This window comes from Photinus pyralis, unplaced genomic scaffold (genome assembly GCF_008802855.1).
Source record: "Photinus pyralis isolate 1611_PpyrPB1 unplaced genomic scaffold, Ppyr1.3 Ppyr1.4_LG6, whole genome shotgun sequence".
Lineage (NCBI taxonomy): Eukaryota > Metazoa > Arthropoda > Insecta > Coleoptera > Lampyridae > Photinus > Photinus pyralis.
The window spans coordinates 46,402,803-46,474,891 of NW_022170663.1; the positions used below are offsets into that span (position 1 = coordinate 46,402,803).

Sequence of the window (72,089 nt, forward strand, 5' to 3'; positions counted from 1 at the left end):
ACTATAAGTCGACTTCCCTTGTCCGATGGATCTTTCAATATCGTTCCTTCGACGAATCCTTGTCTTGGGTTGAGAATTGTGACATCCTTCCATACTTTGCTTACAGTATGACCAGCATTCACCCAAGTTCAATACAACTTCATTCCTTCTTTCCTGTTTTTATTATTTCTCGCAAGAAATGACGCCTCCAAGTAATGATCTCATCCTTTTCCCTAAGAATACTATTGCGCGACTTTTCACTCATCTATAATGGCAAGCAAAATAAGTATACAATATTACACGTGTACTCACTGAAAACCAATTTGCTTTATCAATGTCCACAATGTGGGGTCCGCTTCAATGAAGGCAACTATTAATCTTCATGTAACGCTGCTAAAATTTTATTCACTGTTAGCGGTTCATTTCTCTCAAAAAATGAATAGATCAAACGTCTGAGAACACTTTTAGATCCAAGATCGATGTTGTCCAAAATTGCCCTCGGTCTGTGATATATTTGAGGTGCGTGAAGTTCGTGAAAATACCTACTGCATTTGCGGTAAACTCTACGTTTTCTGTTATCGAGTTTTCTGGGTTGTCTTGAGAATAAGCTTTGAAGATATTCAAAATGCTCCTTTCCTATTAGCAGATTCTTAACGTAAGTATATTTGATTTGATTCACATTCATTTGTGTAATGTTATCTACGAAAACATATAGCAAAGCAGGTAATTGCAGTGTCATTCTTTTAATATCCTATGTTTGTAGATCAGAGAGGTAGATTCGAACTCGCGGCTTCTCACGTTTGATTAAGGTAACTATTTTTATATGTTTTATTTACTGGTTTGTGTCGAGTCGCTTGCGGCATGCTCCATCCAAAACTATTTCATCACTTCCTACAGCGGTTAGCACGTTCCTTATTTATTTCAGTAGATTTCATTTGGCTACAGCAACAAAAACCATGTACGAGTTATGAAGTTTAGAAGGTGAGGAAGGTTTTTGGGCCACATAGAGTATGTCACTCAAGCTGATTTCATTAATAATGACAGTACTATTGCCGTTAGGAAACTTAAACGTATTCAAACAACCCTTCAAGATGCGTGCAAGTGAAGTTTGCTAACGAAACGTACAGTTATGTCGTGTATTTTAGAAGTTAGATCGTCCTAATAAACAAATACCATAAATTATTGAAAGCCAAATCAAAAATGTATAAATTTCGTCACAGCTGTTAAAAACCTAAAAGTTACTAAACTTATTATTATAACTCTTGTGGGGGTAATATCGCTTGAACGGTCTATATAATGACACCTCTCAGACAACTCGTCCAATATTGATTATCAATTACTCATATTTCAGCCCTGGTCTTCAGTCTAACCCCTCAACTTCAGAATTATTTGATTGATATTTGCGTTATTTGTCATCGGAAAATACTGTTATTCTAATTAAAAGTAACAGTTTAATGGTAGACGTCGTAACGTATTACAAACTTACCTAAATCTATCATTACGCGAGGTCTACGAAATTTACTTACTTTTTACGGTACACGTAAGCCTTCGCGAAAAAAAAGGGGAAAAAACTACTTATACGTAAAATGTGAATTACTGAAATAGTGGCGTGTACATTGTAGTCTCTAATAACAGTAGAGTACGTTGCGGTGAGTTTAAGTGACGTATAATCAGGTGGTGGCACTTGCGAATTTCCCACGCTATTCTAGTATTACTAACCTATTATTAATATACTGTTAGAGGATAATTATTTCCCTTCTAGTTATTTCATCTCTATCATTATTCTATTTATCTCGAAGGAAGGGTTTCGTTTTTCAATAATCGCCGAGTATCGAAACGGCGGAGAATTGAATTCGGGGTTACGTTCCTTGTGCGAGGGTAGGTACGGTTTTAAATATTTTAAGGGTTAATGGCAATTTAATACTAAATTAATCAACCTTTAACTTACGTACCTAGGTGATTACTTTCAATTTCCACCTTCTATTGTGGCAGAAAACCGAACATAATAACGACCAAGTGGTATTCAGCACAATATATTTTAATAACCAGTGCTAATAAATTGTGCCATTGTTACCTATTCACAAGAAGCGGCCTAAGCGCAAGTGTATGCAACCCGCCGGGTTCGTATTACTATTTAGTTTTATTGTGTGAGATGCAAAAAAGATGTTCATTCAATCTAGACGATTTCATTACGAATATTAGTGTATTTAATAAGAATTTTTAATTTTATATTAGTTCTTTAATTGTATAATTTTCTGCTTCAATCGTACTATTCGTGTAAATTTGATTATTTAAATTGTGAGATGTGAAAATTGCGTTATTTAAAATTAAGGAACACTCAGTCGAGTGCTATCTGGCCGTATGCGATAAGAACGTTGTTATACCGAAAGTTTAATGATTTCAAGACGCACGTGTATTTGGCGCTGATACCAGGGTGCAGGTGCAAGATTGCTTTTGCGCGTAATTTTGTTATGGAAGAGTTCCTTATTGGCGTTACATTTGAAATTGGCGGAAGTAGGAGTATGATGGATTAGTGGAAGTGGTGTTCTTTTAAATAGGAAAAATGTGGAAGAGACGAAACTTGCGTGTAGGATGCTTAAAAGAAACATCCTGTGTAATCTCTGTCTCTGCCAGGGATTTATTTTAAGTTTGTTTTATGTCTTGTGTAATAAATTTTTGTATTGGTCATTATTAATTAATTGTGTGTTAATTCGAATCCATTGTACGACCCAGATAAGAGTTTTCATGACAGATTTTTATTTTCGCTTCCAAGATTTATTCCCGGAATTTAGGGAAGTCGATACCACTGAGTCTTTAAAATTAGCAATTCAAGTCAATATTGGGATTTTGCTCTGTAGCGGATGCCTGAAGTATACGAGGAGAGATCAACAAAATTTGTTTCAGATAGTTGGACAGGTGTGTTGCGTTATTGACCGTACGCCCTTTCACGCAGTATTGTTTATTTGGCGCCCAACATGAGGCCACAGCAATTTTTTCCACTGGCTACAAGTAAATGTACTCCCAGTATATTCTCACTAGGGTCATGCACGGTAAATTCTCTACTGGAATATTTATACCTGTTTAATTAGTTTCCCCTAAAAATTCGACTCCTCGTCTTTGAAGATTCTTTTCCAACGAGATATTCATCCTCCCAAAAAACTCTCTCCAAGAAATCTACACATTCAGAAAGCCAACACACTGCCTGCAAGTAATTTTTCTTGGTAAAAAACCGAATGTAATCGGGGTGCATTCGCTGGAGGAAGACTAGCTTCTTTAAAGCAGTGACCCTCAAACTCACAGCTCCATCGGCGTTTCCAATCAGAAACTCCTAAGTGTCTTTTCGACTTGAAGAAAAGATAGTATTTGTAGGGTATTAAATTCGGAATGGATGTCTACATTCCTAGAAGCCACATTCCTAGTTAACTTTCTGAACCTTGGGCACCCTCCAATTGTCGTCCTGTTTTATAGGCAAAATTTTGAGGTATTTTCTCTCACGAGGCAGCTTTAAGGCTTTTATAACTTATAACTTCGCCCTTAATTATTGCAGTTCCCTTTTTAGTATACTAAATTAATAGAATCCCTCCCAATCGTAGAAAACCATTACACAATTTTTACAACAATTTATCGATATTTTGTTTTAATGCATTCGAATCTTCCTGGAAAATTTCTCAACTGGCAAGTTTCTGTTATGATCGAGTCTGAGAATCCATCTCGGGCATACTATATTCAAGTACGTGGTATTATTTCAAATTACTAAGTGTAAATTTGGGGCACTGTTTACAAAATAAGCATAAAGTTTGCTCGTTGCAGTTAAAGTTGTATTTTGACGTTTGATTTTTCATTTTGGAATTGTTTGAAATTGCGTGTTAAAATGCAGGGACATATCTGGTCTTTTGCGATAAGAAGTTTTGTTTTTAGGACGAAATTTAATTAACACGCGTATTTTAATCGTTGTTAGATAACGCAGATGCAGATGCTACGATGTACGCGTTAGTTCGGCGTAAGTCGGATCGCGTTCCTTCAAAGCTAACGTTATCAGGTCTAATTGTGATTGGCATTTTTTTTAAATCCTAAAGAGGGAGATTTTTTATAGTGGGAGTGACGTTCTTTTAAATACTGAAAACAGATTAAAACGAAGCTATCGCAAACCCTTTACAATGATATAATTTGGATTATTGAAAAGAAAACTGTAAGCAATTTTTTAATTATCTACTGCCTGCGTGCGGAGTATTATACCCAAACAAGCTTTGTAAGCTTATCTTTCTTTCGGGGATCTTGTTTTAACTGTTTCAGGTGTTTCACAATACATTTTTATCATTGTCGATCAATTAATTATGTTTTTTTCCGTTTGTGCTACCTAGATAGAGTTTTATGTCAGATTTTTTTTATTCGTGTCCAAGATTTATTTTAGGGGTGAATCAGGTGTATACGAGGAGAAATTGTAGAAGTTTTAATTTTGATTTGTTTTGAGTTAGCTGGACAGGTGTTTTCAGCAGACGCACTCCGAAATATATAGCGTTTTTCTCGATAAATGTAATTCGCGGATTCCCATAAAAAAACGCATTTGTATTTTCTGCGTTCATTCTTCATAAAATAAATGGTCATCTAATTTCCACGTTGCGTACGTTCTATCATTTGTAATTTGAATAAAATGCTTGAGTATCTGCATTAACACGCCATTTGTTAATTAATTAATTTCCGCATCGCATATTATTTAGAATTTGAAAATGCACGTTTCACAGTTAACGCTTATCCCACTTTTACACGTTAAACTGTAGTCGCTCGACCTCTAGTTATTCAATTTTACGCTAATTCTGCTTGTGTAACCATTAATAACGCGCTGACGAGATTTCATAGACGCTATACATCTCTCTCGTTCACTGTGCGCCTCGCTATTTATATTAAGCCAGAATGGAACCAACGAAATTTCTGAGAATTGCCGTCCCCTTTAAACCAGCAAGATGCAGATTTATTCATTTTATATTTAACTGCGCCACTTACTTCATTAAGCAACAACATAGAAGGACCTCAACAAAGTACAGCCGTTCCAGAAAGGCGCTTAGAGGTAGTTTTGACTTCTGATATTCAATTCATATAATTTATGCATCATAATTCTAAAAGAAAAGAAATTATGGCTTAAATAAAAGTGAAAAAAGCCGCCTTGCTGGGTGACATAAGTATCTATTGGATTATTTAAGTGTTGATGACCATACATCTTTAATAAGTTCCCTAACGATAATTATAGGACAAATTTTCAACAAATTATCGGTTGGTAATTTGTGAAGGTTTATTAAATACAGTGCCTACGTGGCATCGAGGACGATTTAATCATTGTAATTATTCCAGTGCGCGATTCGTTCTCAATAAATTATGCTAAACGTCCAGTTGCAAAATTGTTGTGTGGGTGCAGTACAGACACTTAGTATTTTTGTCATTGGCTGTCGAGTATTTCTATGATTTTCTTGTACGAGTCTAAAAAATAAATAATAAAAAATGAGGCTGGGGATTGCTAAGCACCCATATTTTTTCACAAACACAAAATATGGATCAAAGGCGTACGCATAGATAGGGAAAATGGGAGTCGGCGACGAGACACGTCGGTCGGTGGGGTTAAAATTTTAAATGCGAATATCTCGAAATCGAATTGTCGGAGGAGGGTACTCGAAAAGGAAAAATGGACGCTTTTGACGAGTCACAGTACTGTCCTTCACCTAATAGTATCACCAGCAACGGAGAGAAAGAAGCTTCGAAGGTGGGTACCGACAAATGGGTCAACGATAGAGAGTAGAGCTCGGTAAAGTTCCCACTTCATTCGCTTCAACGAACGGCGAGCTTCGGTATGCAAAAAAAGGCGTCATTAGTAAAGGAGTCGCATGTTCATGTTTGATCGGTATTGACCTCTCTCTATAAATTCTGGGACTAGAAAGAAAAGAGCAAACGGTTTTGCTCTTGTACGTAGTTTCACTGCTCATGACGCTGGAACCGGCATCACCACGATCCATTCGGAATTATGACTAAGCTTCTTACAATACCAAAAACGGCAGTTGTGGGAGTGAAAATGTGCCATGCATAAAGTTGTGTAATCATGTAAAACTATCTGCTTTAATTCAGGTAGAAAGTTTCTTCTAGTGTACAGGTTTAGACTAGGTCCAAATAAACACATGAGCTGCTGGCTAATGAACTTATGTTTAAGGGCCATAAAAAAAAAGTTTCCTCTATTTTCCAACCTAATTTGAAATAAAGTTCTCAAAAGTAGATTTTGAACGTATTTTTGAATTCATTTTGTTAAATAAACATATACAGTGTTATTCATTTAGAAGTAGACATAGGGATTTCCTATGTTTACTTTTGAAAGACAAAAACCCTTCTGAACGCGTACCGTTCTTATCTTACTATGCACGGAGCTATATGAGAACACAATTCACCTAGGAATGACAGCGTTACTGTTCACGAATGCACTGCATTTGAACTTGCGTCATTTAGCGCAAGATTGGTGTTTCCTCTAAATAGAGGTTAGCAACCCTAGTAACGATTTCTGAAAGAAAAATTTTACATCCTCCGGACCAAACAGTGTGGACAAAATTTGCAGATCCACCGAGTTGCGAACAAGAACAAGGGAAAAGTGAAGTGTAAATTAATATAACACCAACCGTATATTCTGGATTTTGCCCATGTGATATAAAGAAGCTGCAACTACCAAGAACGCTGATCTTACCCTAGGGTAAAGTATTTATTACACAGGAATTTATTTCTTTTAGTTTTACGTTTAAAGCCTTTTGGACTGTTAAAAAGCGATCTTGGCGCCTCCACTCCATTAGAAGGGTTGGGTTCCACAGCGAAAATATAGTTAGCCGTAAACTTTGGTAATGCTCGGATTGGGTCAAAAGTTCCCTGTGTACATCGGCTCAAACGCGTCATACATGTCTCTCTTTCATATTGTCATTATAGTAATCAAAATTGTATCTGAAATATCCAATTGCGCAAATGGCTTTAGAAATAACCATTAACGTGTTATAGTAACAATGATAATAATTATTATCGTTATCGTCTTAATGTACCAATCCAACAAACTCCGCCCAGCGCAGTTAAAAAAATAAACATAGCATAGATAATTATCGGCAGTTCTTCGTTTAATGCCACAATTTCCCGCAGTACAGATACTTTACGAAATTAGAAGTAATTTAAATTAATACGCTTATTAAAGTTTGGAAATTAAGTTCGCTATGTATTCGTGTTCTTTTTGTCTTTTACCATTGTAGTATTGATTAGTAGTTATTTACGGAAAATGAAGGTATAAGGTGCTTAGTATATTTACCGTATTTCTCAACAAACTATTACAGTCTACAGTTTTCAATATATTTAGTTGGTTCTTTTTGTATTCAGTAGCGTAGTGTGGTGCGTTTTAAAGGAAATTAATAGCGAAGGTAGCGTACTAATATTTATTTCCGCAAAGATTGTCCAACATAATCCTTTACAAAGGGTAATCGCATTGTAAGGATTTACCCACAATTTCGCCACTCCATCGTTTTCTAAGTGAATGGTTTCCGGATACGGCACTGGTCGATTAATAGCGTGGAAAAAATTGGTCGAGCCAGTCTGCCGGGGATAAGGTAAAATTAATGGGTTATACATGTCAGGGATCCATTTTGTGGCTTAGACCGAGAGTTCTGGAAGAACTTGCAGAAGAATGCTAACGCCGTGCTTGATGACTAATTGCTTTTATCCATGTGGGATAGGTAAACGAAGACTATCACTTATTGGCTGAACGAATAAATATGGCCGCTTAAACCGATTAGTAGTCCTTTTGAAGGCGTGTTTGTAAACATGGGGATTAAAAAGAGAAAGGGAGCGAGGTTTTCGGAGAGCGAAGGTGCGAAGTTCGTAAGCCCGATGCCAAAAAAATTCGGTGATAGATCGAGTCGAAAAGATAGCTCACGTCAAGTCAAGAAAACGCGAAATCGTAACACAATGGGTAGCAGCAATTACCTTTGTCAACCTCCAAATCTAATGTTAATATTATTTGGCACAACTTGAGTACATGTTATTTAGCAGAGTGTATTAAATTAAGAGTAATGTACTTTTTGCATCGGTATAAACGTCGACAATAGGCCCACTTCATTATAGACATGTGTAACGATTTATTTTCTTCATTACAAACACGTTCGCGTTGTATTTACTTGTTGAAAGATTCTCGTAACTGTTTAATAGATGGTTCCACCTATTGTTGGAATTTTAACGACGCCATATTCCGCGCAGATTGCCGACGCCGTGATTTTTGATTTTCGATTGTCGACCTTTATCTTCGTTCTTTTCTGTCGAGAACCGTATCAGGTTACACTTAGTTAAAACCAACAGCTGAGGCGTAAGTTAGAACGCATGGAATTTTAATTGCCACCATCCATATTTTATTAATCTCAGGCAATTGGATTCACTAAATTGGGGATTCTGGAATAATTAGTAAACGGATTCACCTTTAACTCCGTAGTGAGGATATAATTGCGTTTGTTCTAAATGTATACATAACATAATTTTGAGTATTTGGGAGTATTTTGTATTGTGTGTGTTAGAATACCCCATTGTGGAAAGAATTTTTGTTTTTGCCATTTGTTTGAATAAATCACTATTTGTTTTGCTACCTAAATTGGTGTTTACTGTTATTACTACCCTCGTATCTTCTCAATTTCATACCGGGAAAGTTAAGTTAAAAATTGAGTGGCGCTCAACCATTGGTAAGTACAACGAAGGACGAAGATCAAATGCCCAGAACGAACTACCATTGTGACAGATCTCAAGTTTGTATTTTCTTGCTTAACCCTGAAGTAGTTGGCAGGTTATGCGTCAGATTTGAGGAAACGCAGTGCCAACGCTACCAACCTAAACATTTGTTCTATCGGAGGAATCTAGACTAGACTAGAAGACAACGGAAAATTTAAAAAATGTTAACACATTTGAAGAATTTGAAAAAAATGAAAAATAGAAAGGATTCTAGAAATTGGAAAGATGATAAGGACCTGGATCAAAAATTTGAGGAACGTACAGAATTCGAAGAATGCGAAGACTCTGAGGGATTCTGCTGTATTTGAAAAACCTCAGCCATTTCACAACCCAGAGAGGCTATTGCAAGTCTTTAAAAAGATCAGTTTGAAACATGTAAAGAATTTGAATAGTCTGATGAAGCAGATGAACCGAAAGAATCCCAATAGACGAATTTGAAGAATGATGAATTATACCTAATCATTCGAATAATTTCAACTTTATGAATTGATATGTTTTCCGGATTATGCGAATCTAATTTAGAAGAAGTCCGAGGTCTAAAAAATCCAAACTAACGATGAACCGGGAGAATCCGGCAAACCTGATCAAACAAAGGATTTGAAGAATTTGATACAAATGTTTTGGAAGAGACCGACGACGACGTATTCGATTAAATGGTTGAACCCTCAAAATTGGTTGCATCTGAAGAATTTAAATTCTGAAAAAACCGCAACAATTTTACGAAGTTGTACGTTTGAAGAATAATAAAATGGGGATGAGGAAAGATTCCAAAAATCCGAAAAGGACAGACAGAATTCGAAAGAATGCGAGGACTCATTTGATGAATTTGAAGAATCTCCGGAGATCGTGGAGACCGTTTTGAAACATATTTGAAAAATCTCGTATTAAACATTTTAAGAATTTGAACAGTAGGTATGAAGAAACCGAAAAATCCAAAAAGAACAATGTAAAAAAAGTGAAGAGTGAATAATTAAGTTATTATCCAAACATTCTAATAATTTAAATTTATGAATTGTGTCTCCCACATTGTCTGAAATTCCAACCCAACTTATACAGTTTCTAGTTCAGAATTTGATATTAATTTGATTAATTAATTTGATATACAGGGTGAGTTTTTTTTTTCATTTTCATTATGAGGATTTCATAAACCGCAGTTATGCACAATTTTATGCTGATCAACTTTCCCATTCAAAGTTTTTTTGTAGTTCCACAAATAGGAAAATTATAACGAGAAAACCGAAAAATGTCATTTTCGAAAATGCACTGGAAAAATTCCGTATGGCGTCCAGAAGAAATAAGAAAGTCGATGTGATTTACTCAAAACCCACAAGCGATAAAAATTTTATTTTAGCACCATCAGAAAGCTGAGAAAATATCACTAAGGGTTTCATTCAAAATTATATTATGACATGTTACCGCTTCCCCCCACTCTTGACAAGTTAATACACTCCCAGAAACGCTTTGCCACATTGCCTTGCACCCTTTTTTTGCAGTATAGAAGATATGAGCGCAAGATTTAGGGTTGAGGTACGCGGAAATGTAAAAAGGAATTTTATTGTGCCTCCCCATGTTAATTTTTTGGGTTTTAAAATGCTAAAAAGACTATTAAAGACGTTTAAAAAGACTATTTTTATCGCATTTTAGATGTTGTAAGACTATGCCACTCCAATTAACCCATATTCCCCTAACTAAATAAGTATTAACTGTGTGGAGGAAACATAAGTTAACAATAAGTACTATAAATGGAAAAAACTGAGTCTCCTCGTGAAGAGCTAAAGAGAAACGATAAAGCTCGACGTATAGGTTTTTATTAGATCTGAGAAACATTCGTTTTCAGTGGACGGTCAGAATGAATAAAAAGTATTAATGACCTTCGTCGTGTGTTGTCTCGTTTTACTTCAACGGGCTGCATTTTAGAGGCCATTATAAAATATGTAAGTCACTTAGGAGGTATTCATTAAAATGTAGACACTACGGTTTACATTCCCTAACGATTTAATAAAAATAAACAAAGTGTCCACCAACTATTTTTACCTTTATCTTTACAGTCATTCACATGAATATTCAAAGTTTTCCTTCTCGTCACCGACCAAGTTACCTTATATATTAACATCGATTAGTAATTTATTTATGGGCAATAATCGAATAAAATCGACAGCTTTCGGATGTCCATATTACTCTTTTAAAATACGATGTCGTATGCTTGCACGGAAAAGGTTATAAACTACGCAATAACTTTAGCAATGACCACTGTCCGACATCGAGCTGCTATAAATTAATTTAACAACTTTAGGGCGTCTTAACGCTAGCCACAATTTACAGGGCCGCTGGGAATACGCTCAATTTATACCCGTAATGTGCAACTTTTAGGTTAAAAAATATACACATTTTAGCGTAGTTCGTGAGAAGTAGTAAAAAAAATTTCGCCTCATTAAAAATATATCGTGCGCGTATCCAGTAATCGCATTCACCTAAATTGGTGTATGCGGATTTGCTTTGTTAGAAAAAAAAAACGATTCAACCACACACAGAGAGAGCCGAGGCGGGATGTGTATACTAAATTAATTAAACAAATATAGCAAACTCCTGGGTATGGCTAAAGCTATGCTCATTTTGAATTTCATGCAATTCGATGCATAGCTAACGGATATGTCAAAAGGGCCTTCTGTATTTTTTGGCTTACATTGCCAATTCACGAACTCCGATCTACAAATTTGGTACAGAATCCACCTGAAAAATTTCATCGTAATCGTTCCATTCGTTTTTGAGATATCGTGCTAACGGACGGGCAGACGGACCCCATATAGCTCAATAACTTTCATAATTATGTCAGTAATATTTCACTGAAACATTGCATATATTTCAGTAATATTACGAAACATTTTCGAAATATTCCTGCAACATTTATAAATGCTAAAATGTCCGCACATATTTCTCATTTCTGAAATATTTCTGATGCTTTTTGGTGAAATGTTTCTGTCATGCTTTGAAAATATTTCATACAATGTTCATATATATTTATTTATAGACTAAATGTACACTATAATAAATTTATATATAAATGCATAAAACATAACTAATTAGTATGCTTATTGGGGGGTAGGTTCCACCATCAATTGCTCGGCTGGTAGCCGCTTATTACTGCAACAAAAAATATTGTTTAGTTTCATGATTAAATAAATACAATACAAGGGAGGAAAAATGATTGTATTTTTTTACACTGTACCATCAGACTTATTTGAGTTATACGCCACATCAAATGCTTGGCCTTGTCTTTTGACAATAGTAGCATTTATATACGGCCGATATTATAAGCATACTTGACTATGTAATCAGCTAACAATGTTGTTAAGGCATGTGACTGGATGTTTTTTCAAAGAATAACATCACTTTTTGCAAAAACATCCAATCACTTGTCCTAACAACATTGTTAGCTAACAAACATAGTTAAGTATGCCTTATAATTCCGCCCGTTAATGATGTACTTATTGTAGATGTTAAGATATAATATAAAAATAAGAGAGTAAACATACTTACATTTCACGTGCCATTCTTAAACCAGACTGACTTAACCAGGTTGCTATGCAACCAGAAATGTCGACTTCTGTTGCACACGATTTGTGATATCGAACAGCACTTATTATCATTTGATAAGAAAGTAAATTTTTAAAGATTTTCTTTTTCTTTTTTCCTTGCAAACTATACTCCACAGCCACCTTGTTGCTTAAAAGTTTTTTTAAGATATTTACAGTCAGCGACTGTACATCATGGCCACCAATTGTTGTAAATTCAGACACCTATAATATACATTTTAGAAAATGAAATATTGCCATTGGTTGTTACCATTTTCTTAAAATAAGTTTCACCTTCCAGCTCTTTTTCAAAATTGTCAAGTTCTTCGTGACTGCCTAAGGGAAAAATTTTGTACAAATCTTGCACAGTTTTAGTTAACTGCACTGTCTGAGATTGTTGCACACTATCTAAGGTATTTAATCGGTTTTCTATTACATGCAATTTATGCAATATTAAGTTTAATTTTCTGTTTATATCTGTAGCACCACCTAAAATCAATAATTTAAATCTTAATCAATTAATGATTTTCCTTACCAGGTTCAAAATCACCTCTAGATACAGGTGTAGATACACCAGTGGATACATCAGACCCATCAGCCTTCTCTGGACCATTATCTTCTGTTTCTCTTAATCTCGAGAGCAATGAGGGTATAGGTGGGAACGGAGGCATTTGCGTCAGTTTTGTATCACTTCCAGTTGAGGATTCTTCATCACTTTCATAGATGACTCTTAATCTTTTTTTGTTACTCTTACTATGGGCTTCATCAGTATCCACACAGGCCGCGTCTCGTTTGGAACAGTGTCTTTGATGCCTGCTTCTTTTTACCGCATCATCTTCTACTTCAACATCGGATAATAGTAAGGCATATTCAAGTTTCTCCTTCCCTTTTTCATAGGTAGCTAAAAAAATTAACACCAAATTAAAAAACAGAATTTAGAAAAGTGGTGTTGGTACTTACGGGTTTGACAAAATATTTTAAGTAGTTTATGTTTTTTCCAGTTTGACTCTGGGTTGTGATTCCCAGATACTAATCTATTTATTTGAAATTTATCATTGCAGTTGGGAGGCCACCAGCACATATCAATATTACATTCCTTGAAAATCCAACTAGTGGGTACTACTTGTACCCCATCTGAGAATTCTACGACTGAATAACTCATTATTTTGGAATTCCCAAAATTTTCTGAACTAAAAATAATATATAAGTAAATATGTAAAAATTTTAGCAGGTAAGTACCTATGGTATCAATGAGTAATTTATATGCAACATGCTATTGGTGGTATTAATATGTACAAATATGTATTAAAGATTGATTAATTATTATCGATTAACTATGAATTTGTATGTAATAATGGAATTGCAACAAAAGTTGATTGCTGATATGGTACCATCCACAATTTGTATTTTGTTGCTGAAATGTCTCGTATAGTGACATTGTTTGAATGGGATGGTTCTCTAACAATGTAAATATCTAGATCTCTTGAACTGCAGGGCTGAGAGTACAATGCAGATTCTAGTTTTTTTAAACATTTGCCCACAAAACGTACATTTTTATTCCCTTCTTCACAAATGATGTTCAAAACACAAAAAATTTCTCCACTGTGTAAAAGGATGCAACTATCTTTAAAATGTCTAGAATCTATTATATATTTCTCACTTTCATATATTTTAAACTGAAGAATATTGTTTATAAAAGCAAGGCTATCAATTGACAATTCTTCACTGTGCAATTTCTTTAAATGTACTTTTGACGTTGGATTTAAATTTATAAGTTGTTCAAGTTCAGTATAACCTAAAAGCGCTAAAATTGTCTAGAGATCCAAACTTTTTAGCGTCATCTGCAATATGAATTAAATTATGGACATTGTGTGAAATTTTATCATTTCCATAAATAATTCCAAAAGATTGCACAAAATGTATCAACAGATTCTCAGCATATACAATATAATTATTATCTTCAGATATGTTAGGATTACATAATATTCGAATTGCAGTATGTAATGTCAAAAAGTTTAAGTACATATCAGCACTTAAATATTTTTTTAATACAACAGGTCCAACATACAATAAAAATGAGCGAAACTCTGTTCCTTTCCAATGATGTATGTCTGACAACGATCGAGGTTTCCGCACAATTTCTCTTGGAACAGTCTTTTGGCATTTCAATATATCTGAAGATATTTTATTTATTGTCATTCCAGGGATTCTGATATTAAGGGGTTTTCCAGACATCCACAAAAGAATGAGTTTTTTTACAACTCCCAAGCATATAAGGTGTAAATAATCCAAAGGGACATTTAAAACTGGATTAAAATTGGGTATGTTTAAGAAAGGACTTTTATCATATTGAAACTCCTCATCACCATCTTGCCAAAAATCTTCGCTCTTCCTTAATATATTGCTTCCACCCGATCCAAATGGAAAACATATACGATTGTTGATATATTGTCCTTCTATTTTGCATTTACTGCAGCTGTTATAACCTGTGTGACCTTTTATACACAAAGCAAAAGATTTCGCTGGAGCATCACAAATGAGTGCAGATATGTTCACCTTATATATTTTATTGTTTAAACAATACCCATTCTGCACAAGTAATATAGCTTCATCAACAAACTGTTGGAGATACAAAGCGACGTCAGTAGGTTTTTCGTGACCGTAGTATGACCCGACCATAAAAACTTGTTTTGTTACGTTGTCAGAACACAATATTGGCCATAAACATGCTGTAGAAGAACGAGAAATAGGTAGTCCGTCAATATTTATTAAAAGATCAATTTCATTATTATGTTGAACTTGTTGATTTATCATTTTTTTCAGTGCATTCTCTAAACCCAAGTGTAGATATTGACCCCTTCCCATACTTTTTACAATTGTGTGACGAGGAGTTTGTAGTAAAGTTCGAGCGTCTTTAGGTAACGAATAAGTTGTGAAATTGTTTATAATATGTAACAGTGCTGACACTGCATTTAAATTAACATTGAAGATTAGAGCCCAATTTGCAAGTTGTTCTTGTAGTTGAATTGATGAATCATTATGAACATGTGGAGTATCTCGAGGGGGGTCCACACTCACAACAGTCTCTGTATTCTTAAAAGCAATATGTTCAGTGTTGTGTAAAATCGGTCCAGAACAATATTCATCTCCAACATCTACATATTCACACAAGTTTTCATTGGAATGCGATGCTGCACTTGTAACATTACTATCAAACGTTGCAGTTTTACAAACCGTATTGTGGGTATTTTGACTACACTGAGAATGGAATCGATTAACAATTACAGAAATTGGATTCTCCTCGGGATTCCCCAATGAATCATTCTTCGAGTTATTCCCAACGACTAGGTTAGATTTTGTATTTTTGTTTAGCAATCGTCTTCTATGTCTTAGGGATATGTTATTATAATTTTTTAATTTAATTCTTCCCATGTTTGGAAATCTGCAAAGAAGTTGGTATGTTAGCGCAGCAAAAGATTCTGTTAGCGATCAACTTCCGCTGATTACATTCCTGATATTGTAGGCCAAAAACACATATGCAATGTATTAGCTATACTTGGAGAGGGCACAAAATAAACAGCCAAATTGTTCGCCAAAAGCTTTAAAGTTTAGGACCTTCTTTGCATGTCCTGAAAAATATTACGAACACAAAGGTATTTATTTTTAAGACATGGTACGAAATACTTTTGGACGCCATTTATTAATGTAAGTCAACGAATTCATTGGGAGGGGAAATTAACCACCTTATGCTATTGCTGTATTAGTCATTTATGCCTGTATTAGTAGGTAGTCGTGTATTGATCCGAGATCGAAGATTAATTCTCGTTTTCTATAGAAAACGTCACTTGTCAATCCGAGATTACTTCGATCTCGGATCAATACACGAATATTAGTACGGGCATTAGTGGTGTTCAATGCTTGAATCGATAGGCAAGGATTTATATCTCTTTGATAACTTTATTGCACCACAAGGTCGATACGATTACTATCGATACCGAAAAAATGTATCGTCGAAATTCACTTCTTTACAGTTCACAGTTTCAGCAAAACCGATCGCGATAGGTACGTAGCGTAATCGAAACCTATATGTGATAGCGATTCATGCTTTGAACGGGCTATTTATTTTCAACCGCCTTTTCATACATTTAAGGTTATGTGACATAAAATAAGGTATTACAATTCCTGGGCGCACAGCTTTTAGATTAAAATTTTAAGAACGAATAAAAATATACATACCTGGTAATTGAAAGCATTTTAAGAACGAATAAAAATATACATACCTGGTAATTGAAAGCACTAAAATCTTACGCAGGTAATTAACCGCCGGCCGGTAAAAAAGGTCACAACAAAAACGCAATATCAATACACGATAAGATTTACCCCGATCCTGCAATTGCACCAGTTAAAACCGATCGCTCGAAGGTTACCGATGTGTTATAATCTTAGTTGTGTCATGTAAATGGCATCTCATCTGAATTTAAAACAAAATGCGATCGCGATGGTAAACGATGTACTCCGAGGATGTCATTGTTGAATTGTGGTTAAATATTCCTTGAGCTTACATAGAGTACATTACAATATTACATTACAATATACTAATTGTTGTTTTTCCTTCATTCCAAAGTTCAATTAAGTAAAAAATAATGAATGCAAGATTTCTAACATGGAATGTTTCATCAAGATTTCGGTTTATTTAAATTGCAATATTTCAAAACGACATGTTGCTGAAACATTTGCTTTGAAATGTAAGATTCTTGACGGATTGGCATGTTTCTGAAATATTTCCGAAGCCTTGGGTGCTATATGGGGGATTGTACATTTGCAAGTATAACCATAACCTAAACTTTATTTTGTACTGTTCCCTCCGTGATTTTCAGTATGTGAAAATGGTACGAAAGTAAGAACACATTGCTATCTGATTATTACCGTGAAGAACGAATAGGCGAACGCTGTTAACATACCAAACATAACCTCACTATTGTTAAAAACGGACCAACGGAAACGTAAATGTTCAACTTCAACCAACTTTTCCGTCGTAAACGGACGACGTACGATTTAAAAATTTGCTGTCTTCTGATTGGCTAACGGACAAACGGAAACGTATGAACGGAGAGCTATGAACTTCCCTTTCCCCGCCATACAACGTACTATTTGTTTACGCACGAGGTCGGAAGCGGAGCCATTTTGGTACAGGATTCCCGTCGGCCATTTTGTGTGTTCGCCCCGTACCTTCCAAAGTAAGTTAATTCCTTCGTGGTGCGAGAAACCCTACGCTGGATCAACCTCCAGTTGAAGGTGACGACAACCGGTGTACTGATTACAATTGCAGCAATCTCGTCTGTGTTTACACGATTTTAGTTTACCCTGAGATTCACATACCGATGACTACAGTGCCCCGATCCGTGGCCACCCATTTCGTATTGAAACCATAGCAGACCATGTACTGTATGGTATAAGCACTAAAGCTATACTGCAATCTTAGTTGGCCACGATATGTCACAAAATACGGTAAGTAACCAATATCGCGTCGATTTCTCTTAGGATGCACCTAATCTGCGCTTTTTTTTTTAATAAGGAGCTTCTTTGTATTTAGTATTGCTAGGGATGTTTGCCAGTAATTAACTAAAATAATAACTGTAACCGGACCTAATTAAAAGAATGGTTACACTCGCGGGCTTAATTAAAGTATTGAAATTGTATTGAGCAATGACTAATTTAAAACGAGAAGGGAATTCTATTGTATTTTCTACTTGCCTAGTGGCTTTTAAACTTCGAATGGACAATCGGTGAGAACTTTTCCGGAGTTACGTGAAAACGAGATGAAGATTAATTAACTGCTGAAATGAATTATTTCTGTTTAAAGCAATTTCTTGTATTCAATCGCATTGTGACGAGGCAGAGATGCCACATTTTCTTTATCTAAACTCGCCCCCTACGGCTTTAATAGTAAACAATCAGAAAACCAAAGCAACGCAGACTTCTATAACCATATGAAGAACCTTAATTTTCCCAGATGCGGTGCATAAGTTTTTTTTGCGGACTTTCACAATAACATAGTGACGTATGAGACCGGAAACCAACGCCCTTTTGTGGGACGACAATCGGAAGCCATGTAGCGACCCCTATTTATACTTTTGAAAGAATATTGCTATTTGTACCGAGAACTCCTGTTGGGTCAAAATTTTGCTTTTGCTGTTAAACGCAAATTCAATTATTGTTTTCCATTTCATATTAATTACGGTTTTTCAGTATTCGAGTCACCCGACGTGACAAACGTTAGATTTTTTTTCGCACTTTATATCCCTCTCTTTTATTTTGTGTTTGTATCTGATTGCGGATTATTGGTAGAGAGCACTCTTCTGAGTTCAGGCGGCCGTGCCCAGGATGCAAAGATAATATTTTATTTCGTCGAAAGTTTTCGATACAGCCGAATAGTAATTAATATATTTTTTGTTATAGTCATTTAAATAATTATAACTGCGTTATTCCTGAGGAAGTATTTATTTTGATAATTACTTTCTGACTAGGAGTTGATCCGTTTTTAACACTCGCAAGTTATAGTATAGTCTCGGTGCTTAGGTCCTAAATTGAAATAAAGTTCGCACTTTTACAATAAGTGCACAAGCAGTGAAGCCAATTTGTGAGTGTGTCAAATTAACTTGTTTAATTTTGTGGTAAATAAATTCAAAAACAATGACGGTTTTCACTATAGCAAAAGGGTGGAAATTGTTTCGATTTTTTTTTAAATGGCGATTCTGCCTTCACAAATTCGCTTCATTGCGTGTGCAGTTATTGCACTTATGTCAGATGTTCTTATCTGACACAAGCTCTCAATTATTTCAACTTCAACGCCTACTTAATAAACATTTAAAACGGCTCTGCAAATCCATTTAAATCGAGTTTTCTCTGGAACTACTGATCGAATTTGAAAAATAAAAACAGTTCTGAAACCATAATGAACATTCCTTTCGACCTATCTAACACTTATTATCCCTTCCCGTTTAAAATGTTTGGGGTGAAATTCACCCTCTTGTCAGGGTTAAAGTTATGTAAGCAGTATTACTTAATTTAGGTGTCCCCCTCAAAACTAAAAATAACGTGTTCGAGGGTTTATGGCAAAACTGTCGTTAAGTTAGCAAAATTGGCATTGACTGTTTTCAGTGGACCACCCTGTACATTGCATATAACATGCACATACTATGTGGGATTTTGTATATCCATAGAATGTGGAAAAGTATGTCCGATGTATCTGCAACGGACATGTTTTGGATGTCTTATGTATAATATTCATGTAAGTATATGCATTAGACATGCTGTGTAAATTGGTATACTGACAAGTGGATATACCATGAATATCACTGTAATGTGGAAAGATGTTCAATACGATATTCCATGTATGTTTAATACATTCAGAATGGATGTTCTATAGAGATTCCTGTAATATTCGGGAAGCTTCCTAGCATTTATACATAAATAAATTCTTTTTAATGAGAATCCTTAAATTTTATTGGCAATGAAATACCGAACGGATAAAAAAATAATATGCATGCTATTCATAAACGAGTAAGTAGTGAGTAGTTTTTGTGAGATCTATTTGCTGAAAATCGCAGTTTGACCGGATATTTTGGATTATTAACACTTTCTGTCAATCGATCGCATGTGGCGTGGTATGTGTGTTCGGGCCCTGAGCGCCTATTTTTATTTCAGCCTTATTTCATTGATTTTGTCTAAAAGATTTGCTTCATCTGTAAATGCATAGTTTTGTGTTTAATCGAGCCCAAGTTGCGACCTAGATGTTAAATTTTTCTGTTGGTACCCAAGGTTATGCCAAGTGTTTAATTAAAAAATTGTCATATAATTCTTTGTAATTGTGGAGTTGATGAAAGCTGCGGAGTTTTACCAAAATTGATAAAATTAAAGTATTATCAAGATTTTTCGTAGTAGCGGATGCTGGATGATGACAAAAACTAAATTTCATCACACCGCGAATACGAACTTCTCCACCTAGACTTTTGACATGAAGCAATCTGGGACGAACCGCATTTTTCCATTGACAATACTGTACTGGAGTACTGGAGTTTTTCCGTGTTTCACAAAGGAGCTTCAATTACCAAAGAGCCCTGATTTGTCCTAGGGTAATTTTGACCGGTGTGATTTTGTCACCAAGCCCAAATCCGCTTTTAAAACAAATTTGTTAATACTTAAGACCAGTAATTAAGTAAGATTAATGAAAATATTATTCTTACTTTAACTGAATCACCTCTAAAATTTTTAGCATAAAGCTGGAAAATGTACTTAACGAATTTTTATTGTTTTATTCAACACTGTAGCGTCATTTAATAACAGATTGTGAATTAGTTTGCTAACATACCTGCCATTCTTGCCCTTACTAATTCCCATCTAGTCTTTCCATATCACTAACACATATTTGCAACTTTAGGTCATGCACAAACCAAATTCAAACAATAAAATTCATTACTTTCAACTACTCAATTACTGTCCAAATTAAAAAAACAAACTCATTAATAACTCGAGGAATAACACTCCTGATTTTAGACGAATGAACGGTATTTGCAATAGCACCTTAATTTTGATCGCCATAATCCATAAAAAATGAGACTATAACGTCGGTAATACAGAAAACGCATGTATCTAATCCAAAACGTATATACATGCCTTATAATCCCATGGATTTACAAAGAATTTCATCGCGAGGAGATATGATGAGGTGTACTTTTAATATACATAAAAGATACATACTATGTGCGTGATACTCCTGGTATATTTTAGATCTATGATGCATATTATGTTTTATACTTTGAGTGACTAAACATTCAAAATACATATTTATGGAATATCCATACTGGACCTAAAATACATATGTCCATAGTATATCCATAAGATAGGATATTCCCTGTACATTATGGATCTAAAAGGTATATGCGTAAGATATCGAATGCTATGTGGGATCACGCATGAGCAGGTGCGTGGGTATATCTGTGCTGGCCACCTCGAAGACAGTGAGACATGATCCGTAAAGAAAGTTCAAGAAAAGAAATGTAGCGAAAAATCTATGGGATTCGAACTCAGCACCTGCGAGGTGATAGTCCGAGTCTTAAACCATTACGCCAAACCGACTACTATTTATATTGGACATAGCATAATAAACTCAGTCGACATGAGCAAAGTTTCAGTTCCCGAAGTGAAACTAGATATAGCATCCATCCTTCAGGTGAAAGATCATATTATATGTATAGCAAGTTTAATTAGCGCTTCAATTTATTAATAACATGAAGTTTCACAGAATAGAACACTCCGAGGAACACTCTACAAAAAAGTTTCTGAGAAACTCTTGCATTAATACAGATGGTCGATTATTAAATCCCAGAGATTAAGTGGAAAATTTATAAAGTTTGACAGCCGAAGGCGTTGGTGTCAATTAACCGAATATATGTTAATTTTAACGACTTGGCGAACTGAGGCGTCCTTTGAGCTTGTCGTTTTTTTTTATATTTGTCCCGTTGAAATCGTAGTATTTTTTAAGATTTATCTCGAACTCTAAACGTTTACTGCACGAATCGATAGAAATAAAAAATCGTTTGAGAAATCACCGAATGACCGCATAAATTGTAAACATATGGTACGAGAGTTGTAGAAGATGCTATTTTAGGGGACTTGATGTTCGTTTGCGCGTAAAAGCTTAAAGAAGGTAGCGAACGTAATGCACCAGACTTACATTCAGCAAAATCCTCGACTCTGAATTTTTTTCCTAGATGAAGATTATTTTGATTTCAACGAAGCGGTCTATTTCAAAAGGATATGACAGAAAAAGTAACAAAATTGGACTTATTCAGCTCTTAAGTTTGTATGATCTAGTAAATCTGATTCCAATCAAACATTCGCCCTAAACATGATCTGCGTTTTTTTCAGTTGATATTCCCAGCAATTTCCCGGCGTGTGGCGTATTATTTCCTTAGAGGCTTAGAACAGCGAGGGATTTAGGGTGTAGTGGTTCATACTAGGCGAATTTGAAATTCTTACTGGTCTTGAGTATTAACAAATGTGTTCTAAAATTGGATTTAGACTTGGTGACAAAATCACACCGGTCAAAATTACCCTAGGACAAGTCAGCGTTCTTTGGTAATTGAAGCTCCTTTGTGAACCACGAAAAAACTCCAGTACTCCAGTACAGAAAGTGTTAATAGTCCGAAATATCCGGCCAAACTGCGGTTTTCAGCAAATAGACCCCACAAGCACAAAAAAACTAGCTGACATTAATTCTGGAACTTCACTTCTTTGTATGCACTTGATTTTCAACTTAGAAAGCACTGGGTTCGTTGTAATTACTGATTGCGCTTAACTTGACTTAAACAGTCACAACTAACTATCTTCTATACCACCTTTATTATCACCAACAAACCACCGTAATTTTTTGCGCCTGTTCGAGTAAATTAAACACATGTTTACGTCGGCGAAAAACATCTGGTTATCTAAACTGAATTAGCTCACGCAGTGATATCTAATCCTTATCGCAATGAGCGGAGATAACATGAGACAACTTTAACAAAAATTTCATTGATGAAAACAATATGCCGGAAACATGACTGGAGCGTCTTTAATTTTCGCTTGAAAAACAAACGATCCAGATTACTATGGGGAAATGAACAAGAGCAGTTTTCTTAAGTGGTTCGGAGACCATCTGGTACCAAATTTAGAAGGACCATCGCTGATTATTGTGCAAAATGCTAGTTGTCACAGTAGCTAACTGGAAAACTTGCCAAGTTCTTCCTGGACAAAAGCACAACTACAGCAAAAAAAGTTGAGTTTTCAAATGATGCATTAAAAGTGGAATTTTTGGAGATAGTTGCAATATTTGTTTCCTTAAATTCCATGCAGCATGGTTTATTCGAAACTATCTCTCTTGCGACGTTCAACAACCCGCTGGAACGATGCACGTTGATGATTTTGGAAAATATGACGTTCCCAGAATCCTAAAATTCGTGACCTGAATTTAACATTTGAAAAGTGTGAATTTTCTTTTGCTTTTGTTGTTTTTTAGATCGTGTATTTGTGGCTATGCCCGGGTTTTTGTCCCGAAGAAGGTTTCCCTGACATCGCCTGGTTCTGTGCGCAACATATTTTATGTTCTCGTCTTTTCTTACGCACAAAAATTAAATTGTAGTCGCTTCTCGATTTCTGCTGCTAAGTACTGCTGTCGATGATATTACGAAAAAAACAATTAAATTGATTTTCTTTTAATTTTTCCTTTACGTCCAAATAATGTCGACCTTGTTCGCGACATAGGCAACCTTTTTTTGAGTAAGTACTTGGGCGACAGAAGTCGTTGATGTATACTACCCACAATGCAGCACTGTCCGTATGACTGTCTACACACGTATTCTCTTCCATTGATGAGGTCATAATACACCAATAACGTGCGCGCAAACTAAGGAAAATCCTACTACACTGTAAATCTCAATGCATTTCCATTTTATTTTGGTCTAAGTCTACACGGATCTAATTTGTATAATGTTACTCCTCACTCGCGTATACAGGGTGTCTCAACCAAGATTTACGCCCCCTAATAAATCACTTTAGAAAAAAAACTCGAGCACGTCAAATATGTATTAAAATATGGAAGACAGTTTTGGTTTACTTGTTCCTTTCGTAAATGTTCCGGTTAATAACGAGGGGTGGAAATTTGATTTTGGACACCATGTACATATTATTGATGGTGATATAAGCATTTTAAATTTGCTTTACGTGTTATGTGAGAAATGCCACAATGGACCATTTAAATAGAATAGTATTGCTGTGGAACTTTCGAAAAAAAGGTGTAAATTCAGCCATTCCGCTTATTAGTGATAAGAAATAGTACGGTTTTGTGGTCAGTCAAAATCTAAGTGTCGCGAGTGAGCTTCAATTCATGTAGACCAATAAGGAAGAGTAACAACGTATTACGTAAAAACCTGTGAGTCTGATCGTACCTATTCCCGCGTTGAACCGTGCAATAAATTTGCAATTCAAAAGCAAAGTGAATTAAAATAATCACGTGCCGATATTAAGTTGTTGGTACGATTGCGTAAGCCAACAATGGTAGTGGACCCCCACGCAAAAGAGGTTGATTGTGATACAAAAACCCCGAACGGAGTCGGATAAGTGAATCGAACAGAGTGATCTCAGGACAAAGGAGAAATGCCTAAAGAGGGTAAGTTTTTCAATATGCAGATAAATGAACGCCTGCCAGTAGGCAACACATGACACGTCCGAGGAACATCACTGCGACTTGCAGAAAATTATGACTCAAATATTAAGACCGTAATGGCCGTGTTTACATGTACACAAACATTAAATTAGTAAAAAGGAAATTTGCATAATTTCCACGTTTTTCTAGATCCCGCGCTCGTATTGTCGGATTAAAAATAGAAGTGGCCGACTTGAACAATATGTGTCGGGTTGATTTGGCATGGAAATAGGGAACGATAAATTTTTGAAAATTATGCCGATTCGTTCGTAAATTAAAGTGAGTTCTATTTTCGTCGAAACAAAGAGGGCCATTTAGTAAAATCCTAATTAAGAGCGCGTAATTAAAATCGTTTTTTCCCTCGGCTAACAATAGTTGCGATGCTGCATTCTTTTCTAGCCGACGTGACTTGTTAAAATTGCAGCTTTGTCGGGACGAAAATGAAATACCCACGTGCCATTTTACAAATTCTAAGCGTAATTGCGTACACGTATTGTACACATTTCGCTTAAAACTGGGTGGGTTTCATTTGCCTAAACCTTATACCGTTGTTAATTACTCAATGCTTCTGCCGATTGAAACCCATAGTGATTATACCATTGAGTAATCCTTCACTCAACAATTATGCGATTTCTTGTAATATTGAGATTTGGATTTTTCGAGGCAATTTATGGCTAAATTTTCAATCTCAAGGCTACAGATTCAAAATTCGACAGCCATATTTTAAGCATCGAAGCATCCGAACGCCAAGGTTCCAAAAACTTTGAATCTTCCAGCTTCACGTCCCAAGTTCAAAAGTCAAAATTTCAGTTTTAAGATTCACTTTATACTCAAGATTCCGCTTTTAACTTTACGTTGACAATTCAAGCTTCAAGCTTGAAATTTAAAAGTATAAGCCGCGTTCAATTAACAAATGCCTCAATCTTTAATGTCGCAACTTCAATATCCGACCGATGCAGATTGCGCCTTTTGACTACATAGTATCATTGAATTTATAAATTCAATGATAGTATGTAATTTTGTCGCCATTTTGTGCTATTTTTTCTTCGACTTTTTATATTGAGATTCAAATTTCATACGTAAACATATGATGTACAGGGTGAGTCAACGATTGCGCGGAGTAACTTAATGCTTTGAAGATAAGATTTTTCGATAGAGTGCTTTTATATTATGATATGGTTGAATATTCTCCAGATTTTAAAAATATTTGGAATTATACAGGGTGCGCCGACAAAGTAGGCCGCCAAAATGGTACATTTTTTTAAATAGAACCCCCTGTATTTGAATGCATTTTTGAATTCTACGTCTAATTGTACGTCTTTTTTATTATATGGTTAATATCTGACTTTTTTTAAATGGAATACCCTGTATATTTTTCTGTCATCTTTTAGCTCCTCCAAAAACCTTCAACTTTTGATAATAATTTCCTATACCTATCTCTGATAGTTTTCGAAATATCTTGGTTTTCCTGGTTTTTATATTCTAATCTTAAATAAGTTATATGTAATTTACATAATAGTGAGGTAGCTATCCAAAAAAAAAGGCAATTTTATCTATCTCGTGCAAAACGAAAATCATATCGATTAATTTATTTTTCAAACAATTTATTTTAAGTCCAAAAACTGGAGAATAAGTAAAAACATTTTGACTACAAAGCAAATTTAATTTAACTCCTAATGTCATCCAGTCAGTGATATTAGTTTCATTTTTTTTTCATATTGACCCCATTATTATGTAAATTAGAACTTATTTCAGTTTAAAATATAAAAACCAGGAAAACCAAGATATTTGTTTATGTTTTAGTATCAAATTTATTCTCCAGTTTTTATAGACTTAAATGAATTATTAGAAAAATGAATTAATAAATATGATTTTAGCTTTGGAAGAGGCAGATAAAATTGCCTTTTTTTGCATGGCCACCTCACTATTATGTAATAACATATAACTTATTTAAGATTAGAATATAAAAACCAGGAAAACCAAGATATTTCGGAAACTATCAGAGATAGATATAGGACATTATTATCAAAAATTGAAGGTTTTTGGAGGAGCTAAAACATGACAGAAAAATATACAGGGTGTTCCATTTAAAAAAGTGAGATTTTTTAATATGAAGTTTTGTAACTTTGGATCTACAAAAAACAACACCCTGTAAGCTATTTTTTTTAATGTTTCATAGTAGATGTATTTATTTGACTTTTACTTAACCCAGGACAAAATATATAAAACCTGGATTCAAAATTTAAGTAATAATTGTGACAATACACTGACGCTTGCAAATGCCCAATTTTTCTTAAAAATCGATTTATCTTTAAAACTACTAGCTTTTCGGATATTAACCATATAATAAACAAAGACGTACAATTACACGTAGAATTCAAAAATACATTCAAATCCAGGGGGTTCAATTTAAAAAAATGTACCATTTTGGCGCCCTACTTTGTGGGCGCACCCTGTACAATTCCAAATATTTTTAAAATGTGTTAAAATTTGTGTCTATGATTTTGTTGTAAAGTACGGAGTGTAGCCGAAGTTTGCCACTTACAAGTATTTCAAGTGGAATATAAAGGTAGTGAATCGCTATTTTATATAGTTCTACGTTTTCGCAAAAATCGCCGTTTTTTATTAAGTTGGATGTATGATTGAAAAAGTGTAATGTGTGTTTGGCCGTTGGTAAACATCGTTGGCCGCCGTGGGCGTAGAGGGGCGGGTCTACGGTAGATCCCTAGGTATGCCGAACTCTACTTCGGCTCGCTCGGCATTGGTGTACAAAAAATGCGAGCCATTTTCATTGTGCGAAGGGTGAGCTCGAATTATGCCGAGCTCCCTTACGGCTCGCTCGGCATTAGTGTACGCTTCGCATTTTGTAACCAGAATCGTTTATAAACCCCTAAATTCGGGTCGGCAGTTGATTTATGCAGATCTCACTCGGCTTTGGTATATAAGGTGCGTTTGTTAAGAATCGAAAGTCCTAGATCACTTTACTTCGTTAGAGGAAGGGTGATCATTTTGAGTCATCTGCCATTTCGATTCAACCACGTTTGTTTATCACATGTCGCTTAATTCAATTTATTATACCTATAACCTCACGATATATGTCTTACACAATGCGAGTCGAACGTGTTTTTGATTTGTCTTAAACTGTAAACTTAGGGCCCTTCTGCATTGGTGTGGAAAAAACTGTAATGTGCGTTTAGCCGTTGCTGAACGTGGTTTGCCACCATGGACGTAGAGAGGCGAGTCTAAGGGAGGGCCCGAGCTATGCCGAACTCTCCTTCGGTTCGCTCGGCATTGGTGTACAAAATGTGTAGTGTGCGTTTGCCGTTGGTAAACTTCGTTTGACACCGTGGAAGTAGAGAGGCGAGTCCAAGGGAGTACCCGAGCTATGCTGAACTCGCCTTCGGCTCGCTCGGAATTGGTGTACAAAATGTGTAGTGTGCGTTTGGCTGTTGGTAAACTTCGTTTGTCACCGTGGACGTAGAAAGACGAGTCTAAGGGAGGACCCGAGCTATGCCGAACTCGCTTTCAGCTCGCTCGGCATTGGTGTGCAAAAAAGTGTAGTGTGTATTTGGCTCTTGGTATGCTACCGGGGACGTAGAAAGGCGAGTCTAAGGGAGGACCCGAGCTATGCCGAACTCGCTTTCAGCTCGCTCGGCATTGGTGTGCAAAAAAGTGTAGTGTGTATTTGGCTCTTGGTATGCTACCGGGGACGTAGAAAGGCGAGTTTAGCAGAAGACACGAGCCGGTGTGTAAAAGAGTGTAGTGTCTGTTTGGCCGTTGGTAAACGTCGTTTGCCACCGTGGACGTAGAAAGGCGACTCTAAGGGAGAGCCCGAGCTATGCCGAACTCGCCTTCGACTCGCTCGGCATTGGTCAAGTGGTCTAAGTCCCGAAAATGTTTAAAGATAAAATCGGAATTATTGAGGGAGTAAATTCTATCTTAATTAAGATTGTAGGAAGTAAATTAAAGCGAATGGCAGCACACTTTTATGGCCTATTTAAATTTAATTAAGGAATGATACATTTATCCATTAGCGTTTCTCGTAATTACACTTAACCAATAAAAAACACCGGGTCGAACGTATATTTTTATACACACGGACGAAGCTGTATTACGGAAAAATTTGTAAGCCTTCCCGAGGAAAAAAACAAAAGCTATAACAGTAAGTGGCTTTAAAAGCTCTTTCGCCGTCTTTATGTTTCATTAATGCAATATAAAAAACAGCGCGGAAAATTTAATTAACCGGCTTTGGAGAAAAACTAAGGTACTCGTGGCCAGGATTTCATTCACTTCGTTGATAATTAAGAAGGAAGTCGGGCGTCATTTATGCGCTCTTGAACAGACATTAATTCAAAACTGGTAGCTACAAAATGCTTTTACATGCTTTGTAGGAGTTTTTGTATTGGTTGGTATTCTATACCCCCCAGCTTGCTCCCCCCCCCCCTCCCACGTTGAACCAAAACGAGAGCCCTTTACTACTCGTCCTATACATTTCATTATGGAATATCTTACAGTAAGAGAGTTTATTCTCCACATGCCCAAAATTAAAGACGGCAAAACTACCAAATGAACGGCGTAAAAAACAACACCGAAAGTGTCCCGATAGACGTTCGTCTCCCCTACTAAAAACAGTTTCCCTTTCTTTTAAACTTTCTCCTCCACTTGCTTAACAAATTAATGCGTCTTTGAACGGTAAACTATGTTTTCCTATCTTGAAACTAATTAGCTTCAAAACTCATCTATAACAGGAGATCAACTTTTACAAATGCTACGCAATTATGTCCAGATGTTCAACTCTCGTGTTGTCACACGTAACAAAATTGAACAAATAAATAAAGTACAAAGTGATTGTTTAAACAAAATTAAAACCTAATCATTCTGATAAAACGTCCACAACAATATTGTTGCGTGAACAAGGTCATGTAGACATTATTTCGGTCTAAACGCCAAAAAAATGACGAGATATTCTGAATATGGGAATGTTTCAATTTATTAAGTAAATTTGGGGGATTATTTACGAAATAAGCACAGAGTTAGTTCGTTTCATTTGAATTTGTATGTAGTGTTGTTTTTCCTTTTAGAAATTTCATAATTGCATAGTTTTCGTTTTAATTCTATCGCTTTTGTAATTTAGTTAATTTAGATAAGGTGTTAGAATAAAACACATCTCTTCAAATTTGCGTGCGTTATAAGAGGTTCGTTCCATCTGGTTGTTTGCAATAGGGAGTTTTATCAAGCCAAAATTAGTTAACGCACGTTAAGAGATAACGAAGACGCAGACGTTTGGAAGAACCGCGCGTTTCATATTGGAGACGTGGGGACGTTTGACGCGTTCCGTTTGTGATTGGCGGTTGATTTTAAAATTCTTAAAGAAGTTTATGTTCGTCATTTTTTATAATAAATTTCTGCAGAAGCCTAACTGGCCAAGGTTGTGTGAGAGGTTTAACGCATGACTCAGATTCAAACTCAGATTCAGACTAGAGATTCATACTCAGATTCACACTCAGACTCAGATTCAGGACTCCCATTCAGACTCGGATTGACACTCAGGTTCAGATTCAGATTGAGATTAAGATTTAAAATTTAAGACTCTGCCTTAGATTAACTTACAGATTCAGACCCAGATTGAAACTAAGGTTCAGATTCATACGAGTCAGACTGAAGCCCAGATACACAGATTGAGACTCTCATTCAGACTCACCTTCCGATTCAGATTCAGACTCACCTTCCGGTGCAGATACAGACCTTTGATTTAGACTCAGGCTCAGATTGAGACTCACATTTAGATTCAGACGCAGATTCAGAATCAGATTCAGGCTCAGACTCATGTTCAGATTCACATTCAGGCTCAGATTCAGCCTAAGATTCAGACGCAGATTCAGAATAAGAATTAGATTTTAACTCGAATTTAGATTCAGACTCAGGTTCACGTTCAGACTCAGATTCAGACACATTTAGATTCAACCTTAGATTCAGAATCAGAATCAGATTCCAACTCACATTCCGGTGCAGATACAGACCTTTGATTCAGCCTAAGATTTAGAATCAGATGCTAACTCAAATTTAGATTCAGACTCAGACTCAGGTTCAAACTCAGATTGAGATTGAGATTCATGCTCAAATTCAGGCTTAGATTAAGATTGAAATTAAGATTCTGGCTTAGATTAACAGCCAGATTCAGACTCAGATTGGAACTGAGGTTCAGATTCAGACGAGTCAGACTCAAGCCCAAATACTCACTTTGAGACTCACATTCAGACTCTCCGATTCAGATTGAGACTCACCTTCCGATGCAGACACAGACCTTTGATTCAGACTCAGGCTCAGATTCACCCTAAGATTCAGAATCAGATTCAGATTCTAACTCAAATTTAGAGTCAGACTCATGTTCAGACTCAGATTCACACTCACATTCAGATTCGGATTCAGATTCAGACTCAGATTCGGACTCAGATTCAGACCCAAAGTCAGCCTCAGATTCAGGCTTAGATTGAGATTAAGATTTAAATTTAAGATTTTGGCTTAAATTAACAGTCAGATTCAAACCCAGATTGAAACTAAGGTTCTGATTCATACGAGTCATACGCAAGCCCAGATACACACATTGAGACTCACATTCAGACTCACCTTCCGATTCAGATTCAGACTCACCTTCGGGTACAGATACGGACCTTTGATTCAGACTCATGCTCAGATTCAGACTCACATTTAGATTCCGATTCAGATTCAAAGCAAGATTCAGATTCAGATTGAATATTAAAATTATGGCTTAGATTGACAGTGTGATTACAAGTCAGATTCAGACCCAGATTGAGACTAAGGTTCAGACTCAGACTCAATCTCAGATTCAGACTTAGATTCAGGCTCATAATCAGACTCACATGATGGCTCAGATTCAGAGCGAGATTCATATTATATTTCCGTTTGCTTTAAGCTTGCGAAATTAGTAATTCATACCAGCATGTATAGCACTCTTATATTGCGGGGGTTGTAACTTTCGAAGTAGGTACCCCAAAGATTTTTATTTCTTTGATAGACTATGTTATAATGTAATAATCTATGACCAGCCCTTAAACAGCCCTTTAATAATAAATTAATAATAATAATTCGAGCTTAGATTAACAGTGCGATAATCGGTCAGATTCAGGTCCAGATACTCAGATTGCGACTCATATTCAGACTCGCCAGCCGATTCAGATTCAGACTCCCCTTCCGATTGAGATACAGACTCAGATTCAGATTCAAACTCAGATTTAGACTCAAAGCAGACTCATTTAGACTCAGATTTAGATTAAATTGACGAAAACACAAAACAGAAGAGATGAAATTTGACATTTGACCAAATTTCATTCCCTTTGTTAATATGATTTCACTTTCTAAATTGTATATTATTTAAGATCCTTAAGCTTTGCCTGACGATGACACACGTCGAAACAAGTCGCAAACTTTAATTAATTAAACGTATGGGTTTTCGTGAATTTAATTACACACTACCCATTTTGAGGAAAAAAACCATGGACTTTTCAAACACATTTTTCTCATATTCAGACTTAGATTCAAACTCACATTCGGAGATTTAGATTCAGATTCAGACTGATCGACTTAGCGAATGGTACAAGGTCGTGGCCTAAGGTTTTCCGGTTGCTTAACTGAGGCTGACCTTGCGGTCTTGGTGATGTAACTAATGAGTGACCTTGTTTTGTGGTGAAAGGTCGCAACCGAGATTTCCCAGTAATGTAACTAAGGCGTAACCTTGTTTTATGTTCGTGGCCTGGGACCTGGTTTGTGGTGCAAGGTCGTTCAAAACAAGAAAAAAAGCAATGAGATTAATTCAATTGTCAGATATATGAAATTTCTTATTATTATTGCAAATGAAGTATTGAATAGTTAATGGAGAAACCTTTACTGCCATATAAGTTAAATAATACCACAATAATACGAATGAATAAGGAGCGGAAAAAAGCACCTCCGTAGTACAAAAACGTACAGAGTTTGATTGCAATCCCGAACCTGTCATAATTTTATTTATTTATATCTTGTATCTGTCAATATTTAAAATAAATGGTTTCCACCCCATCAAGTAAAAGAATGTAAATCTTTCGAACCGCAATAAACGGTGCCCTCGCGAAACATTCCTTCTGACCATATTTCATCCGAAACAAATAAATCACGACGCCACTTCGTTTATCAAAAAGCGTCTTGCTGAAACTATCAAATACATCCCTCGGAATTTGACATGGGCGAGCAATTCCGACGCACAGTTTGATATATATTTGTAGGTCGAATCGAAAATATTTGCGCGTTTCCTCCTCGGTCTCGAAACCCCAAGAGTAAAGTAAACACCTCTGGGATCGTTCGACACAATCAGGATTACGCCGATCTTCAAACATGGCCAATCGTAAAAGAAAATTAACCCTCTCGCCCTTTAATACGACATCGAGTTGTTATGGTAGCGGAACTATTTGTCTCCGCGCACGAAAACGTGGTTTTATTACGCCGACATTCGCCTTGTAAAGTACCAATTAATTTTAATTGAAAATCGGCGGGCGAAATAAACGCGCCGATTGTCAAAAACGGTGAAAGAACACAAAAGGGAGAGAGGAGCCTCTTTAAATGGTCACTAAGGAATTAGAATAATTTTTGTTTGTAAGTAGAAAATGAGATTTTCGAGATACTCTCGGGGTTTTCGCCTCCGGGCATCATAAAATAAAAAGAGGGATTTTTATCTTTGATTTATAAAAAAAAAAGAAAGAAAGTTTCAAACGAGCTATTACGGTATACTTCAAAAGTTTTCATTACTTCCAAGTGCTGAGAATCGCAATCTCGTTAATCGTAATCAACCTTATTAAACTTATATTTTCTTTTCGTCCCTAGGAAATTTACGACAAGTAATTTAGTTTGAGAACACTTTTTATAACGAAATTATAGCACGCTTGTTTATGGAGCCTTTGGAACGTTTGTCTTGGTCTATTGTTATCCACAGGGTGTTACAAATTCGAGGGCGATCATTGGGAGAGATACGACGTCGGTTAAATGGAGGCAAAGTTGCTCACAAAGGATGATGGTTTACTGGTCTCGGGTGCAGTCGTAAACTCTGAGTGCTTTTCATCGCGAAACCTATTGGGACCAATTTCTCCGGTCAGTCGGCACGATTATTTTTCACGAAAATTACTAGTTTGACTTTTCAACTCTCGATTTTTGTGTTCCGCGGAGGTGGATTGTGGGTGGTAGTATATCAACTTGCTAATGAAATGCGTCCCGTTATCACTTCTCATTTTTCAGGACGTCAAAACGTACAATTACACGTAGAATTCAAAAATGCATTCAAATACAGGAGGTTCTATTTAAAAAATTTACCATTTGGGCGCCCTACTTTGTGGGCGCACCCTGTATAATTCCAAATATTTTTAAAATGTGGAGAATATTCAACCATATCATAATACAAAAGCACTCCATCGAAAAATCTTATCTTTAAGGCATTAAGTTACTCCGCGCAATCGTTGGCTCACCCTGTATATAGTGCCTAGTGTTCGTACGGAAAAGGCTCTCTCTGATTCGGACTGTCATAGTATTGGCACTCTTACTAGGAGGTGTTTTAGTAGCTCGATTTTGATCCTCTTCCGAAACCCAAATGGCATCCTTCTTCAATAAGGTAGGCAATGGGTTTAGTCTTCTGCTGCGCGAACCCTGGCACGAACCGTATTTACTAAAAACAGGTTTGCAGGAACGACATGGTTCCTGGATGCCTGTGGTTCCGCGATGGCGTCAATTTTTGTAGCGTTTCGCCCAGAATACTTTCCGTTTCGAGTAATTCCCTATTAAAGTTTTGACATCACCAATGGATATATTTCATCTTTGTTAGTACCCTCTTCCTACAATCTGTTCTGGAGATATAAGGGAATTAAGGAATGCAATCCCGCAGCAAAATTTCGATCCCGATATTTATGGGGTCGTTAGATGTTAATCCCTTGGGATCCCGCAAAATTTCAAATTTATTGGTAAATAAGCAATTTTGTGCGGTTAACCGAATAAACTCGAACAAAACACATCGTATTTCCCGGAAAAAATGCGTCACAATCACCTTCGTCTATTACCGCCGGTGACTAATCTTTTATGGCTCTTCCATGTCTATCAGCATTTCTAGAATATTCACTATAATATTTCCATACAGCCTTCAAGTCTTTATAAACAATTGACGAGTTCGACATCGTTTGTCTATAAATAGCAAAATAAGTCATTTTTTCGAACTCACCAGCTGTTTCACAAAGTCAATAGCCCAACAAGTTAGCGCGTAATTATTGCATGAACCGCAATAACAAAAAAGTGCGAAATATTCAAATTCAGGGAGTTCCGAATGTATGGAAAAACGGAAATGAGCCGTCTGGCACAGTGTTTACATACGACAACGGTGGCTAAGAGACGTAGGTCTCGGCTTGGGACAAACAGGTGCACGTTTCTGTAGACAGCCCATCGAGAGTCGTTGAACCTTGCTGTCAGGGAAGCTGTGGCACCTGGGAGGACCACGAAATCTGTAGGGATGATTCGTCCCGGCCACATCAACGGCATTCGGTACGGTGGCTATAAGGGGGGTCGTTGAAGTGGAAAATTCCAGAGCCATCAAGCGAAAATTGTCTAAATTATTTATCTAAACATATTTACGTGAATGAGAAATTGTTAATATTCTTTCGAGGTGAAGTTATTTTCATAGGATAGGTCATGCCAATGTTTTAATTTAACTACCTACCTTTCTTCTACGTCTATCGCAATCCGAAACCCATTTATCAATGGGGTACGTAAGTTTGAACTACCTAATATCGCAATCCGATTATCAATGGGGTCTGAATTAATATTTTGGTCTTGGTTTTTTTGTATGTATCGTTCCGTTTTCAAACCTTAAGAAGTGGTTAACTTTCCTTTTCTGCATCAAGCTTGTTATCTCAACTAAATTAGTGTACACATAGTGATTGGTATATGTAAAATATGCGATGTTAAGGTACCATTTACCGACAAAAATGGTACATTAACATTACTTGCTACTACTATATGTTGTTGGAAATTTCAGCCAGTTACACTTTATCGCTTTATTGCTAAGAATGTACTGTATAGACAACATGTCAACTACATTAATTAATACATACATTAAGTTAATTGATAACGTGCTTATATAGACAGGTTTATTCACTCAGTAGAATTGTACTTCACAATCTGAAAGGTTTCACACAATACACGCTTGCTATTTACGTTGTTAGTTACATAATGCCGTAACGCGTTACGTAATATGTTTTCTAATGTTACAACAAAAATATAAAAAAAAACATGACTTTCCGAAGAGATCTACTGCGCACGAAATTTATGAAACCGATCCATTTGTGTGTTTCAACGAGTCCGAATTAGTCGAGATTCGTTTTTAATTAATTTCATCGCCTATTTAAATTGTAAATGCCGGAATTGTATTTATTTTTTATCTCGCTGTATTAGTGGCATTAAATTAATATTTTCTAACAGTGAGAGGGTCTCTCGGACACTGATACAGTATCGAGGGCAGTATAAATAAGCTCTTAAACTTTAGAGACGAAGTAACGACAACCAAGTCCGTCGTACCTATCGGCGACGTCCATCAAATCACCCAAATTTACGGGCTTTTGGAATTTGTAGCGTTCCATTTAAAGATTCCTTCCCTATAACTTCAGGTCATTGCATTACCTTTTAGTAACGTAAGCGAGCCCTGTCATAGGCGATTCGAACATGTGCCATTTTCCCACTTTTCCTTAAAATCTGGGATGTTAGAGTCAAACTTGAGGTGGGTCGAGTTTCAGTTGACTGTTTATGAAAGCCGCTCACCAAATAATCCGAATTGCCCATTTCGGCTCTGGAAAACTATGAGATTCGTAATTTTCTTCAATGTTACCTGATGAACTATTTCTCTCTAAAAAATGATAGTAACAGCCCTGACTATGAGGTCTGAACAACCCAAGTTCTAATTAAGACAGTTTGTTTGCAGATCAACAAAATTTGAATTGGATCAAGAAATCGGCGAAGCCCAATTTGTTTCGACTTCAACATAACTTTGGTAAGTACCGAACTTTTGTTTGTATATGGTACTCATACTAAGGCAAAATGTAATATGCATTGATAAACCCCAAAAAGGCTATCAGCAGTAGAATTAAACACAATACTCGCTCCTGTTTCATATTTCACACTAGATCTTGCAGGGGCACAATAAGGTCACTTGATTTGGTGACGAAGAATGCATAATCTGTTTTTCAAAATCTAATCAAATATCGTGCTGCTGTATGGCTAAAAAGATAACTATTTTATAGGTGCTTTAAAGGACGATGCCTATTTTAAATCCGAGCGACCGAAGGGAGCGAGGTTAATGGGCAAAGTCCTTTAAATTATAAAACACCGTGTTATCTTCAAGATTTTTTATAACACTGAAGCATTTTTTACCCAACTTCGTCTATTTATTAATATTTTATCATGAGAGAAAAATGTTTCTCAAGGCTGGCGTAGGTGATAACCATGGTAATAGAATCGACAAAATTCGGTACGAAAGGGTCGGAATGGTTCGAATTCGGTTTTCATCTAAGTAAGAGATTCAAGGTTGATTTTGGTCGCAAGAAGGTGTAGATTTTTCTGCTAAGATTGGCGGCCACGGAGACATATTTCAAGATTAGCGTACTTAATGTAAGTGAAACTATTGAGCGTTACTCGTTTCCAAGTGCAAGAGAACGATAGACGCAAGCAACGAAAATTCAAAGGTGAACAATTTTCCGTGCAAAGTTTAGTATTCGCGGAAGAAACGTAACTCGTTCGTGGGTCTGAATTGGAGTAGGACCATATTTTAAATCCGTGTCTGAGTAGTCGGAGAAAAGGTACGTAACGCGGCAGTCGTCCCGTAAAGACCATTCGCTTTACTATAGAGCGTACGCATACTCAACAGTTATTAATACAACTAATATTAACTTCGCCGGAGCTATTCTTAAATTGCGACCGTAAGAAGTTAAACTAGAAAGGCAAATTTACCATTACGTTCGGTGACATCATTTCGAAAAAGTTGCACTATAAACAAAACTCGGTCGTAGTGAAACGGTCAGAACCCTTAAGTCGTATTTAAAGTGGCATTTTGATTACGAAAAAACTTAAACGAAAAAATTAGCAGATTGGCTTTTCTTTAGACTAATGGCCATAACTCGAGTTATTTCTTCGTGAATTTGGACGCGACCGACTTCAATATCCTGAAGATTTCCATACAATGAGAGACAATTGTACGAGAGCAAGTTACAAAATGGGTCAAATATGTCACTCCAAACCAACCCAGTTTTCAATTTTTCTTGGTGGGAGCATTTTTCAAGGCAGGGCCGTACTATAGAGCGAATATCTCGAAAACGGCTTGTCAGGGGACAGTTCTTACAAAGGCAAAATTAATCATCTGGACGAGAGATATCTATTGGTGAAGTCAAAGCGACAAGATTGAAAACGAAGTGTCGGAAAAGGGTACTCGTAAAAGGAATGTGGAACGTCAGGACGAGATATATCTGTTCGGGATGTCAAAACTTTCAGCGCAAATGTCTGCAGAACGGAGTCTCGGAGAAGAGTACTGTCAGAGTGCGAAAAAATCGTCATGGCGATGCACAAACTTAATTGTGAATATATCGAAATTGTTGGACGAAGGTACCTACAAAGAGAAAATGCAATATTTTGGAGAATTTCTCTAAGGACTGGATTTTTCTTGCATTATATGGCGTAGATATTGAATATATGACAGTCAGTCTTTAAATGTTTATGTGTAAAGAGCCTCTTCCCCACTAATCTACTACCATGAAAGTAAAAATCGATAAATATAGCATGGTACTACCTTATAACCCAGACTAAACTATTTCTATTGCCAGGCGTGTATTATGCATAAAAAAGCACGACAATATCTTTATTTTTTGTGAGTAGAAGACACTGCCACGTTGTAATGATACACTCATTTATCTGTAGGTGGACCGTCCCAGAATGACCGTCCTTCACTTCTTACATAATTAATGACTACCTATAAAATGGCGAATTGTTAACGCAGACGGACATATTTAATCGTTAATTCGTTGCATAAATCCCGCCTTACCAATCAAATAAAAGCTAAGGTAAACCACGTTTTTCTAAAACATGTTAACCTAGCAAAACTGATGATGCTGAAGTGACCTCATGCTTATGCAGTGGTTTGGAGGCGATAAGATCAATTAAGATATAACTTTAGCTCATGTTACTGCGACTCCTGAAAGCCAACAAGAAAACAAAGGTCTACAGAAATAAAAAACGCAGAAAAGGTGAGCTTTATTTCCATCACGTTTTACGGATTAATTTTAACATTTGACTACTGAAATATTTTTATTGGAAATCCGACCCTCTCAATTTAGATAGCCCATAGAATCTCTATAAATGTTCTACCTATCTATCTCGCTCTAGATTTTGGGTCTGGTCACAATCAAAATTAAACATTTTAAGTACCCCACAGTCTTCAAATACCGATACCGAATACCGAAAAAGTTATTTCAGGATGTACAAGTAAACCTCAGTAACAGTAACAGCTTGGGAAACCAAGGTCTGGTGGCTTCGAGAAAACTTTGAAGTGTTATAGATGACATCATTTCGGCCATAGCAAGTCCAAATGTCCTAAGAAGAAGCTCGACAAAAAGAAAACTGACGCCAAGAACACGCTTTGTGCTATATCGGCGTTGAAGTTTCCAGAAAAGGAATGAATTTTTGATTCTGGCGTTAACTCTTGACCTTAATCTCGTCGAGAATGTTCAGGAAGGTTCCATTTTTGAAATTATGACAGCAAATAACTCTACAACGAAAAGAAATTTTTTTTTTGAAAAGTCAATTTGGCTGTGAATGTCAATCGGATGTTCTCCCAGGTTCTAGTTCATTTATCTGTAGGTGCACGCACTTGTACCTTGATTTGCGGCTAAATTTATCCGCAGCCTCAAACAGTGGCGATGGAAACTAATATTATCCGGATCTTACTTGCTTTTGCCCCCAAGACCTGAATCTTACAACACGTAATTGTGATTGAGACGATTGAAGTCGCTCAGACGCGAATCAATTCAAAATTTTTTTATGGACCCACACTGGTCGCCTCGGTTGCCAAAACACGAATCAATTACAAATCTCCCGAAATGCCCTCCCTTAATTTCTTACTTAATTATTAAACTACCTGCAAACTGGCGAATTGCTAACGCAGACGGACAAATTTAATCGTAAATTAGTTGCTTAAATCCCGCCCTACGAATCAAATAAAAGGTAGGCTGATAATTAATTCCTACGTGTTTTTAAAACATGTTAACTTAGCAAATCTCACAATGCTGAAGTGGCCTCATGCTTATGCAGAGAAGGGGCTACGGCCAATTAAGATATCACTTTAGCTCATGTTGCTGTGAATCTCGTCTTCAAACTCCCGAAAGCTATCAAGGAAACAAAACTCTACAGAAATAAAAAAACCTAGAAAAGGCTAACTTCATTTCCATCACGGTTTACGGATATTTACAAAGTTACTTTAGGATGTACACGTAAACTTCAATGAATATCAAGCAGCTGCATTCGTTGGATGACTTCAAGAAAATTGTGAAGTGTTATAGATGTCATGATTTCGGACATACCATACTGAATTGTCCTAAGAAGAGGATCTACAAGAAAAAAACTGACGGCAAGAACATGCTTTGTGCTATATCGGCGTTAAGTCTCCAAAATGAATTTTTGATTCTGGTGCAGCTTCGTACACGTGCAAGGACCTTAATCTCTTACAAAAGGTTCAGGAATGTTCTAGTTCTGAAATTATGACAGCAAATAAAACGTCAATAATAAGAACGAAAGGATGTTCTCCCAGGTTTTAGTTCATTTATCTGTAAGTGCATGTACTGATTTGCGTCTTGATTTCCGGCTCAGAAAAATTTATCCGCAGTCGACGATATTTTGATCTTTACAAACATGTAGCACAAATTCCATGGGATGAAAGTATAGGTATCAACAATTTATAATGTTATTTTTTGCTTAACAATTCACAGTGAAAAATTGTGATATTAGTGTTATATTGGGAAAAAACAATAACATGTATATTGAAGAACTACGAATTATAGACATTGCCATTTAGTTATTAGCAGGAACCATCCCCAACACACTGTTGTGCGGAGTAATATTAGAAGTACGTACCTGCCTACTAATAAATACTTCAATTTGGACTCTCGAGTGGTTTTTACTTTGATTGCCGGAAACATCGATTTCAGAGCCTAAGCCTGCAGATTCTGTAGAATGAATTCGAGAGAAGTAATTAGATGTTAAAATGAAGACATCGGAATTCCGAAGTTAATTAAAGGCTTCGAATGAAGTCGAGGCACATGACGATTTTATCGCTTTCTCATTATGATAATTCTTCGAGAATTACGCTTTGAATTAAAGAATGTCGAGAAACTTCAAAGTTTCGACTGCTGTTTGGCGAAGTCTTTGCATTTAGATGCGTTCGTTCAGAGTAAAACGTCGTTTGATTTCCTAACACAAAATACACACGAAAAGCCTTATCTAAAACTTTATTTCCCATTTTCCCGGCAACCGAAACTCCTATGCCCTTTTTTTAAATGGGTTTGCATCTAATGATCTCCATCTGTCACTCCCTCGTTACAAATCCTGACAAGTTCGGAAAATTACATCTCATTCCTTCCAGCGTTTGATACGCGCGTCAACATCAAAAGGTAATAATCCATGCTTTTCGTTTTGTTACTCTTCGCATCTACAATGGAATGCATGTTTATTACCCTTGATGTATGAAAATGCCTTTTATGTGTCTATTAAAGCGTTGTTGCAAATTATTCGCTCCTTTTTACAGTTACGAAACTAATGCCGTTTGGAAACTTTTTAATAAAATTTTCTAACGCATCACACAATAACGTCATAAAGATAAACGTCGTTGTTTCAAACATTTTATTACCAACCATTACACTTTATGACCTCAGAGAGCATCTGGCGCAACGTTTTTCCAGAAAAAAAAACAAAAATAGCAGAAACGTCGTCGCTTATTTACATTTTTTACGAGTTTTCCGCGAGCGTCCCGTTTTAAGATAATTGGAGCCGCGCGTCGTCGTAATTATTACAAATTTACGACGCGGATAGTGGAGGAATCGACGAATCGCATATAATAAAAATGGAAATTGATTCCATCGCCCAAATGAGACCTAATGGAGGTTCGTGGCACTGGCGCGCACAGGAGCGTGGGAGTTCTTTTTTTCGACGTCTGATTGAAGCTCCGGTAATTATTTTTGCTGTTCGAACTGAAGTATTTACGAGGTTCACTGTCGCAGAATTGCGCTTGAATGACATCCCTTACATTTTTAATATCTTAAGTTGGAAGACAGATTGGGCTAATCTGTCGAGACATTTACTAACACCTTTCATCAATAAAGATCGCTGATTTCCGTTTATAAAAAGGGCATACTGCTATACCATAGATATATGGACGTATCGGTACCTGCAGTAACAATGGGACACTTTGAATGTGCATTTCAATTTTTACATTAAACGAAAATCTGATCACATTATTTGAATTCGAGGTCAAATTTATTATTGTATCGAAATTAATTAATGTTGTTAAATTTGTCTATTTAATTAAGAAATTACGTGTTTTGTAAAAGTGTTATCTCCTGTCATTGCGATAAGAGCATTATCGCTGCGTGGGCTAATTAGTTTCAAGATAAGCACATATTATCACCGATTTAAGCGGAGGTTTTGCGCGTAGAGGTGCAGGTTATTGAAAAACAACGCATTATTTTGTTAAGGAAGAAAAAAGGAAGTAAATGAAGGGGACGAAAGATTTTAAATAATCGTACCGTACGTTTATCAGAGACCTTTCGGTCATGGTATGGTGGGCGTTGAAACGTAGCAAAACGGTTTTGCGGTTATCGAGGTTTTTTTTCAAGAGACTGTCTTGTTTAATTGTAAAGTTGTGTGCACAGAAAGCGAGAGAGTATTTAAAGAGTTTTCTGTACGTCGTGATAAAAGTGAACATTAAGTCGAGTTAAGTGGAAGCGTGTTTACCCGCTTACAAAAAAATTTAGTCGGAGTGCTGTGGTTATCGAGTGTTTGTCGTTGTAGTGAACCTTGCTTTAACGTCTTCAAGTTATCAGTTAAAGCGAGCTTTTCCACCATCAAAGAGCCAAGAATTGTAATTTCAATGAATTCAGTATCGCCTAAATCGAAGTATCTTCACTTGGTGTTTTGTGTTTGTGCGTCATTTATTGTAAATTGCAGTTAAAAATTTGCTAATTAATTTTTTGGAATTTTGGGGGCGGTTAGGGTTACTGAATTTCTCAAATTAATAAAATTTATGTCAATTTCGTTGTGGCGGAGGGTGGACGTGGCTTATCATTATTTCTTTTGAAGGCTTTGTTAGTTCCTGTACATCCAGGGCTACCCTGCAGGCACTTGGTCACTGTAAAATTACCTCTAGGTTGGTTTCCGAATGGCACACCACATACTTTGTTCTAGTCCAACTGAGACGATCCATGTCCGGACATGGCTACGATTAGAACCGCGTTTCCTACCAGCATCATTGGGTTCATCTCACGTGTGAGATGACTTGAGTGACGTTGCAAGGTCGAACGACTCTGGTCAGGGAGGTAGTACAAAGGGCCCGAATTGCAACAAGCTCGCTACGCTGTAAACGGTAATTTTTCTACCGGTCAACTGACCTAAAGTCGGGTTTAAGCTTCTTGGACAAATATAATTACATCACAGGGAGTTATCAGGCCATTAAGATTAAGCCCCGAGAGAATTCGCGTAAAATTGCAAGAGTATTAGAATATACATTTGAACCGCGAAAGAATTCGCGTTGCGAACCGTAAGGCGTTTACGTTGAGCCGTCAGCGAAATTACGAGGTATATAAATTAAGTAATGAGAGTAACCCTGGAGGTGTCAAACTTTAAGGAGCGGCAAGTGGGCATGTCATACGCGTACAGTACACATTTCCGTAATCATTTTTCTGTAAAGTTAATGGTTCCAAAAATTTTTTCAAAAAAACAAAATGCATCGTATGAAAATAATTTCTTGCAACTTCTCCATACCGGCACGGACCAGGAACAAAAAAAAATGAATTTTTTGTGAGTAAATAATTTCTTGCCATGTCAAGGGACGTCATTTTGAGACATTGGAGTCGGGCCGAGTGAAAGAATCCTCTCCAACGCTGTGTGGCTATTTTAAAAAAGATAGTAATGAGGTGTAATTATATTTAAATAATAAATGTCAGTCTCATTACTTAATTTACACACCTCGTAAGTCAGTCACCTGTAATTCATCGCAGGGTGGATTTATTTTGTGGTATTCAAATTCGCGTTGAACTATCAGTGCGGTTAAGTCATTTGGAATGTATAGCATCCTCTATTGACGTGGCACTAGTCAAAAAGTGAAAATCAAACGCGTAAAAAGTTTCAAATTAGAGTAAATACCGTAAATACGAACAATAGTGAAAATTTTAAACCACAAAGATTAAAGTTGTGTGACCTATACTATTGCGAGTACGGATAACGGTGTAAAACTAGACACGAGGAAATAACAAATTAAAACCTCTCATCTTTAACACTTTAGCTAACACGCTACATAGGAAATAATGGATTGTTTCCAATTTTATAACGAGGATGGGCTAAAAAAATAAAATTACATGACGTAAATCGCCGCCCGCCAGTTGTCGATTGTGCGCAAATTATTTCATTGACACTTTTCTTTGGAATATCTAAATGTTTGAGGGAGCGGGATACAACTTCAAATCAAAGCAGCCATTCATTTTTCGGGACCCAGAATTTTGTATACACGGTCCTTTTAAATCACTTGGTTTAACCTAGTGGATAAATTAGTATGTCGAATGTAAACGACTCTAAATAGTCCCATTTAGTTCCTTCCCATGAAATCAAAGCCGTTTTTCGCACGATATATGTGAATAAATGAAGATTTTGCTCTACCAATTAATTTAATCAAAGAAAAATGGCAAACAAAGAAAACATGCGATTTTTGACCTGCAGACGAATTTTTTACGAAGATTTTCAGAAACGTAAGGTACGTCGCGGACATGAAAATATGTAAAAACGAATCAAATTACGCGACCAATCCCCCCCACACCACCCCACTTTCGTGTTTTTCCCCATAAAACACCCTCCGGATGGTAAACGGTAAGAGTGACGTGGACGCCATCGCGGTTCAGGGGAGTACCAAGGATAACAAGATAGTGTACAATTTGGGGGTGCCGTAAGAGGTGAAAAAACGCGAAAAAGTCCCTTTTCGGACCTGGACGGGAAGTTATTGAACCTACAGTACTTTCGGAATCTGTAGCCGTTAGAACCGTTAACCGTTAGATGTTTTAGATTGTTTTCGATCCGGCTCGACCCCTCCCCCCCTGGGTGGTAGAGAAGTGCGACCACAACGCCGTTTTTAGGGATATACGCGACTTAGCGGACGAAGGAGGGGAGATACAAAAAAACTACGTTTCGCGCAATTAGCCCGTTCGGTGGTACAAACGAATAGGGTGGGGGGTGGGGGGTGGATGAAGCGTGCAACGCGAATTGAGGCGCGTGGGAATTCTTCAAGCAAAATTGCGCTTTTCGGGGGTAAAGCGGATTTACCTCCGGAGGTGGCGAATCGGGCGCGGGACGTCGAGACGCTCCAAACGCGTCGTTTGCCGAGATCGCACTCTCCGCCATCCTCCACGGCGTGGGGACGGTGGAGGGGAGGGGCGGAGTGCGAGTGACGGTTTTTCTCGAATTACTCGAAAACTGGATGTGTCGAGTACGCGTCATTCGTTTTCATAAAGGTTCCTATATTGACCGGTCGCATTCTAGAATCGCCGGCGATTTGAGCTTGCACCCCCAACCCCCTCTCCCACGTATAGGTAAAGTTATGACGCCATAACGGGAGGACGTATCGAGGTGCGGTTTTGTCCGTTGACCTCGCAGTTCTACTGTGCTACCCAGGCGTCGGATCGCACCCCCTCCCACCCTCACATTGCTTACAGATGAAAATTTTGGCGTTTATTAGCAAACGACGAGGGTTAGAAGCATGCCGTCTTTTACGTTGGATTTCAATATCGCTGGGTCGCGGTCGATTTAAATCGAGGTCGAAGCCCGAAAAGTATCTTCGTTGTGTGTTTTTGGGCGAGGCGAACCCGAGCAATGTGTCAGCGGTCCTGTACAAGCGTGAGACACGGTGGTCTTTACTTTAAGGTTATGTAATAATGATAATATATTTTAGTGCATAGACCAACAAAACGTAGGTTACCCAGGAAAACCAAGATATTTCGAAAACTATCAGCGTTAGGTTAGGACATTATTATCAAAAGTTGAAGGTTTTTGGAGGAGCTAAATGGTGACAGAAAAATATACAGGGTGTTCCATTTAAAAAAGTGAGATTTTTTAATATGAAGTTTTGCAACTTTGGACCTACCAAAAAAACATCCTGTAAGCTATATTTTTAATGTTTCATAGTAGATGCATTTATTTGACATTTACTTAACCCAGGATAAGATATAAAACTTGGAATCAAAATTTAAGTAATAATTTTGACAATATATACTGACGCTTGCAAATGCCCAATTTTTCTTAAAAATCGAATTATCTTTAAAACTACTAGCTTTTCGGATATTAACCATATAATAAAAAAGACGTACAATTACACGTAGAATTCAAAAATGCATTCAAATACGGGGGTTTTATTAAAAAAAGTACCATTTGGGCACCCTGTATAATTCCAAATATTTTTAAAATGTGGAGAATATTCAACCATATCATAATACAAAAGCACTCTAACGAAAAATCTTATCTTCAAGGCATTAAGTTACTCCACGCAATCGTTGACACACCCTGTACATACAATTCAAACAGAATCGTATGTGAACTCCAGCCTAGAACGAAAAATGGCATAAAATTTTATTCCTTACCATGAAACTAAAGTTTCGTGCCGTTTATCCGACGAAATTTGTGAATAAATGAAGATTTTTTTAATCAAAGAAAAACCTAAAACCTAATTTAGCATGATTGTACCTACCCGTTACACATTTAAGACACTAGCAATTACCTCCGAGCTTCTTCCGCTAATTTGTAAATAGTCATTTTTGCATAGTCGTTTTGTACAGGAATGTTTTCTCTCATATTTGGACTTTAACATTTAAATTGTTGCAGTTGACTACTGAAGTACAAAAAATAGTGCATATATCACAGGGCTAAAGTGAGTCTAATACCTCGGGTACTCCGTTTCGGGAAACAAGCTACATCCTCGGGATTAAAACATAATAACACCGTTGGTAGCTTATTTTCATGCAACAGTAGCTATAGTTATCCGTAGTTATAATTCGAGCAGAACGATTTATTTAAGGCGAGAGACAGGCTAAAATATTCAGAAACACATTTACATGAAGACGCTATATAATACTGGGACGAGAATGTGCAAACGGTGCCGCGCTAGAAGACTCGAATCATCCTCGATATTTCATGTACCTACAAGGGTGAAACAGGCCTTTTTCTTTCGATAAATTTCCCGACGTCAAACACAATACGGTATACGATTTATTCTCAAAGCTGAAGAGATCGAATCCGGAAGCGACACGTTTGTTAATAGTAAAACTATTCCATTCACAGTTTCACGCTATTTATCAGGAATGCAAATCAATGTAAACGACCTCGGCGTTTTCTAAAAAAAATCCGCCTTTTTATGATGCGGTGGAAACCGCGCGCTGCCGGCCTTTAATATATTACGACTTTATACGAGTTTAATACTGAATAGAGAATGTGGGGGTTGACTGCAACCCTTATTTTATGAGAGGTGGTGACCGTTAGCGACTCGGTAACTATCTCATGTAAATGATGGGCGTAAAGTTCGAGGAGCGCTTCACAATCCCAACACGTTTCTTGTACGTCCAAAGCACAACATCCTGGAAAGGATGCGTACACATATGAATATGATTTCAGGACGTTCACATTGATCTGCGATTGTGTGGTCGTTTGAATTTATACAGCTAATGAATAATATTAATTCCTATTATAGTTGGATATTGTATGCGGCTTAATTTCAATAATAAAATGCATTATTCAGAACTCGGAAGCTCAAACGCCTTGCTCGGTTACTCCTTTTAGAATAACGCTTGCACGATCATGAAAAGGACATTGGATGGGACTGGTTCTAATCGAGCAATTTAGTAACAAGCTCAGTCGAATATAATTGAGAAGGTAACATGTCCGTTAAGTTAGCAATCCATTAAAAGCACACATTGTGTGCCCCATTTATGCAACTATGTGCCGTTTTTTCAATAACCAACCCAATCCTTGACCTAAAATTCGATTATAGAATATAAAAATCTGAGGCGTAACGTAAGTCAACTTTGTCAACATATGTTCGACCTTTGTCAGTTTTCGTAAACTTCATATACCAACAAATACGAATCTTGACCTAGGGGAATTTTCAGCCAAGATGAAATGGTTCCGAGTACTGTCACGTATCCGTTCGTTCGAGTAGACCGAAAATTAAAAGTGAGCGTAACGTCACCCCCGCCCCACATCGCTAGGGAAACATAAAATGGCATACAAAGCCAATAAAATCTGTCATGAAAGGCAGTTCGTAACAATGCAAACGTCTCGTGGAGTAATAATTCAAGAACAAACACCTGAACCTCGATTTCGTGAAAGAAACAGACATTTTGGGCATAAAATCAATCTGTCCTGGGATGCTGCTTTTTAGGCTGTTGCTTGTATTCTCTGTTTGAGTGGTTACCTATATTCAAGGTCATAAGCATCGTGTAAATACTTACATATAAAAATCCGCTAAGCGTAATGAATGGAGTAGCCTCAACACATCAGAAATAGAGTTAGAATGGAGTACAGAAAGGTACACACGGATGGCCTCTAGCGACCACACAAGGAGCTATTGTAAATGTAGCCTATAATACTCAACCAACTATATGTAAACTAAACGGGTTTACAATAGAAATACATAGATGGCGTAAGAATACTAAAAGGAATATATTTAAATAAAAACGTTACAGATCCGCAGATTTGAGGGACCGAGAAGTGGTAAGTCCGGCACTATTTACAGTTCATAGGCAAATGCCAGACATGCTCGGAACTCGCAAGCGGTTTCGCTTTGCAAAACAACTCGATGCTCGCGAGCATTTTTGAGAAAACTAGAGCGCTCCACCCAGCTCTGGTATATAGTACATTACTGGGAACTTAAGGGAAAGGTGGAATATGAAGAGGAACTCGGGGAACTCTTGGAACTTGAGAGGATGAATAATGAATTTTAGAGAACCTTGGAAAAATGAGAGAAAACCTCTGAGGAACTTAGGAGATGCTTTTATAGAAGTTGAGTAAAGTTTATCGGGAAACTGAAGGGAATTTGGGCACTTCAGTGGTACCTAGGTTAACTTCATGGAAACCTGAGAACTGGAGAGTTTGGGGAGAACCTGAAGAAAAATCAAAAACTTAAAGGAAAGCCTTGAAGGAGTTTGAGGATCCCTACGGAGCCTTGACTAACCTAAAAAGAACTAGGAAGGTCTAAGAAAATCCCTGACACATTTTTTTATTTTTGAATTATTTCGAAAAAATCGTATTTTTTGATTTTACGAACTATTTATTTTAGAATGTCTCCTTATCTCGGACACAGTGTATACAGGGTGATTCAAAATTGAGTGCAAAGATTTTAAGGGCATATTTATAAATCAAAAATAAAAAATTGTTTTCATACAATCGTATGTCCTAACTTGCTCCGTTTTCTAGATCCAGTAAAAGTTTTTTAATAAAAATCGGTTTTTACTTACCTATTTTATTCCCACCGAAGAAAGGCCCTGTATGACGACAAATAAGCCTACAAACGTTATTTAATACGGCCGAAAGCTTGTGTGAAAGGTTTTTGAATAATGTATAATTAAAAAAAAAATCTTTCACGTCTTGTATCTAGAAAACGAAGCAAGTTAGGACATACGATTATATGAAACAAATTTCTTATTTTTGGCTGGTAAATACGCCCTAAAAATCTTTTCACTCAATTTTGAATCATCCTGTAATTCAATAAGTGCCATAAATCATTTGGATGTCTATCACAGTAACAAGTCAAAACGGGCACACTAAAACACTGAAAAACACTTTTTTTGATTTTCAGCAGGAATTCATTTTTGCAATATTTGAAAAATATTTATGATTCACATTTATTTTCCATCAGAAGAAAATGTGTATATCGTTATATTTGAGACAAGTGTTCCATGGACTCCCCGATAACACTTTTTAGCGCATTTTTTAAGAATTAAAACAAAGTGTGCTATTGTCTGCGTTTTGTCCGTCCGTTCGGACTCACTTCTGCCGTTTTAAGCTACTTCTAGGGGAATGTTCAGAGTCCTGGAATTTTTTGCAGTAGGTAGCCTATACCTTGAAGGTGTGCCAGACGGCCATCAAATTTCGCTGTCTAAAATGCCCCCCCCCCCACGATTATTTCCCGAGATTTTTTGAAAGTAAAACGTGCATAACTTTTACGACAAGCAATTGGTTTCAGATTTTTGTACGCAAAGGTCTCACGAAAGGAACCGTTTTCTACCAACTACTGCCCTTCTTTCTCTCCTCTTATCAAAGTACGGTGTGGAGGGGGAGGGGGGAGTGCAACTAGTTTTATCCTTCATGGTACTCTAATGAAAGGTCTCAACGAAAAGAATTAATTTCTACCAACCATAGCCTTCCTCTTCGACCTCTTATCGTGATCGGGTATATTCCCTTATACCTCAAGAACGGATTGTAGGAAAAGCGTAGGTACTCACAAAAGGCGATAGAGACGTCTGCAAGAAATATATCCATTGGTGATGTCAAAACAAAAGCTATTTCGGTTAAAAAAAAATGCGCTTTATTTGCACAAGAGTTGTGAACAATTTATACTTGTTTCAAAGTGCTTAGTTTGAAATTCTTCGTTGTAGTTTTTGAAAATTGGTCAAATATTGACAAAAGCCCGATATTTATTTTATTTATTTAAGTCTTTATTTTTGAGTGGGCGCGGCTTCATCCAAGGATGCTCTACCAACCCAACCCACTTTATATTTCCATGCTCCGAATCCGGATTCGAACCAAGGACCCTTAGTATCGCAATCAAGCTACAATTCAACTGCACCACACGGGCCGGCGGCCGGAAAACGATAAGCCACACCCCACCTACGTTTTTTGAAATCGAAAAATTTTCGCTGGTTTAATTGTTTGAACTTTTGGAATATAAATAATATACTCGTAATATACCCGTTGTACGTAGGTACCTTGTTTCTATTCCATTTTGAATCTTAACCTTGAAGGCGAAACCCATTTATTTAACGAGTTCTTAGCGTGTCATAATTTCGAGGTGTCTGTCCGTCTGTCCGTTAGTACGATATCTCGAAAACGAGTGGACCGATTACAATGAAATTTTGCAGGTGGATTCTTTATCCAATTTTTAGATCGGAGGGCGTGAATTGGAAATGTAGGCCTAAAAATAAAGAAGCTCCTTTTGACATCTCCGTTAGTTATGAACCGAATTGCATGAAATTTAAAATGGGCATGGCTTTAAATATATAATACGCAATGCCAAGCTACAGCCATATCTAGGAAATCGTTTGCTATATTTGTTGTTTATTTATATTAGTGATTACTGATTAGCGTATTACTCAATGCTTGAATCTAAAAAGTCTATATCTTAGAATCTGTTACTTAAATCAAGAAATGTTGAATCATAAAAGTTTGAATCTCGGGTTTAAATCTTGACGGACTTTGTATCTTCCATCTTTAGTTAAGTGGTCAGTTCCAAGATACTTCAATCCATTCTGTTTCTGGAGTTGCATGTGCATTGGTGTTTTACATTGAAAGAAGTAGACTAAAATAACTGGTGTAGGATAAAAGTTCGTTTACGTTTTTGTAAATTTTATTAAAGCAATGCAGTGGTTCTCAAACTTTTTAGTAAGAACGTCTTCGATCAATATCGCTCAACTGCGATATATAAGTGATCAAGTGGAATGAATACGTTTCAACTCAATTTTCATCCATATTTCCTTGCGGAAATGAGAATGGGAAAGTAATTATTCTGTTCTACAGTCGCAATTGTAGAATATCTACTACCATAGCCAAAATTTCTTATTACAAATCTTCACATTGTTCATTACAAGTTGAGCTTTGATAAAGTATTTTGTAAAAGGTGAAAATAACGGAAAAAAAGGTTTTGTTGAGGCAGTTTTTGAATACATCGTGTTTCATAAGAACTGCAAGCGCACTTTATTAACATTGTTACAAGCGAGCAAATTGGGAAGAATCAACTTTGGCCGTAACTGCCTAAATCACGCAAACCCGTTTATATATAGATCTATCACCTAAATTTAAAAATCAACGTGGCACACACATTTTCCCAAATTAAAAAATATGACACTTTCATCTAATGAAAATAAATGAGATGCAAATTTAAAAGTGGCACCTTTTAATTTTTTTGGTGATGCGATTTTTTCGGAAATTAATCTCGTCACGAGCGCTGTCATAATCAAATCGAAAAATTTCCAATATTTTTAGAAAGCACGTGTGATATGACGTCATATTGGCAAGCGAGTTTCCGCCTCTCCATCGTTCAGATTTCGACGTTATCTTACGATTTTACTGCATAAAACTGGGGAGAATTCTCACATTTATCACGCTTTTCATCACACGTACCCATAAAATGTTTTATAGTGTTTGGTGCGTATGTTTTTCCTTTCGTTTTTAATTCGCAGCCTCTGATTTATTGACGTAAATCCGAGATTGTGACGAGAAATAGTTGTAATTACCTTGCGCCACACATGCGATCGTAACGCTATTTTCGTGCTATCTACGTACAAGCTCCATGCCAGCAGCTGATTAATTGCCGAATTGTGAGATTAATATTTCATTCGCCAGATGTTTTTACGATGCGTTTTCGTAAAAAAAAGCGAATACTTCTTTCAACAAAATTTTTACCAATGCCGCCGCATCCAAAATTTATGGCCGACTTTGTTTTTACTTGCACAGACCCGAATGTCTCCGATCCTGCTGTCATTTTTTGCTCGGTACTCGCGCCTAATTGCCACTCATCTCTTGTATTTGGCTACTTTAAGGATTTTCACTTTTAATTGGGTACTTTGTCGCCATCTATTGGAAAAGTATCAAAGCATGCGCTTTTTACCTTAGATTTTCTACGAGATTGATTAAAACGAAGTGCGGTTGTCTGAATAAAATTACCGTAATTTATTGTGTTTGAAGCATGGTACCTTTACCTTTACTGCGCAAGGCAAGGGAAAACCAAATAAATTTAAAGTTTTGTACAAACTTTAAGTTTCAGATTTAGACTTACAACGATATTTTCTCGCTGATTGATAATTTCGATTGTTACGTTTATATTTAAATTCTAATGTATATTTAACATTGGTATCTTCTTTGTAATCCACTAGTTTGGATGTAAATTAATTCTGTAGTGTAAAGTATTCTTCTTGTAGATTTCTCATTGCCTTGTTTCTTTATCTTCGTGTTATAAGTAGGTTTCTTTCAATAGTTATTTGTTGCCGTTCGAGGTCGTACAGAGTTTATTTAATTCCCTACTGCGCACGCACTCCTTGTAAAAGACGCGTTTTCAATCATTACTTGCAAGAACATACACGCCATTACTCGCCTTTTTTGGAATATACTGGCGCTGTGTTAGGTTTAGTGAAGTTTTTCTCTTGTTATTTTACACCCAAGCTTCGTTGACGCTTTTGCAGAGTCTAAAAGTACGTGTACGGTATGTTAACAACAATTACACCTTTACCTTTTACTTTGAATAATCATTTTAGGCTTCTTCTTACCTTTTACCTCTGATTCACTCTTTACGTCATTATCACCTACCTGACTGTGCTTTCGATATCGATATTCCTGAGCGAAAACTGTACAATTTTGGATTTTCTCAAGATCTAAGGACAATCTGTAGTGGAATTATTGATTTTTTTTAGATTAATTACAGTTTTTCGTATACGTTTAGCCCCCGTGTCAGACGTTACACATTGCATTTTGTGCAGTGCGATTCATTACTCCTGTTATTTGTTTGTTTTCTGTTACAGAAAAAGCTGAACGCGCCCTTCTGAGATCTCAAGGTTGCGACCCGAAGTTCAAAGGTAATTTTATTATTTTTGTCGATTTCCCTGAATTTAACGTTTAATTACATATTGGTTTTCGTTACCATCGAATTGTAATTATTACACTTGCTTCACTCGACGATTATAGCTCCGTTGTTTTTGCGGAAGCCTATTTGGATAAATATTATCTCCGATTACGCATTGACCCTTTTTTTACTAAAAATTAATTTAAATTCAAATACGCGAATTAAATTATTGTTTATTTTCTATTCCTATCAAGAATTGTATTCCTCTTTTTTTGACATTTACTGAAGACTAAGTGGCGCCTATCCGGATTACTTTCACTACTTTTCCATTTTTGCTTGTGTGTAAGAGCCCCGACCCACCTCCCTCTACTTTTCCTGATCTTGCCGTGTACTTACCACAAGACAATTTTGCTCCCTGGCACTTTGTATTTTTAACATAGGCAGGCCATCTACAAAGATCTTGCAGATCACTCAGATTTCGTCTGCTCACAGAACAAACCGTCTTAAATACTTTCCACACACTTTTACTACTTTTTACTCACTCCTATTCCTATACACACTTTACTTGGAACCGACAAACCGCGTCTTGAACAAAACAACCCCAACAGCCCGAAATTTAACCGATGGGATAATCTCCTTCCTCAAGATCTTTCAAATCAACCGCCAATCACAATCAGACTTGGTAACGCCAGCTTCGAAGGAACGCGTCCCCACTTACGCTGAACTAACGCGCACATCGTAACATCTGCATCTCCGTTATCTCTTCTAACGGCGACAAGAACACGTGCGTTATCAATCAAATAACAATTCGTTAAATATATTATTTACCAAATGATCCTTCCATCAATAAGTATGGAAAATACCCTTTTGGACACCGCCGCTTGCGTGTGACACCAGTGTACGTATGTAGTGCCATGTGTTTTATATTTTAACAATTCGCTGTTAGGTGACTTTTGAGGAAAATTTTTATTGAAATTGTTCTTGTATGTATGATCATAATCTTTTATTAATTAGTGACGTCTTTGTTGAAAAATAGCAAAACTAGTTTTCGAGCCAAAATAAAAGGGTTTCTCCAGTGTGCCTGGTACTGATGCGATTTAAAGAAACGAACAGGGCATGCGAATCAGAATCATTCCCATCGAGCTGTATAAAGCGACTCAGTAGGTTCGTTCGTTTTTCTCAGATCTGACAGCAGCAGCAGGAGTAGCAGCGGCCTCGTTTCTATGTTGATTCTGCTATTTAAAAAAACTTACACGGTAGGAGAATCTCATCCTCAGGATCTTTCAAATCAACTGCCAATCACAATCAGACTTGGCAACGCCAGCTTCGAAGGAACGCGTCTCCACTTACACCGAAGTAGCACGCACATCGTTATCTCAAGAACACGTGGGTTAGTTAAATTTCATCCGATAACAAAATTTCTTATCGCAAACGACCAGATGTCCCCTACACTTTAACACTCAATTTCACGTTTTACAATTAAATGCACAAGTCATTTACAAAAGCGATAATATTTAAACAGTAATACGCTATGACAATCAATTCTAAAAGTAAAAAAAAACACTTTGTTCTAATTGTGCATAATGAAAATAGTTTTCTCAAGCTTAGGGAATCGCGCAGATGAGTTTGCAACCATGAATGAAATCTGTGAGCTTTGTTTATATTTTAACCGTGCTTGAATGTCAGTTTGTTTGTTTATATTTTGATTTTTGACACAATTTCTACAAAAATAGGGGTTCACATAATAGGGATGTAATTATAAACTGTCCTTAAGTACTTGTCAGTGTAGTGTAGAATCCAACGTAGAACACAGAGAAAAAAGGGTACTTATATTTAATTCATATTTTTCAACATCCGTAATTTGACATACATTCCTGAGCACCCTGTATATATTTTTGCAATGACTACATACTTCTTATAGCTCGGTATGCACTGTATGTTTTTTCACGGAAGTAAAATAATCTCATCCGCTACGCTGTCATGCGTTACGCCGTAAAGCGCATTTGAAAGAAAATTGTAAATATCGCATTAAAATCGTAGTCTTTGAAATTGACTAATATACACATTTAAAGCGTATTAGTAGAACAATGACACCTTCTCCCTTCACTTTTTAATTAATTAGTGAATTCATTTAATCCCACGAGGGCGAGGGTGCTTTCGAGGGATTAATTTGATTATTTCAGAGAATTTTTTGGGTTTGGACTTTGAATTGATTAATTAATTAAAAATTGGGGCGATTTTAAGCTTTTTTTACAATTGATTTAATTGAAATTGATTACTAATTAATTAATTAATCCGAGCGTCGATTAATTTAAATTCACGGTTTGATTTCTCGGAATTTCGTCTAATTTAATTTGCGATTTTGATTGATCTAATTGATTTAATTCGGTGTTTGACTAATTTAATTCTCGTATAATAAAACGAATTAATAGAACAATGACACCTTCTCCCCTTCACTTTTTAATTAATCGGCGAATTCATTTAATCCCACGAGGGCGAGGGTGCTTTCGAGGGATTATTTCAGAGAATTTTTTGGGTTTTGAACGCGATTAATTAATTAAAAATTGGAGCGATTTTAAGCTTTTTTTACAATTGATTTAATTGATAACGTCATCAATGAAATTCATTACTAATTAATTAATTATTCCGAGCATCGAATTTAAATTCACAGTTTTGTTTCTCCGAATTTCGTCTAATTTAATTTGCGGTTTTAATTGATCTAATGATTTAATTCGGTGGTTTAATTTAACTCCCGTATAATAAAGAAAAGTAATTACACATATGTAATTGCCCTTTAATTGAAGGCATACTGGTTGAAAACAAAACTAGCGGTACATTTGTCCCCTTCTTTCTTAGGAAAAGAAACAAAATGGCGACGAGTAATATTATCACGACTGAGTTCACCATACAGCCTAACCATGCGGTAGCACTGTGCATTTCACAAAACCTCCACACTGTTCATATTGACTGTGTGGAATTCTTCTAGTGTTACACGCATGCGGTGGTGGCCAAGAGGATATTTTCCATACTTATTAATGAAAGGGTACAGAGAGCAGGGCCCTGACTCTTGAGTTCATAGGAATGGAATTAGTGAGGGAAAGAAGAAATTAAATATTTGGACGTCCGTTATCTGTATCCGTTCATTAATAAGTATGGAAAATTCCCTCTTGGCCACCCTTGCGTGCCAGTAACATCCGAAGAAACGCGCACCGTCACTGTGAATAGTATGGAGGGTTTTGCGAAATGCACAGTGCCCCTGCCGGTTCAAGGTGGATGGTGTTCGTTATCGCTTCTATATGGCGCAGCGGTGCGGAAGCTCGGCTGCGTCATTAAGGGTCCCTGGTTCGAATGTAGGTTCAGGTAAATGTACAGTGGATTAGAATGGTAGACTAAACATAAAATAAAAATAAATCTTATGGGCCAAAATAATTCGTGGTGCTGGGGGAAGTGAAATGTGTCCAGAGAGGTCCGAACGGACTGACCAAGGGCAAGTCGCAACTTTTTTAATTACAAAGTAAAGGATTTCAGACGAGTTTTCTTAGTTTTTGTGATATTTAAGGGCGAAATCCAAAATCAGGAGTTGTATAATATGACGATTTTCCAGCTGTCACTTACAGGGTACTCGTTTATTTCCACTTGTCATCAGAATTATTCCCCTTTCTTGGATTATGTTCAATCAGTGCTTCATACCTTTATTTGACGTTTAAATATTACCAAGAATTTTCGTATTTGAACTGGGTCGTGACAATTTACATTTTTTTCGGGCCGACCATCCTGGATAAATTTTTAGTTAATGAAACTTTTTTATTTAATTTTTAAAGTGCAAAAACTACTTTTCTTGTAAAAGTGAAACTAATTCTTCTCTCGTAGATCGATACGGAAGCGCGTGGTTTTCCCGCGAGTGAAATCTGTTCACATCAAAAACGAAACGAAACCACTTTTCATGTTTCCGTCTTGTAGCATTTCGACGGCGGAGGCCCGGGCAGATTTGGCTTAACGAGATTTATTTAAAAGATAAAAATTCCAGGTGGTTTCGCCGAAAATGTGCTATGCAAACAAAGGATTACGCTTTTAACTCTCGAGACGGATTTGTGCTGGAGGTATTTGCTGTGCGATACAATCTTGTCCTTTCCACAACTCCCCGGCTTACATTTGTTTAGGCTATCACACTTTGAACATTTCCCCAAATTATTTTATGGAAATAGTTTCTCCTTTGTTGGGAAGTTACCAAAATCCGGTAAGGAATATTAAAAATAGTGCGATTTCTAACAAGAAACCTTCATTCAGTATCAGAGTCAATTTTAAGGGTTGATACGGGTACTTAGTTCACTGCTTATCATAAGCAAACAAGTGATATAAGTAATATTATGTAAATGAAGCTTACTAAATTCACGTTCGAGTTTTAGTTAAAACAAGATCTCCTCACGAGAACTTTGCTTAGAACCACTCGAAATTACAATAGCCAAACAGTGTCCCTGTCTCGCGGTTTCTATTGTAGAGAGCTGCACTAAGGGAAGTTTATATCGAGTTTATAGTAGCTGTTCACAATACCCCAACCCTCTATAGATCGAATTTCCCGATACGTCCCCGAGTTTCATTTCGGTTTTAATTATTTCGCGATAGAAACATTCACTCCTGTAGTTATTCGCGGTTTAGGCGCTCGCAACCAAAATCGGGGTCGGATCATATTTGCTAGGACGCGTTGATTAAATCAGCTAATTTGCGGCGACCCCTGGCGGATTAGCTTTCGTAATTGAATTTGAAAGTCAGCTTCTGATGGAAAAATTGGGTTACGATCGGAGTCTCCGCGAAATTTAATTAACCTTATCGATGTTTCCAGTCCAAAAATTGTCGATGTAACTTACGAAACATTTCGGGGAATCGTGTCGCGGGCCATAGCACATAAATAGGACTTAATTTCGAAGCCGCAACTCTGCAAATGGACATAAGGACATTAGCAGTTTGCTCAAACTTATTCGATTACCCCTACCGTATGCCGTAAATTAATTTGAGAAAATTATGCGCGGTTGTCGCAATAAGTTTACTGTCTAATGATTTGCTGTTTAAAACGGATACTTACTAAAGTTCCATAAATTATGCAGTAAATATTTCGATAGACGTTGAGGTGTCATGAATTCCTAAAAATATGACGTGTTTGTTTGAGAACATTGTAGAAGATTCGGAAGCATTCGGTAGCACTCGAGAACGCTCGAGTTTGTTACATAAGCAAATCAAATGCGTGGGGACAGTCCCAATTTCGACGCTGAAGTAATAGACAGTTCGCGATGTTATAAATTGTATATTTGTGAGTGATAAATAATATTTTAATTGTTATAAATCAATCCATTTCAAGTCTGTTATAAATTTATATTCTGCTTGAAGTTTTTATCGATTCACAAGAATATCCTTTTTTGAGCAATCTTTGTAGAACCTATGGCCAAGCTCTAAACCATTATGGAATAATAATTTTACGAAATATATTGTTGAGGCTGAAACAATACCGAAGATAATAATGGAGCATCCTGTATGTGTGAATGTTTTAATTTAATTTAAGCCTGAAGGATTTATTTACAAATAAGCCAGAATTGGTATATTTCATCGGAATTGTGTCTATTTTTCCATTTTAGAATTGTTTTTAATTGTTTAATTTCTTGTTTAAATTTTATCATTCATTTAAACTTGCTTATTTGAATTATAAGATGTGAAAATTGCGTTATTTAAAATTTATTTATTTATTTATTTTTGCCTTTATTTTTAAGTGGGCGGGGTTTCAGCCAAGGCTGCTCTACCAACCCAACCCACTATACATTTACAAATATCCATGCCCGAGCCCGGATTCGAACCAGGGACCCTAGCACCACAATCCAGCTTCAACTGAACTGCGCCACACGGGCCGGCCAGTGGACAGTGTCGAGTGCATTTATGTACTATCTGTTCGAATGCGATAAGGACGTTGTTATAGCGATAATTGATTTTTAGGGTGCAGGTGTGTTTAGTGCTGTTACAAAGGCTACAGGTATACGATTTTGTTTGCGCGTAATTTTGTGATGGAAGGCACCACTTCAAGCGCTCCTTATTGGTGTTACATTACGATAGTTTTGTGGAAGTGGTGTTTGGTTTAAATAAGAAAGACAAGGAAAAAACGGAGCTTGTTAGACGAAGGCATCTGTCTCGCCGTATGAGCCTGATCCTGTTGCGACGGGAAAAATAGCGTGTACGTATTTGTACGCTAATTTTGTCAAGTAAATGGCTTTCCTGTTTGCTTGAAGACGCAGTTAAGTTGTAAAGTCGAATGCAGTTTGTTCGTAAATAGAAGAAAGATATGTTGTTTTGAAAAAGCAATTCTAGTGCTAAATGAAACCGTTTTAGAACGTTATTTTATTCAACAAAACCTTCTCGTTTGAACAGTTATAAAAAAGAAATTTTGTCCTTTAAATCACCAAACCAACTCGAGTGATTGAGATTGAGATTTGATAATCGCACGACCGTTGTTTTGACGACCTTTCTAAAGGCGCATTTACTGAGATCTCAAACTCTCAGAAGGACGGGCGAACGGACGAACAGAATCACGCATTATTTTTCATAAAAATACGCAAAAAAGACTTGCTATCGTCCGAGAGCCCGGGGTTAAGACAACGACATTTGAAAGCCGTCCGGCACACAGACGGACGAAACACAATGGGGAGAGCGGCTTGAAAACAAACAACAAATGTTAGAGCTTGTAACGGGAGCCTCGCTTTGCAGCTTAAATTTTGTTACAAATGTTATATATGAGTTAAGTTATTAACGATGAACGTGCGCATCTAGAACGCGTGGATTGTTATCAAAGGAGCAGCGAACTTTAATTTTTCGTTAGTTTCGTTTTGGCCGTGACAAAAAAGCAGTATAAACAAAAGATGCCGGTGCACGATTGGTTGAAAGGAGACGCCGGTCGCCGATATTTCGTTGGTTCCGTTCTTGATTAAAATAAATAGCGAATCGCAAAGGAAAAAAACACTGTGAAAGCGTAAAATTAGCCCGGGCGATCTTAATGACTGTAAAAGCAGTTTAAACAGTAAATAATTAGCAGTCGAGTGGCTACAGTTTAAGTGCAAAGTTTCGTTGTGAAACTTGCAGTTTTTCGATGCTCAAGTTATAAATAATACGCGACGTTGGACTAAACCGGATAGTAAATGGCGTGTTAATTTATGAAAAAGGAGCAAGTGCATTTATCTCGAATCTACACCAAATTTCGACGACGGAAAAAACAAGTATAAATTGTGCACTATTCTATTTATCTAAGGAGACTATAGTTGGTGGAAATTAATTCCTTTCGTTGAGATCTTTCATTAGAGTACCAGTTTCACCCCCCTGCCCCCTCCAACCCCCTCTTTTAATAAGGGATCAGAAAGAAGGGCGGTAGTAGGTAGAAAATGGTCCCTTTCGTTGAGACCTTTAATTAGAATACCATGAAAGATAAAATTAATTTCTGCCCCTCCCCCCTGAGACCCCGTCGCCCACTGATCTCGAAAAAAAGTCGCGCGGGAAAGTTACAGTTTGTACAAACCAATTTATTTCATTGGAATACCGTGAAGGGGAGAACGTGTGTTTACCCCCCCCCCCCCCACACACACACTTTGAAACGTTTTACTTGGCACCACTGATGCGTATGCAAACTCAGAAAAGTTGGTTGTCGAATGTCAAACAGCATCTCACGAAATAATTCGTGCCCCCCCCCCTCCTTTAAGACAGCTAAATTTAATGCCCGTCTGGCACACCTTCAAGGTATAGGCTACCTACTGCAAAAAAATTCAGGACTCTAGGACCATTCTCCTAGAAGTAGTTCAAACTTCCGGACGAAAGGACGGACAAAACGCAAACAATAGCATATTTTTTTTTATTCTTAAAAAAATGCGCTAAAAATTATCGTGTAATCGTTGTGAAACATCACGCATCTAATACAGACTTTTATCACCATAGCTAATATGAACTTGTCAACCCAGATCTTTAACCTGGCGAAAGATTGTGAGCACTGTATGAATAAACGGGAACTTATTTAGCCTGTGACGCACCGTATTGTCCTCTATTGTCAACACTATTGGAGTTTGTCCTTGTCTCGAAAGGTGCTGCAGTTACCAAAGAACGCTGACCTTCCCTAGGGTAATTTATTCACCTAGAAAGTAGAATATTAAGTTTCCTCTTTTTTATATATATTTTTGTGGGTATTGGCACCTATAATAATGATGTGTGTTTGTGTTTAATGTTAAATCTCACTTTTTCTACGGTTAAATGTAATTGCTAATTTGGATTAATCACAAATTCGATCATATTATTTAAATTTGGGTTCAATGATGGTTTGTATTAGACTTATTAGATGTACTGAAATTTTGTTTAATTAATCACCTTGTATTTTAATTGATTTATTGTTCACTTAGATTATGACAAGAAAGATTGGGACATTAGGAGATAATTGCATTTGGTGTATTATTATTGCGTTCTGGCTTTGAGTTTTGTTCGGGCAGTAAACACACAAGTGTGATTTATCCACCACCAAAAAGCCACACCTACAATTGAAATTACAAGTGCATCCTTGGCGTATATTGTTGTGAAAACAACGTCAACAGTAAACACCAAAATAATGACGGAACATCCTGTATATGTGAATATTTCAATTTATTAAGTAAACGTGGGCGATTATTGGGAGTTACTTCGTTTCATTTGAATTTGTATTTCAGTGTTTGTTGTATCCTTTTAGAATTGTTTGTAATTGCGTAGTTTTCAATTCTATCGTTTTTGTAAGACACATCTGGTCGTTTGCGATAAGGAGTTTTATCAGGCGCACGTGTTTGATCCCTGTTAAGAGATAACGTGTTGCGAAGAATTGCACGTTTCATATTGGGGACGTTCGGTGCGTCCGTGGTCGTTCAGTGGCGAATTATTTGAAACTTTTATGGCATGGTGGAAGTAGAGTTTCCTTAAATATGGGAGACACCTAGAAAACGGGACTGCTGCTAGCTGCCGAGTGTTGCGACGGTTAAAGTGCGCACATTCTTTTACGCTAAATTACAGTCAGTTCGTGAATTTTCTATAATAATTTTGTGCAGAAGCAAGTTAATTACAGTGGTTTAAGAAATGTAACGTGTGTTTTCCGACTACGGAAAAAGTTTTGTCAAATTGAAAAAGCAAGCAGAGCACAGCGAAGACTTTTTGTTATGGTTCTCCGCTTATAAGTTAAAAGTTCTCACCGTTCGAACAGCCACCGAAAATGTTGTCATCAATTTGAACAAGCAACAAACAACAACAAGTGAAGTTTCCTGAAGCTATCAGCTAGTGTTGCGTTTTGGTGCGACTAGTATCGCAAACCTTGTACGACCAGATTATTTGAATTATTAAGAAAAAACTGTAGGTAATTTTAAGATTTCTTATATTTAATTTTCGACTGCCCGCGTGCGGGGTAATATATTCAAAAAAGCTTTGTAAAAAGCTTACAAAGCTTCTTTTTTCAGGGATTTTGTTTTCATTTTTAGTGCATTTTTTAAGAATTAAAAAAATGTGCTATTGTTTGCGTTCTGTCAGTCCGTCCGTCCGTCCGAATCCACTTATGCGGTTTTGAACTGCTTTTATGGGAATGGTTCTAGAGTCCTGGATTTTTTTGCAATATATAGCCGATACCTGGGGCTGATTTTGAATGTAACACGTGCATAACAACCAATTGGTCCCAGAATGTTTATACGCGTGCCTTTAGTAAGGAAAATTTTTGAAAATAGGAGGGGGTCGGGAGTGAAATGAATTGGTTTGTGCAAACATAACTGTCCTTCGCGACTCCTTTCCGAGATCAGTAGGTGGCCGGGGGGAGAAGGGACGGGGTAAAAATTAATTTTATCTTTCATGGTATTACAATTAAAGGTCTCAACAAAAGGAATACTGTTTTCTCTACTCTACTTTCTGACTCTTTATCAAAAGAGGAGATTTAGGGGTGGGGTGGGGCGTGGGGGGGGGGGTATCCTTCATGGTACTCTAGAGATAGGTCTTAACGAAAGGAATTAATTTCTACCAACCATAGCCTCCTCCTACACTCCTTATCGTGATCAGATATAAACAATTCCTTTTTGTAACTTGGTGCTTGTTTTGTAATTCATTGCACGTGAAGGCTTCAAAGAATATCTATACTTCAGCGAACGTTTTCTGTTCTATGATACGTTAGAACGTTATATTAACGCGCTCCTTCATCTGAGGCAAATTTAATTTTATTGTAATATTTACACACTTGAGGTATCAAAGACGGTGGTACTTTGAAAATTACTTTCAGTATGGTCTCTCAAAATAGGCTCCTAATTAGACATCTGGACGCTCAACTCTGTAATGGTGGCGATCATCAACTATCATGAATAAAAGCGAAATGCGCGACAAAGAGTCCATAAATAATTGTAACAATGACATTTAAGCTGAGGTCTTTACCAAGGTAAATTCGCGCTTCGTTAATTACACTGAGGATCTCGTTTCTTGGTTTGCTAAACAAAACGGTGATATCGTGCTACCAGACGCGTTTTCATTGCGCCTCTGCGCTACTAACGATCAATTAACAATGTAAATTTATTCCCTACGTTATTTTTGTATCGTTGGGAGCGTACACCTGGAACGAGTCCGAAGTATCGCATGATTTGTTGCGATGTTATTGTATTCTATCGGGTGCAAAAACATCCCAACTGTTTACCGCAATTTGTTACATAAGTTTCGAGCTTTGAAGGCATGCATTACTTACATATGATAAACAAGAAGTCTTACGTCCTCCTACCTGAAAAAGAAAACAGAAAATTACATGATGACCAAAAAGGAAATAACGAATAAATAAATAATAACGTGATACGTTTCATAACGGAAGAAAAATCTTGCCACTGATTTGAATTTATTCTAAACCGCAAGTAGGTACTCATAAATAATCCTACGTTGCTGGTACATTCAAAAATTTAAATCACCAGTTAAGTGAACTAGAACGTTTATTATTTATTTTGAATTTGAATTTCGCCAAATATTCATAATTTTTTGCACCAAGTTTAAACAAAAGTGGCATTTGCATATTTTCTTCTTTGTTATTTAACGAACAATAAATTTGTTCCGGGGCAACAGTTCAGCTGTAGGTAATTTTGGCGAGAGTATGGGTTCCATTTCAGGTTTAAAGATCTTGTAATTGTCACGTGTGTTTATGGACACAGTGAATTTTGAGTTGCATGCTAGTTTGGGCTAGCCGAGTGGTAGTAGCGGTAGTTTATAAAATAAAAATGCGTAAAAAGGTACGGCAAGTAATGCTCTGTTAAAGTGCAGAGATTTTGTTGTTTTGAAGTCATTTTCAGCGACGAATAACGACATTTGTTTCAATAATTAGTAGCCATGAAGTTATTTGTGATATTGAAACATTTTTGTCCTTTTGTATGGGTAATACTGGACATCCGGGTAAGTTCTGCGGCTATATGTTTTGGTATAATTACAGCAGGCCATTTTCAAGGGCTGTTCACTACAAATTAAGTATTTATTTATCACAAAAAAGATTTTCTGAATTTTTTTTAATAGCTAATTTACAACCTGCTAGTTACAGCTATAAGTAAATGTGATCATCGAGCTACATTTGAGGGAGAAGTTCTCCAGTGAGAGCTCTCCTATAAAATAATTGGTCTCTGATTTGACTTAACCGTGTATAATACCCGATCACTGATTTAGCATATCCATTCGGGGAGGATATACAGTTCCAGTTAACAAAACACAAGAGTCCATACACCAACCGCTCGCGCGGAATGTAGGTTAAAACTATGGTTCCGGGCAAGAAATACCGAGTACATACGCGCTCGCACAGAATTCGGGGCCAGTGTACAGTTCTGGTTACAGAATACGGAAGTTCATACCAATACCGACCAACCCGAAGGCGAGATCGGCATAAATCAACCGCTTTCTCGGAATTCGGCATGCTTGCGGTCTTAAACCAGAGAGTTCATACAAATTCCGAGAGAGATGAGGACGAGATCGGCATCAATCAACCGCTCTCTCGGAATTTGGATAAAGACTACGGTTTCGGTCAAGAAATACCGAGTTCATCCGAATGCCGAACACTCGAAATCGGCTTAAATCTCGGCTTAAATCAACCGCTTTACCGAAATTCGGGACGGACCGGTATACGGTTCCGGTCACAAACCACAGAACCACAGAACTCATGTCGAGCGAGCCGAAGGCGAAATTGGCATAAATCAACGACTTGCCCGAAATTCGGAACCGGTACACGGGTCATGTATACGGTTCCGGTCACGAAACACCGAACTTTTACCAGTACCGAGCGAGCTGAAAGCGAGGTAGACATAAATCAACGGTTCTGAGGGGGTTCGGAACCGGTATACGGTATACCATTGCCGAGCGAGCCGACTGCTCACCTGTCTGACAACGAAAATAGCTTGGACGCGGGTCTTCAGAAAAAGCAGTGCCACCGTAACTGCTTAAGACACCCTGTATTTTAATCGAAATAAATTACATTGCAAGAATAAATTTTGAAAATGCCACCATTTTCAAAATTCACCATGTAAAAATAGGCTGGGAAAAAAGAACACACCAAGAAAAAAAAACCAGGCAACAAATTAACATTAATCTATAAAATAAAGGGCACAATAATTAAATAACATTACAATAAAACAAAAAAGGGTCAAAACATCAATCCATATTGATTAATTCAATGCCAAGCGTTCAACAATCTTCCACCCCTCATTTGAACCATCAAAAACATTTTTCTAGCATAAAACGAAAGGAAAAATTTGAATACCGCGGGATAAATATTTAAATTCTAGTCCTAAACTAAAAATTCGCTCCTTTTTTAAGGAAACTAAAAAATCAAATTTAGTGCTGAAATCTGGTCACTTTACAATATCTCGGTTTTTGATATTTGCGTTCAAATCGAATAACTGGCATGGCAATTGAAATAATCCACCACGAATGCGCCTAACTTTCAACATTGCTGTAACAACTGGAAGGTTTTACAATAGCTGCATACCTAGAGCTACATTGAAATCGAACAAGCCACCCTCGAAATTGTAAAATGTAATAAAACGGGGATGCGTTCAAATTTCCGATCGCGAATTCCATTTTATCGCGCAGTCTATTCGAGAAGGAGCGCTGTTCATATACAGAATAATAGGGGGGAGCGTTTTCCGATATTTTAAAAATGCGATCGTTCTCGTTACGTAACTAATATTTGCCTTCGGTAATAAAACGAAATAGTCCTAAGCGAAATAATCAAATTTTATTAGGGAGAGAAAGAGACCTATTTACTTAGGACCGCTCGCGGTTCGCCCATAAAATGTTTTCGGCGACCTAATCCACGATGGTGTCATAATTGCGGTTCCTTTAATCTTTCGCCGCGAACTCGCGAGAAATAGAAATGAAGGTGAAGGTCGTCGAGTAAAAGTGAAATGGGGACAAGACGTTGAGCGTTTAATCGTGACTTGTTTGTTGTCTAGACCAGATTATTGTTGCATTGCATGTGTAGGTTTTTAGTAATTGTGGAAATGTTCGTGGGAACTGCAAATATTTAGTTAGAGCTAAATGCATTATGGTTTTTGTTTAAGGTGCATGCTACACTGCGTGAGAAAAGTGTAATTCACATCCATCTTCCGATGTAAACTTTCCAAATGATCTTTTTAGAGCATTTTGCCAAAGGGAAATTGCTCTATTTAGATTAGACTCGTAAAGTTCAGAAAACAGGAAAGCGCAACGGGCAAGGAAGGTGTAAAAGAGGCACCAGAGGGGTGGCAACTACGCGATGCAAAGAGATCCGCTAGGGGTACAGGGGTACGAAGAAAACGTTAACGGAAACGCGAAGAAATGTGAGGGGAGAGTGGTTTAAAGAAGGAATAACTGAAGAGGACCGCAGGGGCGAGGGGGTTGCTTAAAGAGGTACAAGTGAAGCGTGAAGGTGACAGAAGGAAGGTGGAAAAGAATCCCAAAGGGGGTTTTGGAGCATCCGTGAGGAAAGAAATCTAGACAAATGATTACTGCGAAAAAACATGAAAAAATGTGTAGAAGTGAGAGGAATTTGAAACAAGGATGACGACGAAAGGAGTGAAGCGTAAAGAATAGTATAATAGGTGGTCGCTTTGCCGTTTTAAAAATTTGGTATTGATTTTGTATTTTGTTGAACATAGGGAAATTTCCAGATGTACCGCTTCATAGCAAATGTCGTGCTCTTAAGATCTTCCATGAGATTTTATATTTGTAGGTGCTAAAAAATGTTTTAAGATCGTATCAGAGCAAGTGTTACAGGACTTGTAAGCCGCTTTGAGCAATTGAATTTCTACTTATCGAGGTTGTTGCGTTCAGAAAATGGGTTCCGTTTCAGAACTTCTAACGGGCGAGATTCGAATAGCGAGAGAAGTGGAAGAGCGATTGTTTTAAGTTGATTTTCGCGAACAAGCACGGACTAATTTGGGTACGCTAATTATTATTATTCTTGGTTTATTTCAAGTTTTTTGGGTTTTTGTTTAATTTCAGGAGTGACCACGTGCAAATACCGGTGTGTGAAAAAAGATTAATTCGCGGACATTTTTAGCGACGTTGCGAGAAATATCTTCATGTATGTGTTAAGATTTGCGGTTGTAACTTGAGAACCTGATAATAGTAAACAATTAGCTAGTTAACTTCAGGTAAAAACATATTAAGTAGCGGGCACTCCTAAATCTCGCGGTGAAGAAAAACTTTCGATTCGAAGGAAGGCCTTTTATTTACGAGTGGTAAAATATAGGCAAAGGAACATTTTCGAGTCGAAGACCCGCTTTTCAAACGTTCAGCCTTAAGGACTCTCGTGGTAGTTTTCTATAAAGAACATTGAATCTTGCTTTCCTGACCAAGATTCCATACTCCTAGTATTACGCTGGATGGTTCCTTTCCAAAAATTACAGTGTAAGTGCTAAGGGCACTAAACGTTGTAGGGAAGAATGTAAAACCGAGATGTGTGGGGGTATGGAATTCACGAATTTGGTACGTGTAGGGAAAAGAACATTGAATAATTCCTTTTTTCATGGAGGGTATCCCATACCCCCAAACCCCCCGGGGTTGAATGTGTGAACCGGGAGTTTGGGAGAATGCAAAACAAAACTGAAATCCAACCAAAGAAATGGTACCACATTAAATGCAAAATTCCCAAAATCCTTTGTTTGGATTCCATTCTATCACTAAATGTGTTTCATGCAAATATTTTCCACGGGTCGATTCCTTTAGGAAAATTAAAATTGCTTCGGTCAAAATTCCTTATGCAAATTCCTAAAAATAACCGACCTCTACTGCATACAAATAAAAAAATTAAAAATAACTGAGAATTATTGACGTGAATAGTCTCGTATGGTAACAAATTAATCTTATCCTTCCTTTCCTTCTTCACTAGTTTCTGAATAATAAAATGCTATTGATACATTAGAGTATACCATAATACCAGTATATTAAAAAAAATTGCTGAATAGTGAATATTTGCAATGCGTATTTCTGTGTGCAATGGTATGCGGTCCCTACACCACCCACAAAACACCTGCCCAGATAACTCAAATTAAATCAAAATCGAAAGTTAGAATTTTACTTTCTCTCCTCGTCAGGGACCCAGACCCAAATGCAATATCGGTTCCGGTTCTGTTTATATTCAAGCGAAAATATATATAACGATTCCGGTCCAGTTTCGGTTTTTAAAAAATAACGGTTCGGTTCTGCGCATTTTTTTCGGGCCATAATAATAATAACGGTTCTTTTCGGTTCTAGTCTTTTAGAAAGTGTGGCATTCAAAAAATGTAATTATAACAACGTAATTTGTTAATTAATAGGTGTGAAGAAGAAGTAAAAAGTCATTGATACCAAAACCTGACGTATCGTCAGTGTTGCTAATTTACGACGACAAGGAGAATAAAAGAGGAAGAGGGAAATGTATATTTAAAGTTTATTAATAAAAAACAGAAGAAATACACAAAAACTTATGTAAAAAAATTATGTATGGAGTATTGTTTTTTATTTTTATTTTTTAAATCCTCGTCCCGCCTTTTATTATTTACATTTACAGTAGCCGCTAAAATACCTCCACCGCCACCTGCACTGCCTTCAATTTATTAACACTTTATTAAAGATTTATAATCCACCGATGGCAATCATAGAGTACATGTCATTAATTTTCAGGGTTTGTTTGCCGGCAACATGTTAAGAACCGTAAAAAATCGAAAAAAGTAATAAAGGTTCCGGTTCTCAATAAGTTTCTATTTCTGAAGGACTAACGGTTTCGGTTCGGTTTTCGGCCCTGAAAAAAATACCGGTTTCGGTTCTTATTCGGTACGGGTCTCTGATCTTCGTACACATCGAGTACACATAGAAAAATCCTAATGATGAGTTAAAATTTTTCAATTTGAGAGACTCGGTGACCTCGATCAACTTCCGAAAATTCCAATGAATTTATTAGACAAATTTTGATTAGCACCTGAAATAAATCTGACCTGAAAACTCTTTCCGGGTGGCACTTTGATTCGAATAAACACACAAGTAATTGATTGACAATGACAATGACAGTGTATTCTGAAACACAATGAAAAAAATTAACACAACATCCCCGAAGGAAAGAACCATTTTACCCCGCACGCAGGCGGCGACAATTGAAATAAAAAATTCTAAAATTGTCTACAGTTTTTTTACTTAATAATCCAAATTTTCGGTGGCTGTTACTTTTAACTTTTAATAAGAGAACCGTAACGAAATGCCTCGCTGTACTACAACTGCTTCCTTTTTCCGTAATCAGACACACGTTATACTTCTCACACAACTTTGGTTAACTTAGTTCTTTATTATTCTTTATTATAAAAAATGACGAACTGCGTCTTCAACAAAACAAATAGGACTGACTGCCCGTAATTCGGCGCAAAAAAGCGTACACGCTCTTCAACCGACGCGAAACTAGCAGCCCCGTTTTCTCGTTGTCCTCCTTCTTTAAGAATTTTCAAATAAATCGCCAATCAACGGCGGAACGCACCAAACGTCCCCAACATGAAACGCACAATTGTTCAAACCACCTGCGTCTTTATTCTTATCAGCACCAGAAAACGTGCGATAATTAGATTTTGTCCAACAATAAAGCTTCTTATCGCAAACGACCAGATGTGTCTTACTTCTAACACCTTATATAAATTGTATTTTAATGAATTGCTAAAAATTGCACTACTTTATGAAATTGTTTAAGCCCTTAAATAATATCTGAAGAATTTATAGACACACGTTTTTGAAATATTTGTGAATTTGTGGGTGAATTTTGCATTTTTTTAAAAAACTGTTCCGTCTGTACTAGAAGTTTACATAAGAAAAACAAGGAGTGTATAAAGTGACAATTGTGTTTAATTTTTTTTTTAATTCGGCCTAGTCACCACAGGACGCAAGGAAAGAGCTCGCGCGATGGAGCGCGGAGTGGGCTTTTCCTCAGAATTAAAAGTGCCAGAACACGAGAATAGTATACACGGTGTCCATTTCTCGAGTGCCACTATGGGGATCTCACTTATCTTAAGAGATAGAGAGTAGGTTAAATTGGGGCAAAGTTGCAAATTTCCGTGCTGAATAAAAATCTGAAACGCAATTTGAAATATCTTCAATAGTTTAAAAGATATCGCAAAAAAACGAAAATTTCTGACTTTTGTTTTTAATTTTTTTTTGATAAACTAATCGTAGTAGACATTTCTAATTGACACTTTTTAATGGAGATTTCAAATATGGCATCCTGTTTTTAAGTACTTTCAAGATGACGGAGCAACACGTGGCAACTTTAGTTTTTCTTATGGGCGCCATATTGAATTTTGACATTTTGGGATTACGTCTTTTTCTCTCTTTACAACGATATATCACACATGGTGGTTCAGTATCACATTTTTTCCTGCATTTTTTCCAAAAATACAATTTTTAATTTTTTGAGAAGTGTGCTTTGGAAAAACAAAACGTTCTTTTGTTGTAAACAAAAGTTTGACAGTTTGATCCATCTGTCTGGTTGCAGCATTGTCAGAGAAGCACTCTTCTCAAAAAATTAAAAATTGTATTTTTAGGAAAAATATGATACTGAACCACCATGTGTGTGATATATCGTTGTAAAGAGAAAAAAAGACGTAATCTCAAAATGTGAAAATTCAAAATGGCGCCCATAAGAAAAACTAACGTTGCTACGTGTTTCTCCGTTATATTGAAAGTTATTAAAAACAGGACGCCATATTTGAAATCTCCATTAAAAATTGTCCGAATAATGTGTTAATTAGAAATGTCTACTACGATTAGTTTATCATAAAAAAATTAAAAACGAAAATCAGAATCTTCAAAACTATTGAAGATATTTCAAATTTCTTTTCAGATTCTTATTCAGCACGAAAATTGG

At 36.8% G+C, this 72,089-nt stretch overlaps 1 protein-coding gene and 1 long non-coding RNA gene across 5 annotated transcripts; one reads left to right on the plus strand and one right to left on the minus strand.

The window, feature by feature from the left end:
* Positions 1–11,756: 11,756 nt before the first annotated feature.
* LOC116174854 lies at positions 11,757–17,113 on the minus strand. 4 transcript variants are annotated; one of them, XM_031492874.1, is made up of 6 exons: positions 16,607–17,113; positions 13,287–13,475; positions 12,862–13,227; positions 12,598–12,815; positions 12,292–12,551; positions 11,757–11,895 (listed from the first exon to the last, which is right to left on the minus strand). In XM_031492874.1, exons 2-6 carry the CDS (start codon positions 13,405–13,407, stop codon positions 11,844–11,846), a joined length of 1,017 nt encoding a protein of 338 aa, XP_031348734.1. In that variant the 5' UTR covers positions 13,408–13,475; positions 16,607–17,113; the 3' UTR covers positions 11,757–11,843. The 4 variants fall into 4 exon arrangements, with proteins under 4 accessions (XP_031348734.1, XP_031348732.1, XP_031348733.1 ...); XM_031492872.1 differs by having other exon boundaries at positions 13,287–13,516; XM_031492873.1 differs by lacking the exon at positions 16,607–17,113 and adding an exon at positions 13,566–14,110 and having other exon boundaries at positions 13,287–13,516.
* A 7,258-nt stretch (positions 17,114–24,371) lies between these two features.
* On the plus strand, positions 24,372–53,711 carry LOC116175086. Its single transcript, XR_004146241.1, has 3 exons — positions 24,372–24,534; positions 36,572–36,640; positions 53,667–53,711. It is a non-coding gene; the product is annotated as an uncharacterized LOC116175086 (long non-coding RNA).
* Positions 53,712–72,089: the final 18,378 nt, after the last annotated feature.

What these genes read in the sequence shown, in the direction of transcription:
- LOC116174854 (XM_031492871.1), bottom strand. Translation starts at nt 15,758, where the DNA reads ATGGGAAGAATTAAATTAAAAAATTATAATAACATATCCCTAAGACAT.